The sequence below is a fragment of the Pagrus major genome, chromosome 11 (genome assembly GCF_040436345.1).
Source record: "Pagrus major chromosome 11, Pma_NU_1.0".
Classification (NCBI taxonomy): domain Eukaryota; kingdom Metazoa; phylum Chordata; class Actinopteri; order Spariformes; family Sparidae; genus Pagrus; species Pagrus major.
In genome coordinates, this window is record NC_133225.1 from 14,012,528 (window position 1) to 14,083,489 (window position 70,962).

Consider the following 70,962-nt stretch of genomic DNA (forward strand, 5'->3'; position numbering starts at 1 on the left):
AGGCTGCGGTGGAGGGGCTGGCGTGAGGCCATAACAAATGAAAAGCTCTGATTAGTGTAGAATGAGCCGGGGAGAAAATGCCATTCATCTCGGTTAGCATCCTCCTGCGCTCCTTTATGGCTCGCTGTTGCAAGGACGGTGGAGCCGGGGGTGCTTGTCCCATTAGCGGGGCGGCCCAAATGGCCCCCGCCGCTGAGTGGTCAGCGGGCCGGCGTTGACGGAGCGTCTGCCCGCTCCGCAGTTCAAGACTGTGAATGCCTCAGTGCGGCTTGACTCCTGAATAACCTTCTGAGGTACCGGGAGCTTCACCCCTACATGACCCCGCACTCTGAGCAAAGGGGTGTGGGGGGACTCCGGGGGGTACCCAGACCAGGACTCTCACTAGGTAAACAGTGGAGAGATCCCCTCAGGGAAAGACGGCAGGAGACCAAAAACAATGTTTTTTAGAAACACAAACATGTGTGGATGTAATACATTTTTAAACAGCAACAGATCTGATGATTAATTAGAGCTGATAATACGGATTTGGAGCTGGAAAGCAAGTCTTGAACTACAAGAAATGTAAATTATAATTGTAAACTTATGTCTTATCTAAATATCTAAATCTACATACATATGCCCTAGTTAAAATGGTGGCTTTTTAGTAGTGGGGGGGATTTTTTTTTCAGATTATGTAAAAAAACGTGACTGGTGAAAAGAAGAAAAAAAAAAAAAAAGGCAGGCTCTTCTGAAACCAACACCATCTCCCCCCCTCCTCCTTTCTTTTTTTTTTGTCCGGAAAGTAACATGTTACTGTGAAAATATTGCAACACAGTGTCACTGCAGGAGAGATGTTTCGTCATGATCGTGTTGGAGCTTGATATCGACCACTGTTGTCATTGGGAGAAGCCCTGTTTTGCCCCCCCTCCTCCTCCTCCTCCCTCGCTGGGCCCCCGTGTAGAGCCGCCTTGCAGAGTTGAGTCGGGCTGGCTGGCTGCGAGAGGAATGCGCTGGGATGCGGAGCAGCACCGACTGTAGGAAATCGACGCCACAACTCGCGCAGTATGGACAGTAATGATCCGTATTTACACCTCAGTAAGTACCCCTCTCAGCGATTCACGTCGCGCCCTGTCCGCCTGTTTGTGTTTCTCGCCGAGCTGCTGCGTTTTGTTTTGACTTTGGGCACAGTGCGTTTGTTTCGTGGCGTTGTCTCGAGCCGTTGCGCGGACTTTAACAAGCCGACTCCTGCCCGTGTGAATCCGCTCGTTATGCCTCTCTCTCTCCGCTAAATAATCTCGTCCCAACTGTGCCGATTGAAACGAAAGCTGCGGCCGATGCAAAAGTCAGGTGATCGTGGTTGTGCCGGTCAGGCAAGGTCAGAGGTTGGCACTTTAATTGCGCTTATGTAATTTATGGCGCTTGTCGCGCGTCTCTTGCTAAACTGTTTGAGACAGAAACACAATTTATTGGTCTGGGGTGGCAGTGAGATCCAGGGAGAAACGCATGAAACAGGCTTGAGGAATGGCGGATTTGTACTGATAAACAAACTTGCTGTGTGCGGTGGAGACGAGTGTGTGAGAGCCGCCCCGGTCAGCGCTCTGCCTCTTATATCCAGCTGAATGACAGCTTGGTGTGATTCTGCTCAGTAAAGCTGAACTCTGGTCCGACTCATTGACTTTGCCCTTGAACCAGCTGATGGCTCCCCCCCACCACCACCCCATTATCAGGATTTCTGTGACAGCCTAAAATCCACAGAGAGGAGGAACAGCTTCTTCCTAACCCTAACCCTAACACGAGTTTGCAACATGTGCAGTACATACTGTACATATCCTACATAGAGAGTGTCTGGCTTGTGTTTTTGTGAGCTAAACCTTTTCTTTTAGATGAGACTATCTTCACTGAGAGGCCTTTTCAGCTTCACTGAGTCACACACTATATGCATCATTTATCATGTGATGTTTTTTTTCTCTCCCCCTGAAAGATAGACTCATTGTCAAACCACATGCAATGTGCTTCTCCACCACTGTCTTTTGAGGAGATAATAATGTGGCGCTAGTAGGAGACACATAGAACCAGCCTTTGAAGCCCCTTTATGTCATCGCAGATATCTCGGCACCATTTGGAGGGGCTGAAAATTGTTTCAATAATGAATGTGGCTCCCGGGGGGGAATGAGAGGACATCTGGATGTGAGAGCATGCAGAGGGAAGCCCACAGTGTACAGAGCAGTCCCCCTGGGCTACACAGTCTCTCATGTCCGTCTTTAAAGACTCACTCTGATCAGACAGTAGTGGGATCCTAAGATTTAGAACAGCATCAGACAGTGTGCAGATCAGCTGTTACTGAGCAGTCATTAAGTATGTGATATACCAAGTAGGCCTGGAGATACTCTCTGGTTACAGCTACACCTAACAGTCTGTAAAACTTTTTTTTTTTTACCTCCGCCAAGGAGGTTATAATTTGGTCCGTGTCCATTTGTTGGTTTGTAAGCAAGAATACACAAAAAGCACAGGTTGTGGCCCAGAACAGTCACCAGTAACTTTCAGTGTGAATCTGGATGAAGAGACCGATCCAGGATTTTCTTCTCTCATTTTCTTTTACATTGCGAGATAGGGCGTTTTTCAACATTTTGATTAATTCTGTCAGGGAGCAGTGAATGGATTTTGATGAAAAAAGCCATCAGCCATATATATGTTGTTAATATGTTGTATCTGATATTTGATTAGGCTCAACTGAATGAAAGGGGACTGTATGGTATGCGATCTACTGAGTGCCATTCTAGTTTTGAAACATTTCACTCATACGCTTTATTTGTTTCTTTGCTTGTAATTGACGCATTTCTAATGGGAATTTACTATACATTTTAGGGTTAATCCAACTGTTTATGGAGAGTTACCATTTAAAAACCACTAATCTTAAAAATTTTGATGAGTTATGGTTTTGGTGAAGGATTTTGTTGTCCAATTATGGTCCAACAGTAATGCTGTCGCAGCTTTCCCAGCCCACAACGACTTTGCAGTGTGGGCTACTAAAAATATTTGTAATTTTTGTTTGATCAACAGCTTAAAGTACTGATCATATGAGGACAGTTCTTATCTTTTAGTGCAATATCATGATGAAAGTTAATGTCACTGAGCTGCTTCTGAGTGAAGACACAACTGCCAACAGATTATTTAAAGGAGGAAATGTCCTTGTTTTGTCTGTGTGGCGGCCTACAACTATGATTTACGGCGTGTTTTAGTGTCAACAGCCCAAACACCAAAACACATGAAAACAGGGACATAAATACAACTCATTCCTTGACTGGGAGACGATCACTCTCAAATGAATTCGCTCTCTTTGTAATCTGTCATTAGTGTACAGTGGTGAAGCAGTGTGAAGTCAAAAACCAGTCTGGTGATTATTTACGGATTGTTTCGTGATCCACTCAGCTTTTCCCAAACATGTTGTGTTTCAGCAGGTTTGATTTAGGCCTGCCCCAGTAGAATCAGCATTTTTTTTTTTACCTCCTTCCCAGCACTTCAGCATTTTTTATTTTCCGTCAGTGGAAGCGATCCTAGACGCGCTGACAGGTCGGGCACCCACTCGCTACTTTCGACAGTGAGAAAGCTCGCAGTTCAAGGAAGTCGTGGCAGAAAGAAGAACGGGATGGGAGAGTGAGGGGAGCCAAATAAAGGGGAAGTGGAGGGGGGGTGGGGGGGTGGAGGGAGAGGTCACCCTAGTTGATGTGAGCTCTCATCACTCGCCAGGGGTCATAGATTCACCTCACAATGCTCACACACAGAGGCAGAGAGGGACACAGACCCAGTCACTACTTCACAGCTGCAAATATGTGGACTTCCTATATATGCATAGCTTATTGGACCGCAGAATGAGATCCTGATATCATGTGACTTAAAGAATGCAGGTGGTGCAATTTGACTGTGAAGTCCCGGCAGTATTAAACCTGCTCTCTAACGGCCGATCCCTGCACAGAGCATTCCCCCACCCACTCCTGCAGAGATAAATAAACCACACAGGTAGAGGGTGTGGCTCTCTGTAGGTATTTGTTTAAGAATTCTGTAGCTTGAGACCTGCAGTGCAGACACATGCATTAGCACACAACACATACAATGTATTTATTTCCAGGCACTTTGGATTGAGTACGTGTATTTGTGTGTCAGTGTAAAAGAGTCTGCTTGTCTTGGCTGTGTGCGGGTGGGTGCTAATTGTGAGAACAGGATGAGGGAAAAGAAGGGGCGTCAAGGAAGGAGGCCATTCTCTGGGCTAATTGCCAGTAATTAGTCATTAGTGAAGAAGGTCAAAGCCTTGATTTAATTCCAGCTTTAATCAAGCAGAGAACCTTGAAAGGCCCACAGGCTGCAGCCGTGTTAGGTTGTGAGACGTTTATAGCTATTTCTTTGCTAATTGTGCAGGAACAACATACATGCCTCACATGGACGCACACACTAAGTTTAATTTACCACGCACTGAACGTTATGTGTTACGCATCATCCTGATCTTGAGCATCTGTCGGTTTCAGAGTTTGTTTTTAGTTATTTCATAAATTGCGAGGCATAATAGCTAAATATGTGGCTACAATGTGCATTCAATGTCGAATGAATTATGCATTCACAACAAAATATGCTCGTAAGTATCAGAAGCAAATTACTCATTATGTAGACTGGCCCCTGTCTGCAGTGCACAGGGCAAGTTAATCTCCAAAGGCCCCCCCAGCATATTAGCTTAAGGGTTAGAGGGGCCATTTGGGCCCTTTCTTGACCAAGGGCCCTGGAGCAACTGACCTGGTGCTCCCGCCTGTCGGTGGCCCTGCCTGTCATTGTTATATCAGTTTTATTAATACATTATAAGATTATTATTGATGTATAAACATGGAAATATGGTCGAAGTGGAAATCACTTGAACTCCATATATTGTTGGGTAGTTAACAGTAAAAAAATATATATTTAGAGACTGATAATGGGTTTTATCTGTTAAATTGCGATGCTAAACATAACTATTACTAGAGTGCATCCCTCCGCCAACGCCAAACAGCCCTAATTAATTCAATCCAGCCTAATCCAATTTCAAAAATATAGCATTTTAAATCCACTAGATCCGGATTATTATTTGGATCCACATCAAAATGTGGTCACTTATAGATAACTAGCCACAATACACCAGATTGTTTTCATCAAGATCCATCCATTACTCCCTGAGAGATTAACAAAAATGTCGAAAGCCCGAAAACCACCCTATCTCACAATGTTAAAGAAAGTGAGAAAAAAAATTCCTGGATCCTCCCCTTTATCTGGATCTGCACCAAACATTAATGAGGTCAATTCTGGGCCAAGACACATCCTCCTTCCCAGGTTTTGTGGAAATCAGTTCAGTAATTTTTGTGTAATCCTGTTGACAAACCAACCGACAAACAAACAGAGTAAAAGAGTAATATTCGCCTCTGAAATGTAAAGGAGTGGAAGTACAACCTCAAAATTGTACGGAAGTATAGTACTTGAGTTAATGTACTTAAATACTTTTCACCCCCTGCATAGTTAAACAATGTCCTGTAATATACCGAGATAGTGCTGAAACTATGAGTCGATTAACAGCAAATTAATCAGCCACTACTCGGTAGAGCGCATACCTCCGCCAGGCCCAACAGTCCCTTTAAATTCAATTCAGTCCAATATCAAACTCTATAGCACTGTATCACTCTAAACTTTAAACCACCCCTAAATGCTTAACCATAATTTAAGCTCACGAGATCTAGGATCCGCATCAAATTGTTCTCCCTTATAGATACCAGCAACCTAAATATGCCTGATTTCTTTTCATCAAGATCCATGCATTATTCAATCAGAAATTAACAAAAATGTCAATAAGCTCCTAATCTCACAACGCCCTCTCTCACAATGTTAAAGAAAGTGAGGAATACATTTCCGGATTCGTCCTTTTATCAGGATCTGCACCAACAATTAATGGGGACTGTTCTTGGATGAGACCCATCCCAAGTTTCACAGAAATCTGTTCAGTAGTTTGTGAGTAATCCTGCTGACAAGCCAACAAACGGTGGACATGGGCAAAAACATAACCTCCTTGGCGTAGGGAACAACTTTGATAATTGATTTAATGGTACCACTTTACAAAGAGGATACAAATCATACACTTAAGTAATGATTAACTTATGCATTACTCATAATAATGCTTTGATCCATGAATTAATGGAGGATGTATCATTAATTCCTGTTCCTATCCTTTGACAAATGATCAAGTCACTATGACTGTATGTGATTAGTTCACATCACGTAACAGAATGGTAATTTTGACGCATTTCCAACATTTATTTTATCGAGAAAAATCTGTTTTCTGTTTCTCTCTGTCTTATATCATTGTATATTGAGTATCTTTCAGTGTTTGCAGCGTTTGCTGCACAGAAAAGCAAAGTGAAAATGTCACCATTTGTTCTGGAAAGTAGTAATGGGCATTTTTCACTACTTTCTGACATTTTATAGACGAAACAATAAGTCACTTAAACACAGATTAATCAATAAGGAAAACAGTTTTCAGCCCTATACCAGGAGTCAGTCCCAAAACAAGGACATGATCAGAAAGTTTAGGCACCACAGAACTCAACTTAACATTATACATTAAAGGTGCACTATGTAGTTTTTGGGGAAGAAATTTTAATAAGAGGAGAAAGATCTTTATTGACTAATCTTTTTATGCCTAAACAAACTAAATAAACAAACTCCCTTTGTTTTCATGACTGAATAAACTAAATAAACAAACTGACTTTAAAGGAAAACACAATTTCATACTGTTTTACTTTGTTTATATTTGGCAGACCCTGCCACCTTTGTAGCTTCAGACAGTATTCTGGGGACATTATTTTCCTCTAAGAACAGCTTGTTTATCAGTTACGGAAAAAATACATACACATCTGAGTTTGTATAATTACCTAATTAATATTGTAAATACTAAGAGTTTAAATTTCTTCTCCAAAACTACATAGTGCCCCTTTAATAGGGTGGCTCAGTAGACGGTTTGACAAACCAGTCAGAGCTCTTCACTGTTCACTCTGTGCTCCACAGGAGCACAAATGGCAGCAACAGGTAACAGCTAAGTACAATAGATCTCATTAAACCCATCCAGCGTAATACAGAACGTGCTCAAAACACGCAAGCACATTGCTGTTGTGATGTTATTCTGCTGTTCACTCATGTCTTTTTCCACTGCCTTTCCCTACAAATGTCTACTCAACCAAGCGTGTTGCATGATAATGTCCTTCCTGTTGTCAAAAATCACTGCTGGCAAGGAGAGGAGGACTTAAAGAGAAAATCTCGAGCGGTGTCTCTGCTTCTTATTCAAGGATATAAAAGATTTACAATTTGTAGACACGAGTGTTCTTGACAAAAATGACAATGAGATTATTAGAAGTTCAGATGTGTACCCTAAATTTAGGGCTGCCAATTATCCTCCTCCCTCGTCTTCGTTGTCCATGATACGTCTATGAATGCTAATTATGGCTCAGGGTTAATTTGGCATGTTTTATGTGGGCCATGACACATTAATATAACACAGCATGCATTTAAGAAGGACTGTATTATTTTAGCTTTTAATCTGATAGAAAAGTGTCTCCCTCTCCGTCTTCCCTTCTTCTTGAGTTGTTGCAGCTGAGTCTCTTGCCAGGTTACTGTCAGGGGATCTGGTTACTGGTGGCTATCCTTCAAACACTGTATAGACATTTGATCCAGCCTCGTGCAGGTGCACTGCACAAGAAAACTCCTTGGAGTCGTGTAAGTAAAATAGATGCACACATGCTCCGGAGGGCCTCTCGAGTTTTTAGTGCTATCTTTCAAAGGTCTTTCAAAAGCGGGTGAACATTCGATAGGGGGGCAGGATAAATTAAAAAGAGCAGCTGTGGCCTAAAATCAGTGCCAATTTCACATTTATTGGCTAGGGCTATTTCCAGGTGACAATGATATGACATACATCCATGGCCAAGAATTCATGCTTGCTCTCTCAGAGACATAATATGCTTATACTCATGTTCATAATTTTATTCGGGTTACTACTTGGATAGGTCGACATGCTTTAATGCTAAAAAAACACATCAGTGTTCTAACGTATGATGTTTGTTTTAGCTCCTGTCTCTTTAAGCCCCCCCTCCTGAATACCCAGTATGCTCTGATTGGTTAGCTCACACACACCTGAGCCAGCAACGCTCACTGTGTCTCCGGTCGGCTCTGTCGTGTTTTTCAGCTTCCAGTTAGCTTCACTTCTTTTGTGAATTCAGGCATGTGGAAGCAGTGTTTTCTGTGGGAGGGAGGAGGTTTGGACTTTCAGCTTTTTAACGTTCAAGACCTTTTACATGCACAGGAAACTTTATAACACACTGAAGGAAGGGAAAAGACTGAAAAAGCATAATAGGTCTCCTTTTTTACCTAATTTTTGCAGGCTGACTTTACTGCCTTTTGTTTCACTTATAACCACTTTCTTACTATTTTTAAATGCCTGTTCTGCTAAATGAAGTCTTGACAGAGTCAGACTAAAGATTGAATCTTCCACCCCTGTATGGGTTTTGTAGTTTATTTAAGTTCCCCTTAGGCTTTGTCGTGCTTTGTTCCTCATTGCCTTTAAGGTATATTTTTGGCCTGTCTGCATCTGGCTTTTCACTTTGCTGTGTGTTTGCTTGACCATCCTAGCGCACCGAAAAAGACAATTCCTGACTTCCTGGAATGCTATAACACTTATTAAACACACAAACATACTAACAATGTTCACACAGGCAGCTACAACAGAACCGTTAAGTGTGCTTGCTGGCACGGTTATTTCTTGGTATGAAGAGGAATGAAAGATGTTTTGCAGAAGATGGAAGAGAGATAATTCCTTTATGCTTATGAACACTTCCTGTCACCTCCTTTGTCAACACTTTCATTCATACCACCTACATATGAGACAGAAAGTCTATTACTGAGAGAACAAAATGAGGAAATATTTGGAAACAGAAAGTCATTGACACATAAAAACCTCTGTGGACAAGAGGAACATCAGTGGCGTACTGTCTTCCCATGCTCTCCAGTCTTGATCCCTTTTAAGAGGGAGTAATCGGAAACTTCTGGTTGCACCGTACTCTTGAGTGTGACCCCTCCTTTGCCATGACCACCCATTCCCCCCCCTAATGTCAGACACGCTGCTCTGCTAATACAACAGGTGTCTCTGCACAGATAGTTTTACCACCACTGAGAGAGAGAGAGAGACACAAGATGAGTGGGCGGTAGGAGAGCTGATTTGTGCAGCAGTCGGGCAGCAAACAGTTCCTGTGGGATTGATCTCTGGGGAAGGATAATCTGGGTAATCCTATAACCGGCACCGTTGGACTCCGCCTCTTTTGCTCTTCACTAACCCCCCCACCCCTCTTTTCCAAGTCGACCCTTCCGTTCCTGGTCTGTCCTGAAAAAGAGTACATGACAGCATTTTTTAGCTTGTCACCGCACCAACAGTTGAGTCTGAGTCCTGGTCCTGAGCGACTGGCGTCCTGCCAGCGCCACGCTTGCACCCGAAGGCATGTGGCACCCCGTGGCATCACCTGCAACTGGAGGCAGCCCTGGGAGAGAGATAGGTTATGGCCACTGTGAGTAGCCGGGTTTTGTCCTGCCTGTGTGTTTGTGTCTGTTTGTTGGAAATGAGGACATTTCAGTACTAGGGTTGAACGTGAATGTGGTGAAAGATGTTGCTTTTTTGCTTCACTGTTGTACTAAAAGCAAGCAGAGCACAGATGCTTCACGGTAAAGCCTCTTATCCCTGTGCACACTTTGAACAAGTTATTTTGAATTTATTTCCCCAGCGGGAAAAATGTGCAACAAGCAGGACAAATTCATCTGTGGAACTTCTTTGCATTTTTCCATATAGATCAGAATAATTTTGTATATTGTTTGGATGGGATTGAATCTTTAAGTCCAGATTTCACGATCGTATTGGCTCCCAGCACCTCAGTTTTTTCCTTCAAAATCATTGGATAATATTAACCAGCTGTGACAGGTACAAGGCTTGGCTGTTGGCCGCTACAATCGAAAACTTGTGACTCACTCGGGGTCTCAGATGTGGTCAGTGTGGATGCCACTCAACATAACGGGACGCTTCCAGCTCTCATTGCCTTGTCCTTCACTATCTGTTTATCTCTCAACACTTGTCCCTTCCTATTAGCCCTCTCCATCCTGCTTTCCTTCTCTGTGTCTGCTGCCTGTCACCCTGCATCCTTCCATCAACGCTCACACCGATGAGGCTTTTTTTTTTTATTCTTGTCGTCCTTCCTGTGTTTGAAGAGGTGTGGGAGGTGATGATGTGAGTTCACCTCCACGCATATTGCAGTCAGCCGTTTTAACTGCTCACTGTGTGTACATGCATCATGCGTTGATAGTAGAGCACCGATTCTTTTCGCCTTGGTCCTTGTGAGAAGCATGTGACACGTTTACAACTGTAGTTCCTCCTCGCTGAAAACCATGAATATGTTCATTCATTCTGCATGTCTGGGTTGATGTAAGGAAAGAGAAAAGCTGTCAAACTTCACAGAGCATTTTCCAGCCTGAGATATTGACCCTAGAGAACAAAAACTTTGATGCTAATCCAACTGTGGCGCATGAACAAGATGTCAGGATGATTAAAACCATGATGCTCATAAATACTCTTCAGTAATGTTGATGTAAAATGGATTGAAAGGCCACTGTTGAGCCTCTTAAAACTAGACCTCCACTGATACTTGATTTATGGGGTCGATACCGATATTAGCAAGTAAATAATTCATGTTAAAATGAATATTATATAATGTATATATCTTAATATTGTGGCTGATATATGCAGTTATCTTGCATTAGTCCCTCAAATATGGTTATCAAGCACTTGGGGACAAAATGTTACTAAGGCAGGATATTTCATAATTATATATTATATATTTAATTATTATTTATTAATCCCAAGCATTTTTTTCTGCATTATTCTTTTAAAAAAGAGTTTTTTTTTCATATCAGCACATACCGGCCAACATATACACCGATACCAATATATATCTGTATGTATAGGTTTTGTGTGTTTTCACATTGAGTATAGCCATTTTAACGCACATTATAAGTTTGTGTATTGATTTTATCTGTGTTCCAGACAGCCATTAGCTTCAGTTCATACCAATTTGATTTGGAAATCAACCTCACTTGCTATATAGATACTTGAACTGCTGAAAAGAAGTAGCCCATTAGAAAATAAACCTGGAAAGCAAGAAAAGAAAAAGCTTTTTTTTTTTTTTTTGTTCTACTTCTAGCTGTTATTGAGTCTGCGTGCAATGATATTCACATTGTGGTTGTGGGAAGGTTAGAAATAAACTGAAAACTGTTAAAGCAGTTCACCCTCACTCACCAACTCCCTGCTGTAGATAGTTAGCCTTGTCAGTGCAAATTGTCATTGAAATTTTGCAAAATCAGCTTAATAAAATGCATATTTATGTGCATTTCCATCCACTACTGTAATGCTAACTTTAGTAATAGGTTCATCGAGATAAATGGCTGCTTGTGCTAATTCTTCGGTCGGGTGCCATAGGATGTTTGCAGGAGAAGAGCGCCAGTCGAAACCTCAAGCAATGAAGAAAACACGGTGGAAATATTGCACTTGTGTTTGTTTCATATTTTAATTTGAGGAAGGTTACCGTCTCCTCTCCAAACAGAGATGGGGTTTTCGTCTGCCTCAATTTTCACTTCTCGCATGCCTCCTGTACGCATTATATACTCACCAAGTCTGTTTCCATTGCACTCTATCATATTCTGCCTTTAAAAAACAGCAAATTTCCACAGCATTTCCACTGGGTTTTTTTATGCACATATTGAAATGTGCATTAAACAAACAGGTGGGTGGAAATGCATGTATTGCCGCTTTCTGTCACCTTCAGTTCAGTCTCTCTTGCTTTTTTAATGAAAGCTTGGCCGGAGTTGAACATATTTTCTTTCTCAGATTTTTTTCTCATGCACCACTTCACCCCAGTACATCAGGCTTACTGTAGCGTCTGAGCTGGTTGTGTAGTCTGGCTTTCTTTCTAGGATCTGGTCACAGGTCCAAAGGTCAGGTCGCCCTGGTCACACACTGGGTCACACTCATGAGTTGAGTGGCTTAGTGTGTAGTGTGTCTCTGCGTGTGTGTGTTTGTGTGTTGATAGGGCATACCCATCTCCCTGTAGCCCTCTGCAACAGCGGGAGAATATTTCTCGGAAGTCATCTGAGTTAGCTCATCAGACGGATGCTTCGGTTTGCTGGACCTTTCAGTCCACATGGTTGTTTGTTTTTTCCAGGACTGCGTGGTCAGCCTGTTCTGTCCATGCATGCGGACTTGTGTTATCTCTTGTTTAAGTTCAAAACTTTTTTATCACTCACAAAACACTCTTTATCTCATCTCTGTCTCAGCCCTGGCCTCCTCATCGATCCTCTGCCTCCGTGCAAAGAATTACCCCGCTGGCAAGTTTGCAGCGTCTTTGGATGTGAGGACACGCGACAACAACGGCCTATACATTGCTACGATGTTCATTAGCTCGGCTTGAAATCTACTTTTGTATGAAGCAGCGCTAAAGGGAAACTGCGAAGGCTGCATAGGAAGCCAGGGAGCAGAGTTTATCTTCTTTTCAGGGAAATTGTGTGAGTTCACTACAGGGCAGAATTTGGGGTCAGAGAAGTTCACTAGCTTGTGTTGTCACAGCCGTATGCCATTATGGGAAAAACATTTTTCTATTTCGTAATGTTTTCAACAAAGTAGGAACGATAAACAACTATAGAATCTGTTTTTGAATGAAGTTCAACTGATATTATGGGCTATATTTATTTTGGCTCTTCAGCTCCAAAAAGGCAGTCATGAAATGGAACAGGTGTCCTTGAGGCAGCTTTGGACAGTTTGCCGTTTATGTAACAGTAGAGAATATCCTCATTTTCTCTCACCAAAAACCATTTCTATCTCCTAAATCACAGCTGTGCAGAAAAACACAGGGGCTTTTCCCAATTGATGATCTAATATTCTCTGCCAGGCGGAGAGATTAGGCGTGTGTGACGGTGCGATCATGTGGGAGGGAAGCCGTTTCGTAGCGGGACAATGCCCTCCCCCATCATCCACCCCTCATCCCCTTCCATCCATCCATCCATCCATCCGTCCATCCATCGCTCCCTGCCTTCCTCTCTAGCTCTGTCCCTCCCTCCGTCCCCTCCTCGTCGGCCTCCCACCTTCTTGACAGCTGGCCCGCTGAGCTGCAGATACTTACCCGGGGATAAGAGGATTTACTGACACAATTGATCAGACATCAACCTCATTTAGCAAAGAAATGAATGTTTAAAGGGTGGCGGTTTTGCGCTACCAGTGTGCGTGGAAGATATGTCTGTTTTTTTTTTTACTTTTGATGTGAAAGATGTGGAGTGTGTGTCAGAGGAGGGTTCGCGGCCGGTGCTCATGAGCTCATTTGGCAGTGAAGAGATTTCTTAATTACATGTCTGCTGCATCTAATGAGCTCCGCAGGCTGTCCGTCTGATTACTTTAGGATGCGTTCTGCTCTCTGTCATATGGTCACAGCACTGTCAGCCACAGATATGAGCACGAGAGCACGCACACATGCTACACACACACACACACACGCAGACACAGATACAAAGCAGGTATTAAAGAGATCGATGCACACGCTGAGGATCCGTCTTCATAGCGACTAATCTGAGGCTTGTGTTGTTGTTCAGGAGTGGATCTGCTGCTCCCCACCTCCACCCACTCCCCCCAGTGTACACTCCCAGTGCTGCTCTGCTCTCCAGACAGGAGATATTATTAGTTAGTGGGCTTATTGAATTACCACACAGTGGAGTGCTCCATGCAGCCACTACCCAGTAATTAACAGTGAGGGATTTAGAGGGTTTGTGGTCCGTGATGTTTCTTTAAACCTGTTGATCATCAGATCAGTGTGATACATCTGTGGCTTTGGCTGTTCTCTGCCACAAATGTTAGAACAAACTGTGGTTGGCCTACATAAATTATCATCTGAAGTGTACGGCAGCTGTTTGATGGTGGTGGGGATGATGATGTGGTATTGTGTATGTTGGAGTTGTCTCTGATTACCTGCTTACATTGTGATATAAGCAATGGTGTCACTTTGTGTTGAAAAGTGGTGGGGACGTAGGGGCTCAAAGGAGATCAGGCTATGTAATATCCAAGAGGAAAAAGGGAGAGGACATTAGAAACTACTTAAGCAAGCTACATGGTAATTTACTGGCCTTGATATGTCTACAAACCTTATGCTTGACTAGTTACTGTATCTTGCTATGTAATCAGCCCATCAAGTATATTACAATGTGATTTTACACTATATGCAGATCACATCTATTATCTGATGTACAAAAACAGTTGTCCTGCACATGTTGGAGGCTACTATTTAGCCTTAGTTTATAGCGTAGTGCATATACATATTAAGTTCTGGGTTCAGATACACCAGAAACAAAAGCAGCCAGCTACAGATGAAGGTGCTGATGAAGAGTGAGGTGTTCTCATTGCTATTTGCTTACAAATGATGCTTTTAAAAAGTGATGGAGGACAATGTGTAAATGACACATGGATGTAAGAAATACGGATTTAAGAGTCATGTTTTAACCGGATGTGAGCATTTTATATGAAGGTACTAATCATAGTTCCTAGTCGGGCGATTATTTTCTTTATCAATTCATTCGTCTCGTCTAATCTTTTACTGCTTAGTCTATGAAACACCAGAAAATAGTGGACATCACAATTTTCCAAAGCACAACTTCAGATTGGTTGTTTTCTCTGACCAACAGTGCAAAACCTCAACAATCTCTCATTTACAATGCTACAAAACACAAAAAAAGCAACAAACCCCAATATATGAGACACCGGAGACAGAGGATGGTTTGCAGTTTGAGCTTTACAGTTGACTTAAATGATGAATTAGTTATTAAAGTAGTTGTTGATTAATTTTCTGTCATTCAACTTATCAGTTTATCGACTCGTCGTTTTAGCACTAGGTCAGCTAGGGTCTGTCCTCACTACAGTTTATACTATATAGTACATGTTCTGTAGTAGTCTGTGGAAGTCTCTGGTAGGTTTGCAACAGCATGAGCAACAGCATTTTCATGGCACGACAACCATCTTTAATGGTATTACAGTATACGGTATTACATTATTTTGTTTTTATTATTAGTATCAGCTACAATGACTCTTAAAGGCATAAAAACAGCAGGATTTTTTTTTGGTTGCATACTTGTATAATTTCACGAAATAGTATGTCCTGACAGACATGAAACTTGATATGAAATTGAAATCCAAATATTTTAATAACGGTAATACCTTAGATGAGCAAATGTATGGTATGACAACAGTCGGGTTTCAAACCACCGGTTTACCGCTACAACCCTAGTCGCTGGATGTATTTATATACGGTTTCTATACCAATGTCAGCAAGACAAATTCTTATTTAGTTTATATCATGCTTATAATAGTTCATATTAGGACTTAACAACAAACTGAATTTAGCAAAATGACCTAGACTAATAATATTTCAGCAGACTGTTTTTACTCCTATAACACTGTAGCTACAACTTTTAACAAATCCATTATCCCACAGTTCTGCCCTGAATCTTTGACTGGTCATATCAAAATTAATCAAGTCAAACATATCAGAGGAAATTAATTTACTGCATTTATTTCTGTTGAAGTGAATTTATCGTGAAAAGTGTAGATTTCAGGTATCGTCCATCCCTAATTCAGATCAAACTCTGTTGGGCTTCTGTCTGAATGCTGTAATGATGAAATGCTGTAATGAACACTTTGTTTCACGTCCCCTCTGTGCACTTATTTCTGGGAATGATCAGTGTGACTGTGTGCTGCCGCAGATAGGAACTCTTTTGAACTTAGTTCAGGAGTTTGGCAACAGGCGACCTTTGATTTGCGGCGCCAGCGGTCAAAGGTGCCCTTCACTGCTCTGTCTGTTTGTTTGCTCTCAAATAGATGCTTGTGTCTCTGCAGCACTGTATCAGTTTTAACACTGTCTGACAGGAAGCGCTGGAACTAAACCTGTGTGAATTCTGAGTTTCTAATGATGAGTGTCTGTCTGTGATCAACCTCCCAGTGCCGACTAATGTCTCTCTGTGTTGTGCAACGTGTGAGAGGCCTGTACATTCCAGAGGCTTCTTTGTGTAGAGGTGATTTACATAGAATGGAGATGGAACAGCCGGTTGAGGCGGGTCATTCGAGGATAGGCCCCTTTGAGCTGCTCTGGGCCGATTTATGCTTCCTCCGCTGAACATGCTGGCCTCCTTAAGAAATGCATGCACAAACACACACTCTCTTCACAATGCATGCTCAGCTCGCCGGCCATTCCCTGTTAGGCATCCCACCAGCTGACTGTCCATGCGCTTTTGTGTTCCCCTGTGTCATCTTTGGTTTCATCTCAAACATGCAGGTTGGGTTTTAGACAGTTGTAATGTCATGTTGACAGAATAGGTTTCAAATAGGACTGCATCTAGTGACTGTTTCTATAATGAATTGATTTATTTGTATGTTGTTTGCTGATTGGTGAAACTAGAAAATGTCAGAAAAGCTTTTGTGTCAAAAGTTTTCTTAACCCCAGGTCAGGTCCAGAATCCAAAGATCGATTTATTGGCTATTTACCTCAGCAATAGTGTCACATTAATGGTCTGTGAGTTACTAGGAGCATAAGATAAATGCATGTTTGGGACCAGAGCAGATTTGGCCCTCTGATCGTGACCAAATCCTGCACCATTTTGAAAGGTGTGCACTATTGATTATATACTGAATATATATTATTTTGAGGTCTGGTTGAGGATGTTACCCCACTAACTATGGTATTGGGCTGGGCAGTTTAGCAATATTTTATCATTATTGTGACATGAGACTAGATTTTAGATTCCTTGATTCGATAGATTCCTTTATATCTTGATATGGCATAAGTGTTGTCTTCTCCTGTTTTTGAACTCACCAGACTTGCCTTTACCCAGTTAGTCATTATGTCCACATTACTGATGATTATTCATTCAAAATATCATTGTTCCAAGAGTCATCCCTACAATAGTCTTACAATTTTGATATTGAGGTAGTTGGTCAAAAATGTTGTGATATTTGATGTTATCGCCCAGCTCTAGCATTTATGAAGTGCTTTTGAGTAGATTTCGAAATATCAAGATATGTATAAAGTTGCATTATTAAATTATTAAATGATTATCATATTAAAAATGTTGCAATATTATTTTATGCCATATCACCCTGCGACTAGAACTGACAGTAAGCTTGGGCTGGAATAAAGGATTTGTCTCATTATCGATTAATCTGCTGATTATTTTCACATGTGATTGATTTGAAAAATGCTCCTCACAATTTCCGACAGCCCAAAGTGACATCTGACAACGTTTGTCTGTTTCAGATTTTAACTAGGGCTGCACAATCAATCGAAATATAATCAAAATCGCATTATGGCCTAGTGCAACATCCAAATTGCGAGAAGCTGCAATTTTCTGATAAAGGTAAACAAATCTTGTTCTCCAGACGTAAGAAAACATGTTTGTTGTGTACAGACCCCAGTAAATGTCACATGATCATGATTTCAGCAGATTTTTTTCATTGAAAATTAGATTGTGATGCAAAAATGATCATGCCCTCTAATCTTGAATCATATTGTAATTGCAATATTTGTCAAAATGGCCATATCTTGCAGCCCTAATTTCTATATAGCAACCTTCATCTTGCTGGTCTTGAAATCCACAAGAGCACGTTGGCAAATTTTTGGCAGGAGTGACGATAGCCCTGTTACTTAATCTCCTACTCAGCACTTCTGGACTAGAATAGATCTTTACGAGCCCCCAAGGGAATTTGCCATGGACATAAAGAGAGGGGTCAGTGCACAAAATCAGACCCAGTACATGCTGTACAGTGCCCTTCCATTACATAAGCTCATTATTTGGACAAATGTGCGCTCCAAAAAAAAAGTTCTGAAAACACTCCCACCATTGTAGAATTTAAATCTCTGTGTGTTGCATCATAGGCCGTAGCGTACGGTTTTTAAGAGTTTATTGCTTTTAAATTGTATTTTATATCTTGTGTATCCACTCAGCTCTGTGGGAGAGATAGAGAGAGGGAGGCCCTGATACATATTTGCCTGCCAGGGATCGGTTGTGGAGGGCTGGAGAGAGTGGGCGGGTGAGAAAGGGGGTGGAGGCTATAGTCTCTGTGCTAAACAGGAAGTTGCACAACATCTGTTCCTTGGCATTCAGAGAGGGAGTGAATGGCCAGCTGTGTGTTAGAGTGTGTCTTCATGCAAAAAGTCCTGCATCCAGGCGGCAGACAATGTGACATTCCTCTCTTGTTTCCCAATTCTTTGAAATCTGAGAGCAACTGTCTCACATTGCTCAATGTTTCCATTTCTTTTAGAAAGAGTTTATGCTTCTTATATCCAGCGGAGGAGAAACTAATGTGTGCTTAATCACAGCCAGAGGTTAATTGTCAGAGCAACATTTTTCCAAATGATTTCAAAGTATTTAGCAAGTAGTTATTTCCCTTAAGGAAACTTGACGTGCAGAAACAATATCATAATCACTATTTCTCAGAAGTAGACACGTCTTTGTAAACATACAAGATGTTCCTCTGACAGATACCGCCTGTGGGCGAGTAGAACTTCTGAATTTTCCGTGAATTTTATATCACAGTGTTAGCATTTAGCATTTCCCTTCGATCAAATAAGACCATGTAGTGCTAATCTATATTTGTGTGTTGCATATAAAGAAAGAGTTTTAAAGCAAACCACAACAATCACAAAAACAAGAATGACGAGATAAGATATATGGAATTCAAGTAAGGAAATAAATGCTAGCTACAACAGAGTTATAAGAAGTCAAATGCAAATCTCACACAATATACTATCATAGAAAATCTCATAAGAAAGTTACATTCAACCACTCACATATATATGTATTGAAATGTGCAACAGTACATTGAAACTTGTAGATGTCAAGACTGGAAAAACTAGTTTATCTTGATAGTGCTCAGCACAGGACTACATCACTGCCTACAACATATACTGACACGTGTAATGATAGGGTATGATGCATACAGTAAAGCTGAGCTTCATAATTGGTTTGGATAAGAGCTACTTTCATATATCAGGTCTGTAGAAGTGAGATTACTGGGGTCGATATGGAGGAGTTTTCCTAAATCTAGCTTCCATGCTGAGTGGCAATAGTGTATATTTGCTAATGTAAAATGGATTTTCAAGGGATTGTATTTTTGTCCATTGGAAAAGATGTTTCCTGTATTCTTCAGTAGAAAAGACTCACAACCAGGGTCTGAAATTTGTGATTTTTGGTGAGTTTTTTCCTCACATGCCACTGAACATTTCTACCATCTACTCAGTTTTTATATCTGTAACTAAAATCAGTGTAGAAGGCTATAAAATTGAAACGACTGAGTCAATGGTACCTGAAAGCAAGAATATGCAATATATCATATCATCATGTCATCTGAGTCCCGGACTATTCTTAACTTTGGAATTGCTCTTCAAAAATCTGCCATGGTGGCAATTGACCTGACCTTTTTACCTCGAGTGTTGATGTAATAACCATATTTACTGTACTGCAGGCCTTATGGCCAATTTAAAATTTTTAAAGTTTACTAACAAAATGTCACCAGTCAATGTGGAACAAACTGTGAAACACAGAAACAAAAAGAAGATGGCAGATGGGAACTTTCAAACAACAGCTTGTGTGTTCCTCACCTGCAAAACCCACGCTTTTTCCAGAAAAAAACAAACAAAAACAAAACGACACTTTTAGAGTATGTGTGCTGCCAAACACACACACACACACACACACACACACACACACAACAAAAGTGTTTTGTTTTGTTTTTTCTCATACAAGTAGGCGAGAGCGGAGAGAAAAAGAAATCCTGGAAAATCACTTATCCTCTTTTTGATGTTGATAATTGAAATCAAATGCTCCTTTCGATCCTTCACTCCTTTCACCTCTGGGCACCTTGTTGAGCTTTGAGTTAACAAAGAGAGAGAAATTACTTTTGTTGACATCTTTTAAGCAACCGAAACATAGGTGCTTTTCATTGTGTGTGCATCGTGCCCCTGCCTACCTTTATACACACACAAACAGGAATATTACATTTAACTAAGAATAGTGGCATCAGGCCCAGTATCGCACTGAGTATGAGTGTGTGTTAAGGTGGGGGGATGGTGCACTGACAGTCAAGCCGAGGCTTTTGAATTTTCTGAGCGTTCAGATTAATGTTCATGTGCATATGGTGGCACGTCACTCTTCATCAGTAACATTTTGCTCGAAAAACCCAGTTTTATTCATTTGTTTGAGTCATCGACATTAGCCCAGGGAGGTGCTGCTTATTGCATCTGTCTGTATCAGAACAAGCTGTGACAGCCAGCAGCGTTTGTATATATTCACTATGTGCAAAGTACATGCTGGTCTTTACATGAACATACTGTCGCTGTATGTATGGTATTCCCATTTTGCGATGATGACGAATGAATGCCCTCATAGCTACAGCACATGCATGAAATTACACACCACGCCCAGTTACCAGGATGACTGACAGCTTTTCTAAGTAGGTCATCTATGTAAATGCCAGCCTGTCAGTTCACATCAATGGATGCAAAGCAAAGTCAGCACCCTGTGACCAAAGTCAGGCGGGCTTCACTCTGTGAAGCCATGTTTACACAACACTGACTGCATAAAGATATATAGCAGTGTTATTCAACAATATATCCTGATATGTTCAGGCTTGTTTAATCCATTCATACAGTACCTAACGTGTTATTTCAGGATATACAGCATATCGTACTCTTTCACTGAGATGATTATTTTTTGTCAGCTGCTGGGATAGAGTAAGGGTTATATCTTTTGTTGAGTTGTGTACTTCCAACAGAGAAATCCACAAGCTTATTCAATGTAATGGTGTGTTACATTTGGTCACCCGCTCTCCTCCTGCTGTAAACGACTCCAGATCAGAGCAGAATCCGATGTGACTCCGGGTGTTTATTCCTCCTGAAGGTCTGGCCCTGCACCTGACTCTCTCCTCCAGAGCTGGCCGGCTATGAGCAGCTGCAGCAGCTACGCCCCCCCTCCCTTGCTCGCCCTCACCACACAACACCTGGCATATGTCTTTTGCTTTGCTTTGCTTTGAGAAACCCACAGTGGCAGAAATGTGTGTGTGTTGCTCCCCCTACCATACGTAGTATTTCTGTATTAACAGTGGATTCAATTCAGTTAAAACTATGTGTACTGTCAAACTTGTCCTTTGACAAACTCACAGAAATGAGCACTCCAGAAAAGGAGCACTAGTGAGCATTTTAGTGCCTTTCAGCTCATTGTTTTGGTTTTGCAAAGGCAATGTTTTGGTTCATTTTCAATTGTTCCCAGCCATAGCAGGCAACTGTTTTTAGCTAAGAAGTTCAGATAAACCCACTGTACCTAACAGCAGATAGCTAAAGTGACTAGTGACAAGTGACTAGCTAATGAAGATAGATAATTTTGCTACTAAAGAGCAAGATAGACCAAAACTGAATAAAAACGAAAGTGAATATTGGACACACATTCATCAGGTTGCCTGTCTGCAAATGAATTATCATTTTGCTGCATTTCTAATGGATGTGCAGCAATAAGGTACTGATAGCAAAGACAGAATTTGTTGTAACGTGTAGTGTGTACTAATCAACTGACTCGTTATAAATCCTTTTATCTCCCAGACTCTACAGGGCCAATGAGCACGGTGCACAACCACCCCCCTCACATGGGCGGCATGATGGGTCACCCGTCAGTCATCAGCACCTCCAGGCCCTTGCCGTCCCCCATGTCCACTTTGGGCTCGCCAATGAACGGCCTGGCCTCACCATACCCCGTCATTACATCTTCTCTGGGCTCACCCTCCATATCGCTGCCGTCCACACCCAACATGAACTTTGGACAACTCAACAGTCCACAGGTGAGAAAATGTGTGTGGGTGTTTCGATGGTCTTCAGATAGCTGTGGACATGTGTTTCAAATTGCTTCTTTTTCAAAGGGAATTCAATACTTCAAATGAATGCTTTAAGGTTTATGTTCTAATTATGATGTTTGGTGCATTCAAGTTGCAGTGAAATGTTGTATTTCACCCTCTCAGTCTACCTGCGGACATGCCTTTTCAAGGCCTCAGTAAGTGAAAACGTATAATATCTGGAAAGACATTTGGAAACACCAGACAAAGTTCATGTTATTAAATTACTTTTCATCGCTGCACTCTTCCTAAGCTCCTACCATCATCGACAGCGGTCCATATTCTTTCAAATAACTACTTTTGGCAAGGTCAGTCCTTGTTGAACTATCATGTTCTCTGGTCGATCATGTGCTTCTCGGTCTTGGAATCTCCGACAGCAGACGGGAGGTTGAAGGTTAACCATATCCAATGTGTTTGGCTGGCATACCTTGGCTTTCCTCTCTCTCCCCTACCCTTCTACTGACCTTTAAACTTCTCGCCCTAAAAGGTCATGCTTGAGTTCTGTGTTACTGCTGTCATGCGAGGGGACTTAAGACGCAGGCCGACTATTAAGCCTTTAATGGATTCCTGAGAGAAAGGAGAAGGAGAATAAGAGCAGCCCCCGTTTTTTCTGGATTTCTTGGCTCTTCTTAACCATTTCTAATCATTTATTTTTACCACACACTCTCTCTTCGAAGTTGTTCACGATCCACAGCTCATTTCACTGTGAAGCTGTTTTAGATTGAATAAATAATAAACAGAAACGCATGCATGACTACCTTTCTTCGCTGTCTAGCACAAACGACTACAGCAGAGACGGCTAATGGAGCTGCTTTCTTTAAGTGGTCTCTTGAATGAACTACAAACCCCACTAGGCTCAGTGCTTTGATGATCAGCTGCACATATAGCGACACACATGGCTTCGAAGGCTGGATCGAGGCCAGTGCTGCAGGGCACAGCGGACAATGATATATGCTGGTTTAATCACAGTATGGATCTGTGCCTTCAGGGACAGTCAGCATTGATACGGTTGTATGGCGTGACCGTCTTTTCACTGCTTGCCAGCATCTGATCACCCAGCCGCCATCAAGTCATTGTGTCATGTAACATCTCATACTATGTCGAAGGGTGAAATTAAGTTCATGAGCAGTGCTGGGCTGCCGGAAACATAAGCATGGTCAATATTATAGCTAAATGTCCATTCTGGTGATGTTTGTGTTTCTACTATCTTCTTTTGCTTCTCACTTCTTTAAAAGGCCCGCTCAGTATTTTCTGATATAAATTACAGATATATTTACACATATATAATTCAATATATTTATACGTCTAATGCTGCGTTTAGTTGTAAACAAACCAGTAACAACAGCAAGAGATGACATTAAAAACTCAGATTAAAGGTATAGTATGTAAGAAATAGCGTCTTGTCAAATTCAGAAGGTGGAAGCAGTGATTTTGTGGCATTTTTGCGTAGAAATTTAAATAAATGATGAATCGATTATCAGAAAAGTCCCTGGTTAATTCTCCGTCAATCAACTATTTGATTAATCAGCTTATTTAAGAGATGAATACCCTTCTTGGAGTAGATGCATGTGTGGTCTGTAAAAGGCCCAAGTGAACCTGACATGTATGAAGCAGTGTGTTCTTCATACCATGTGTTGTATAAAGAATGTATGATGCATCAATAATCCATATACAGTGCTTGTAGGCCTTTTCTGAAGCAGTATGTTGTCTGAAAGCAGCATGTTTGTCTGAACAACTGTTTGAATGCACCACAAGACCTCTTTTTTACATGTGTAAAATTAATTATTTGTGCTGTGGAGGGATGGCTGCTCACCGCTGACTCGCAGCGAGTATGCAGAGGGCTGAATGCTCATTTCAGGGTGATAGTCTGCCCGTGGGTTTATAGAGTGGGAGACGGTGGTGGTGCTGTAGAGAGCTAGTGAGCTAAAGGAAAACTGAAAGAAAAGAAAAAAAATCTCTTGTATACTCTCCTCTGCTGTAAGGTCACAGGCCTGAGCTCAGACTGCCATTAGAGGAGATTCAGAGGAGAGTGCGTATTGTAAATAAGTGATAGGAAGAGCCTGAGGTGACTGTGGGAAAGATGTCATCCTGCATCAACTATATAGGACAGGGGGGCATATGTAGGTCAACCTTGTTGTTTCCACTTGGATTGCAGATGTTTGCACATAAACAACTAAACAAACAAATGCACAGCGCAAATAGGCATCCTGCAGGAGAGGGTCAAAGGGTAAAAGGATGATAAGAGAGAGAGAGATATGTGGAAGCCACAGGAAGCTGGACTTGTTGCTCCGCCTCGAACACGTCTCACTCCTCATTCAAGAGTTTTCATTAGCTCCGCTAAGTGGGAGGGAGTGAAAGTTGGTTTAACCTCAGTGGTTTGTTCACACCTTTATGTCTCATGGGCAGTGATGGAATGTACAGTATACTTAAGTACAAGCAGAGGTGGGAAGTAACAAAGTACAAACACTTGTCTTATCTGTGCGTTTCTTCTCCTTACATTTTCATAACAGGCTTGTAGCTTTAGTTTTAATGCATTTGAGGGAAGTTATTATCAATTATGGATTATTTACAACACTTAACCCACCCAAAATGTCGGTATTTGACCTCCTGGGAACTAGACTCCACAATCAACTGTCTTTCTGGTGCGTTTCCAAACAGCTCGGACAAATCTGACTGATTCTACCTTTAAGTGTAGTAGGCTTTGAATTATGTTAATATGATGTGAGGTTCAGTCAGCTTTGCACATAAATGGCCGGTTTAAAATGTCCTTAAGAGGTATACTTTTTACTTTTCTACTTTGAGTTCATTTCAGAGCCTGTACCTTATTACTTTTTCACGAGTTAAGAAGTTGAATCAGTACTTCTACTGTTAACAGTAGTCTTAACAGTAGTATCTGTACTTCTACTTGACCAAAGAATGTGTATAAATTTACTGTAATATTTCCATTATCTGCTACTTTCAACTTCTGATTCACCACATTTTGGAGGCAAATATTTTACTTTTTACTTTACTTTAGTTACTAATGACTTTGCAGATTGCATGCTGCATCAGAGCCACAGTAGGGCCATTTGTTTTTAAATGAATTTATTGTATTCACAATCTGATTTATCTGCTTCTGATAATCAAAAATGGCTGAATATCAGATAAGATAATCGGCAAGGCCAGTAATCAGTCGATCCCTAGTATACAGTACATAAACTGTTAGTAAATGTATAATTTACTTATACTTTTGATACCTAGGTACATTTATTGTTGTTTCAAGTAAATTCAGATACTTTATGACTCAATTACTATTCATATGACTTACTTTCTGTTTTACCAAAGTAATATTTGTACCTGATATCTCTATGTTAACTCAAGGACGACTTATTGGTACTTTTTACATAACTGCTCATGTGGCTCCTTGAGGTTACATATGGACCCGTCTTTTAAGATGCTGATAAGGAATTGAAATTAACATCTGGACTGGTGAAACAAATTATGTGTCAATGTCTTAACAACACAATTCAAAAGGTCACTTCTCTCAGAAATTGGAAGACCCCACACATGAGTGCCCTCTGCTGCTTGTGTTGGCGAACTGCACCCTCTGCCCACGTGACTCCTCTCACACGACGTCAACAGACGTTAAAAAACCTGTATGACAAGCCTCAGACAGAAGCCTCGGCTCCACCCACTCATCGAGCATGTGATCACTTCACACTAAATGAGAGACTCGTCATGAGACACTTTCACAATAAAGCGTGTGGGTGGAGAGAGAGAAAATAACTGTGGAAGTGGACAGCAACATGAGAAAATAGAGGAAGGAGAGTGGGAGAGTGTCATGAGACAGCCTGACACTTTTCACTCTTACTTCCCCTCTGCTTCCTCCTCCGCTCTGCCAAAGAGTAGTCGCTCAGTTGTGGCCACCTCAGCTTCAACTCTCCGTCTCTGTTCTCATTTCTGTCTTCCTGTTGTCCTCAGATGAATTCGATGAACAGTGTTAGCAGCTCAGAGGACATCAAGCCTCCGCCGGGCCTGCAGAGCCTGGGGAACATCAACTACCAGTGTACGAGCCCCGGGGGAATGTCAAAGCACATCTGCTCCATATGCGGGGACCGCTCCTCAGGTAATACTGCAGGGTGAGGAGGGGGGAGAGGCATGGGTAAACAAAATTACACTCCCACTCACCACAATCATCACCACCAAGATGACTGAAGGAAAGATAACGGAGAGACTGATTTCAAGGTTACTTGACGGGTTCATTAGTGCACATGTTGATTTGATCTTTGCTAACTTACTATGGTAGAAATGTCCTGTAAAACAACTGTCTGCAGTTAGAAAAGAGAATGAAGGAAAACTGAGTTGAGTTGAGTTTTTGCTTAACTTCGTTCCAGAGCTGTAAAGACTAAATAAGAAATCGCCAAACTAAATCAGCATGCTGTATATATCTTCTCGAGGAAATAGCAAGAATAAGAGATCTGGAGATGATTTAGAGGAAATCATTCATGCCTAAATATCCATCAGGATACATTGCTGTAACAGTCTCTTGTTTGGTCTTCCCAAAAAAGACCTTCAGACAACTTTAGCTCATTCAGAACCACTGTTTCTTTTAAAAGTAAGTAGTAAGTAAAGTAAGTAGTAGTAAGTCACACCATTACTGAGAAAAGTGACTTTTGAGTCACCAAGAATAAAAACCCCTCTGTGGATATTGGTCATATTGTCCCGAGGGTGCGTAGCTTCCTTTACGTCTACCTTTGAATGCACAGCCAGTCTGTAACTCTGCAGTACCATGGCTCATTGCTTTTAATGTGTTTTGTTTTTGTTGTTGTTTTTTTTTTTCAATTCAACCACAATTATGTCAGTAGAATTATTTTAAGTTCTTAAAGTAGACGGAAACCAAAAGTGCCTGACAGGTGGCTCCTGTGCAGCCCAACAATGTGACAGAGTACTGGGTGAAGGCACAGCTGCCTCTATGAAAACAGTAAAACAAGTAATAGGGAAATATGGTAACAATTTAACACTAACGGATTGCTTATTTGAAAACTTAATAACTGATTACATGAGTTGCAAAACTAACGCATAACGTTACCCGCTACAACAAAAAAGTAATCTGAGTGCTCGTTTGAAAAGTGTAAGTCCACTGGTCATACCGAGAGTCAGAACAGGGGTCACCCTCTTTTGTTCTGACTCGAGGTATGCTGCAAACTTCCTGATGATCTTAACCCCAGTTAAAGCCACTCTCAAATCTAAATTTAAAAACTCTGCTGTTCTGCTGTGCCTTTGATTGATCGGTTTCTCTACTGCACTTTTATTTCTCCTGTTGCATTTGGGGCAACTTACAACTTTACACACACAGCATAACATGGAGTAGCTCAAGAAGCACATCATAACAACATATGCATCCCAACAAAATGTATCAAAATATCTGCAGGCAGCCCAAAGAGAAATAAAAAAATAAGCTACTTGCAAAAAGAACAACAACAACAAAATAATTAAACAAAAACAAATTTAAAAAGTTGGTTCTGTGTGTAGAAGGATTAATAATAATCTATATATGGGTCATTATCGTCATACACGTCAAGGCTGAACAGGAAGAGGGCTTGCGGAGAATATGATGTATTTTCCTGTCATTTATCTGTTCTGTTTTATGTTATCTATTTTTAAAAATCTAATTTCATCCCATCATTACTTATTTCATTCTGGTCTTTATTGTTGAAGTTTATTATTGTCTCTGAACGTCATTCTAATGCTCTTCATTGCCAACTTAATTGAATTTTTTGCTATTTCCAAGATCTTTATGAATTTTGTTGTTAACGTCTTCATAAAGCGTTTGTCATTGTGAAGTAGAGGGCAACACACTTTCACTTGTGATCCCCAAGATGTACCCAACATAAGTTAACAATGTAGTCATCCTACATTGTAACCTACTCAGAGATAGAGGGACATTACTGGCTCAAAGCAGTACTGACGTTGTGGACTCTGTTTCAACAGGGAAGCACTACGGCGTGTATAGCTGTGAGGGATGCAAAGGCTTCTTCAAGAGGACCGTCCGTAAAGATCTCACCTACACGTGTCGAGACAGCAAGGAGTGCCTGATCGACAAGCGCCAGCGAAACCGCTGCCAATACTGTCGCTACCAGAAGTGCCTGGCCATGGGCATGAAGAGAGAAGGTGTGTGTGAGTGTGCATAAGCTATGGGCTTACCTTCTTTATCATATCATTACAAATGCATGTTTTGGGGATAAGCATTGTTCAAGGCTGCAGACATGTATTTTAAATTCAAGTCAAGATCTCAAAGTCTCCTAAAATACTAAACATGATGCTGAACTCGACAATGCACGATGTGATGCAATGATCACATCCTGACATTTCTGTTTAATGTATTGATGCAGTTGTAAATAAACTGTGAAGTATGTGTCTACATTTTTTTATTTTGATAAAACATCTAATTGCAGCATCTTTATTGTGAGTCTTTGTTGCTTTTCTTTGTTTTATTTAATAATAAACTGAATGAAATGTTTCCTTCTGCAGAGTTCACATTACTGATTTTTTTGCTGTTTTATCTAATCCAGTACAATGAGTACGGGGTGCTTGGCCTGAAGTGTATGGGTTTGTGTGTGTGTGTAGCGGTGCAGGAAGAGAGGCAGCGTGGGAAGGAGCGGGGGGAGAGCGAGGTGGAATCTACCAGCAGTTTCAACGAGGAAATGCCTGTGGACAAGATCCTGGATGCTGAGGTGGCTGTGGAGCCCAAAACAGAGACGTACAGTGACGGCAGCCCCAGCAACTCAGTAAGAATCACAGACACTCAGCTTGAATTGGCCAAACCCATGAACTATTAATCACTGTTTTTTTTTTTTATCGTGAGGCTGAGGTGGCAGATAACAGATGGGGGGAACCACTGTATGCTGAAAATGTGCTGCTTTATCATGTTGGCCTGATCAGGGATGGTCAGAAAGTATGCACCCAGCTGAGTGAAGAAACTCTACTAAGAGGCTAAATGATGGAATATGATCAGACCAAGTTAAATTAAAGTCAGGAAGAACTAGATGAAAATGTTTTTGTTGTTTCGAAATGCTAATCAAAGATTTTAAAAAAAAAGAAAACACAAGCTGAGCAGCTTTGGGGAGCTCTAAAGCTCTTAAGTAGCTCTTAAGTCTGTTTTTTTAGCATGCAGCATTTATTGCAGTGTTTGCCTTGAGAATCGTGTAAACCCTCCCTGATCTGAAACTAACACTTGTTCTGAGAAGTCAGTTTAGTAACACTCACAACACTAATGTCTCTTTCCAGAAATCATGACCCGGTTACTCAAGATAATCCACAGACTTTGTTGGGAGCAGTTTCATGTAGGAACTATTTTCTCACAAAAATGCTGAAATGTAGCTCTGAGGGCTAAAAATGCATAACTTCTTTTTTTTTTTCTTATCGGTGATAAAGTTTACAAAACAAACAAGTGCACACAGAACAAAAAAAACAATACCAAGGAACAACAACAAGGAAGACAAAATGGAAGTAGATGCACGCTTCCTTCTGCGCGGTGATACGGTTGGTGGGTGTGATTTCTGTAGAAAGAATATAGTTCCGACATAACTGCTCACAAAAAGGTCTGTGGATTATCCTCGGTCAACGAGACGTGATTTCTGGGAAGACAGAAAGTTTTTCAAATGCGTTTGCCGCTTTGAGCGCCACAAACTTATTGCCATCTAGTTCCATTACATTTGAGAGAAGGCACATATTTCTATGGCTGATATCTGATATAGCTGTTTACACCAAAACAATATAGATGGATGAATATCACTACAGGTGAGAGGGGAAAAAAATAATTTTGATTTTGAGGTGAACTGCCCCTTTAAGATGTCACTGAAGGAAGTTTTTCGGCACAGTTATTAACTTGTGTATTGTGTCCTTGCTCCTCTCCAGACCAACGACCCTGTCACTAATATCTGCCAAGCAGCAGACAAGCAGCTCTTCACCTTGGTGGAGTGGGCCAAAAGGATCCCGCACTTCTCCGAACTCCCCCTCGATGACCAGGTCATCCTACTACGAGCAGGTACAAACACTCACACTCACACACACACACACACACGTTTCCTTACCACAGTAAACAGACCTTTGTACAACCCATTGTCCTCATGGTGGTGTAGTATTTCCTTCAGGGCAGTAATTCATTCCCAGGCAGGCAGTCTATTTAAAGTCTTTTACATTTGCTCAACACATTTTTGCCATCTAGTTTAATGGAGCAGTGAAACCAAATATAACTGGACTATTTGCCGAGTCCCAACAGTGCGGTTTTCAGCCGCACCAGCACTGACCTCTTCTGGTGAGAGATTCCACAAACAGGCCTGAATGAGGACGAAAAGGAAGCCACAGACCAGATCCCATAAGAATCTTTCTAGCTCTAAGAAAAACAAATCACAGAAATTATGTCATATATCATTTACACAAACTCAAGAAGAGCCTTAAGGAAGGAGAGAAGGTTAGAGAGGTCACAGCTGTTTGTTTTTTCTGCATCCAGGCTGGAACGAGCTCCTTATCGCTTCGTTCTCACATCGCTCAGTCACAGTTAAAGATGGCATCCTGTTGGCGACGGGCCTCCACGTCCACAGAAGCAGCGCCCACAGTGCTGGAGTGGGCTCCATCTTTGATAGGTAGGTAGCATTTAAAGACAAGGCAAGAGTTACTGAACTGTATTCTGTAAAATCTGACAAAGTGACTTTACCAATAATCGATAATCTGATTCGGCCTTGAAAAAAGCACATCGGTCGAACCAAGAAATATTGAGTGAGAAGCTTATATATGAAAGAAAAATCTAAAATATGAAATAATGTGAAATAGTACGAACTGAAGTATGTTATGTATATAATAACAATGTAATAGTAACAGTACTTGATAAAAGACCGGGGCAAAGTATACACTTTGGCTTTTTGATTCATTAACTTTGATCTTCAAAAACAATCTAATGTTATTCATATGATCTCCTGCAGAGTCCTGACAGAGTTGGTATCCAAAATGAAAGATATGCAGATGGATAAGACGGAGCTCGGCTGTCTGCGGGCCATCGTTCTCTTCAACCCAGGTCAGTTCAGTCTCCCTTTCTCTCAGTAAAGACGCTGTGGCTTTGAGATGTTGTGGTTTTAATGTTTCATCAGTGTAACGTTTAGCCTGACTATGAGTATGTGTTTGTTTCAGATGCAAAAGGTCTCTCAAACCCACCAGAGGTTGAGGGCCTGAGGGAAAAAGTTTACGCCTCACTGGAGTCATACACGAAACAGAAATACCCGGACCAGCCTGGCAGGTAGCAGATGCATTACATTACAGCCTCAATCAATATCGAACACCATTGTTTAATTGCGGCTTTATGGTTGTACGTAGCAATGCAGAGAGCCGATTACCTTACACAGCTCTTACGTAACTTAGCGCTGATTTAAAAGGATGAGGCCAGTGGTGTAATCGCCTATGGACAGTGGTTGCAATTGATTTTTTTTTTGTTACTGTTGGGAGCTAAATAAGATCAACAGGTGAAGTGAAATAACAGCTGTCACCGTCAGTGTACCTCAGCTGTGGACACATAACATTGTAATTGACAGCACAACAACAACAACAACAACAAAAATTAAAAGCATAATTTGCAGGATGTGTAGGTTGCTTTTGGTAAACACATCATCAAAGTGTTAGAAAGAGAAAGAGAGCAGCAGTGGTCGAGCGAGCAAGACATAAATGAAGAGAGGGAGCAGCGTCAGCGAAAAACAAAGCAGTGAATAAAAGAAATAAAATGTAATTTCTGATTGTTTCATGGTGTTTATTTCTGTGAATATAACTTAAGTGCAGGCTTCATCCTGTTCGCCTCTGCTCTGTGTGTGTGTATTTGAGACCCACCCTCAGTCAAACAGACACTCAGACCGAGAGCAGAGGAGAGACAGACATAAAGTTGAACCCTTCTCACTATGTTTATAAATTCCCAACCTCGCACTGTTATCAAAGGTTGTCCCAAATATATATAATAATATATATATAATATACAAGTCTTTATATTTTCTTAGGAAAATCCTACATATTATGCCATTAAATATTACCCTACTGGTAAAAATATTGATAATGTAACGTAGAAATATCACATAAAAATTCAAACTCTTGGATTCAGATTTTTTCTGAAACATGAAAGCATTAGCATCAGTAAATCACTCTTAAATATCACAAGTAAAAGTAATAATACTGATTTCAGAAGGAGTACTGCACATGCACTCAAATGTGTGCAGGATGTTAAAGCTGTGGTGGCACGAGGTCTACAAAAATACACTGATTGATAATAAAGTCATAAGCAGCGCATCACATTTTATGTGTTTTTGCGTTTCTTGCATAAAGTAAGTGACTAGTAACTACAGTTGTAAGACAAAAATGCTGGAACACAAACATCTGCATCCAGTCTTATAAAATGGAAATATGAGACTAAAACCTTTACCTAAGAACAGAACATTCAATTATAGACATGTTAGTGTTTTTCCTACGTTATTATAACACTTTTTTGTTTGCAGGTTTGCCAAGCTGCTGCTCCGCCTGCCCGCCCTGCGCTCCATCGGCCTCAAGTGTCTGGAGCATCTGTTCTTCTTCAAGCTGATCGGGGACACACCTATCGACACCTTCCTGATGGAGATGCTGGAGGCTCCTCATCAGATCACATGACACCAGTCCCCCCCTTCCCCCTGTATATACTCCCACATTGTCAGTGATATGAACACGGATTAAAAAAAAAAAAGACTTGATTCAAATTGTAAAACAGCATATTTTGTACCTAGCAAAGCATTGTAATTAAAAGTGAATAAAAAAGTATTTTGAGGTTGTGGGGAGGGTGGAGTCATGGGACGGAGGGTGGAGTAAACTGTCAAAATGAATTTTAATAGAATTGCTAACAGATTACTTTTGTAAATAGATAATTTCAGGTGTCCGTTTTAAAAGCAACCCAATGCAATTTGAAAGAAGAATCATATTTTATTCAAAGAGGAATTGTATAAAAACAGAAACCATCCTAGCATTTCTTAAAAAACATTTGAGAATTCTTACAGAATAAAGTTATTTAAAAATTTATCTGAAATGTCTTGTGTGTGTTGATTTATTTTGACATGTTATAAAACTGCATCGTAGTTAGAGCTGGGGATTTTGAAGCCAGTGCAAATGTTGTTTAATTTTGATATTTTGATGACTTTAAAATCCTGATTATAATAAAAGATTATTTTTTTTTACTTTAATTTCTGATAATGTGAAAATATGAAAGATTTTTATTAGGCTATATGGCTCTTAAACAACACAAGGGAATTGAATTTAAGAGTTTAGCTCTTTTAGGCCAGAATGTCTTATAGCTTAATCAGTTGTGGAGAAAATGTTTCATACATTATGAAAACTTAACTGACTCACAAATGTAAAAAGACTAATAACTATATTATTTTAATAGAATATCAATGCTTAAAATATGTGGCACCAGCTCATTTTCTCACCACATTTGACTGATCCACCTAAATTTGACTTTTACTGTTTCACAGGCAAAACCAGCCGATAAATATTCCCTGAGTTGAGTAAAAAAAAACAAAATAACTTCAGGTCTCAGACTTCCCTCGGATGAAACAACTGTTGTCCTTTCTTTATAATTCCAGCTCTTGGCCACCAGATGGCGTCTTCTGAGTGTAAACAGGAAAACACAGATGCTGCTTCATAGGATGTTTGACATCCATCTGTCCTGTATCCTCCTCTTCATGGTTCCAGTAACTCCTTACAACAAAATATGGAACATAGTGCAGTTGTATTTACTCATCACGGATGTATCCAGGTACTGTATATGTTGGCTGATAATAACGTGAATGCAATCATGCACATAAATACTAACATATATTAGCTATAGAAATATTGGTGCAAAAAATGTGTGGTAATGATGCTTGTTTTTAAAGATATTTAAATAAAAAAGCAAATTCACAGATTAATAAAACTCTCAAGTATTAAAGGATAAATTCACCAAAAAATGAAAATTCCATGCTGACGGAAGGTCGGGTGAAGTTTTGTAGCTTCACAGAAAAACAGCGTTGCGGCATTCTCCTAAACAACTTAAGTAGATGGGGACTTGTTTGAAAACTTGAGATAAATATTAAAATGGCTCCACATAGCTGGTCCAGGTCACTAGAATCCAAATTGATTTGAAAAGATGTAATTTAGACAAATATTCATTCTTCACTGTAGATGCTCGAGGGTGTGAATAACATCTTCTCAAACCAGTCTGGGTTCTTGGGGTTTCCAGAGGCTTCGATAACACCTGGACGAGCTTTACAGAGCCATTAAATTTCTTTTTTCTTGTTTTTATTTTTCTCTCTGTTGTGTTTTTGAGTTTTAAAACAAGTCCCCAGCTACTTCAGTTGTTTAGGAGAACGCTTTAACACTGTTTTGCTGTGAAGCTCCAGAAATGTCTTGGAACTTCAATCTAACTTCCCATCAGCATGGAGGTGAGTAGATGATGACTGAATTTTCACTTTTGGGCGAACTTCTCGTGTAAAGAAAACAACTTTAATGTGCACCCTTATCCCGAATTAGTTGACTTTACTAGAAAACTGCGTGGAAACCTGTTGCCTTAAATCACTTCAGTTTTTACACAAGGTCTAGTTGTACAAACTTAGACACATAATTAAATGAAGTAGACATATGTAGTTTACATTAGTAGGCTTTACTCAAAATCATTACTTCTCATAAATTAGTTCTTTTTGGCAGTATAAGTTGTACAAAGTAACTTTTTTAAGTTTAATAAATACTATATATAATAAGATTTATCTATAAAGACCTACCCTCTGAATATTCAACACAATCCTTCAGTTTACTACTAGTAAACTAGTAGTAAACAAATAAATAAACATGACTGATATTGAAATGTATTAAAGACACACATCGAGTTTCGATCATATATAATCCCCTTACATAAACCTAACATACTAAGTAATATGTGCTTAACATGACCATTGTACTGCATATTTCCTCTGATTCGTGCAAACAACTAATTTGATTTTGCAATGGCAGAGGGGTTTATAGTGTGAGACCAACATGTTCCAGCTCTCATCTTTTCATATTCTATCTATCTATCTATCTATCTATCTATCTATCTATCTATCTATCTATCTATCTATCTGTCTGTCTGTCTGTCTGTCTGTCTGTCTATCTGTCTGTCTATCTGTCTGTCTGTCTGTCTGTGTAGTATGACCTTTTAACCTGCACTTTACTGGTTTCTAAGGGGAAGAAAAAAAACTTTCATGTGAGAGACATGGACAGACAGAGAGAGGGAGAGAAAGTGAAGAGAGGGAGGGGGAGAGAGAGAGAGGTAACCAGCACCTGCACATGGAGGAAGTCTCTCTCTCTCTCTCTCTCTCTCTCTCTGTCTGTCTGTCTGTCTGTCTGTCTCTGTGTCTCTCTCTCTCTCTCTCTCTCTCTCTCTCTCTCTCTCTCCTTCCCGTTCACTCCTAATAGGATAATTGATAGATAGCCTAAACAGTCAATAACAGTGGACTGAGAGAGGTCGTCGGGAGCTCCGAGGAGGAAACTTTCCGCTCCGAGCAGCAAGTTGCAGCAGGACTCATCTCCGGAGATGCTCTGAGACGGACTGAGAGGAAAACTGAGGAGCAAAACTACTTTTCTACCGCCTGGAAGGTCGCTTCTTTTATACAGGTATGAGTCTCACTCAACTTAAAAAAATGTAATGTGATAAATTTTCCCTCCGTGGCTTTTGATTAAAATATATTTCACAGTGTTTCCTCAGAGGATTGCAATGGTTGACCGACCGGCTTTATGCTCAAGTGAGTAAAAAATAATTCATAGATTACTGTTTTATTTACAGCTGAAAGATTTAGATTAAAAAAATGTCAATTTTCTAATATTTAATAGACTTTTTAGATGTTCGCGTTATTTTTGGCACATGGTTTTAGTCAATTTAAACAAAGGTCAAGACAATTAAAAACAATTGATGTCTTAACATAGCTGTAATATCCTTTTTAATAAACAAACGTGATTTAAAACACTTCCCTCCGTCATTATAACGAGGTATGGTCGCATTTGAACGGCCCCTCCATCAAACTTCCCTCAGCCACATCAGCCAGATATTCTCAGCTGCGTCCTGCTGATTGGAAAAGTGTCCTAATTAAAGGATTTCCCCATCATTGCAGATATGGATCAGAGGGCAGTGTGCGCCGGATGCCACCGGCTGATCAGAGACAGATTCCTGCTCAGAGTCACAGACGGCCTCTGGCATGAGGAGTGTGTGCGGTGCGCGGCGTGCGGGGACGCGCTCAAGAGCTCCTGCTTTCTGCGGGACCGCAAACTTTACTGCAAGCGAGACTACGCCGAGTGAGTGCTCACACCAAACTCTTCATTATTGTTTTCTTCTCATACAGCTGCAATCTTAAAGCACTCAAGCACTGACGTGTCATTTTTAAAGGTGCAATTTGTAGTTTTGGGAAGATATTTTAATCAGAGGAGAAAGATCTTCCTGGACTGATTTATTTATGTCTAAACAAACCGAACAAACAAACTGATAAACAAACTGGCCTTAAAGGACAACACAATTTCATACTGTTATAAACACTGTTACTTTGTTTATATGTGGCAGACCCTGCCACCTTTCTAGCCTCTAACAGAGATGGGGACCTTGTTTTCATCTGAGAACAGCTTGTTTATTCACTTATGGAAAGAATAAATATTTCTGAGTTTGTATTATTACCTCATTGATATTGTTAATATTCAAATTCTGACTTTGAATTTTCTTCTCCAAAACTACATAGTGCCCCTTTTAAATCTAGCATATGACTTCACATTTTAATATAATTGGTTTTGCATTGAGAATTTGAATTTAATTTAAGAAACTGTTTTAATTGGATATTAAAGTCATGTGATTGGGTCAGTTTTTCTCCCCCCGATGTAAAGTCCTTGCATGAAGAAATTGGAATTCAACGAGTTAATGCTTTGTAAAGACTAACGTATATGTATTTTAATTTTCAATACACTTTGTGGGGACAATTTCTGTCAAAATGTGTCTAATATGCAACAATATCACATTTTAGTTGCACCCAATAACTTGTTTGAATACAAAAATATTTTTTGTAGCCTGATGATTCAGTTTCAACTTTGGCACATGCATAAATGTTTCAAATATCCTCCCAACATTACTAGTACATATATATGAAAAATATCTAATGATGTACTTTTAATCTTGTATATTATGGGCTGTTTATTTTATTTTATCTTATCTGATATATTTTATCCTATTTGTTGGCCCAGGATCCAAAAATTATTGTGTGTTATTAAGCCAATTTTTTACAACAGAACCCTTGTCCAGATCTGACCTTGACTAAGAATGTGTGTGTGTGTGTGTGTGTGTGTGTGTGTGTGTGCGCGCGTATGAGAGTATGAGAGAGAGCGAGCGAGAGAGAGAGAGAGAGAGAGAGAGAGAGAGTGGAGAAACAAGTAATTTCTCTTTATAGTAACTTAAATATTTCTCTTCGTATTTCGTAGTTTTGCATATTGTACACATTTTATAGCTTATGGCAAAAGCATTGTGTGTGTGTGTGTGTGTGTGTGTGTGTGTGTGTGTGTGTGTGTGTGTGTGTGTACATGTGTGTATAGTGTGAGTTGACGTCCAGGGAACTTGGCACGGCGCACTAAGAGAACAAGGTGACTGTAGGAGGAAGGGGTGGCGAGGGAGCTGGAATGCGAGAACACTATTGCATAGTGTACATCCACACACACACATCCACACACACACACGCACACACGCACAAAGCAACACAGTCACACCTTCACACACACGTACAGCACACAACCAGGGGTAGAGCTCAACTGACACATTGTCAAAATGTGTTAAAATTTCGAGGCCCATTGGCGTGGCAACTGCAAGCTGGGGACAACATATGGTCTCGTCGATGAGGCGGACCCCTCCACCCCCTCCCAAAACTTCCACCATCATCACCCATCGCCCGACTCCCTCCCACCCGCCCACGGCCACTGCCTCATCCCCTCGTTCTTCCTCCAAAACATGCTCTCACCTAAACAAGAGCCAAAAGGAAAACAGGCAGCAGCTCACATTATTGCTGAACAATTTAGTGACGGTGGTTCTGCCAAGCAGGCGGAGGAACAAGAATACTCATTGGTCCAAAATTCTCATCGCCATCATGCTTCCAGACAGCTAAAATTCACTGAAGTGGTGTTTCAAGACATGCCAGTTTTTATATGTTGTCAAATAGATAAATGAAATCAGAGTGGATTCTCATAAAACCAATTCAAAGTCCTTAGTGTGATCAGAGGAGATCATCGCACTTGGCTGCGCCTCAGAGAGGAGAGCAGGACTGAGAGGTAATTAGAAGAGCAGAGCCATATGTCAGAAGGTCTGGTGCATCCCTATAAGAGAGATGGTGAGGCTGCTGTGAACTTATTTTGGGGGACAGTGCGCTCCATGAGCCCTGGCGTTATGTGCCGTGGCATCTGGAAAGCTCCGCTCACAGCAGCCCCAGCGTCGAGCGTTGGGACAACGCCCAGCCGACCGTGAGATATCTGACCTGACCAATTAGCAGGAGGCCTGGTGCCAGAGCTCTGCCTCCGGGGTCTCCACCTCCCCGCTCGTCCTGTCCGGGGTTATGGCACCCACTAACACATGAGCGCCACTTTTTTTTTTCCCAAAATGAGGGCTTTTAAAACTGTGCCAGTGTTTCTCTCGCAGTGCAAACTGTGATCCGCTCCCTCCCTTTTTTTGATCCAGGGCTAGTGTGAAGCCAGCTCGTAAGTGACGATTATTTCATACTGTGACAACATTTGTCTCTTACCACACGCTGTATCTTCTGTCTGAGTCTCACCGTGGTTTTACCCTCGCCCGTGTCAGTCAGTCAGTGCTGGCCAGACCACCATGTTGGGCCTGTTCATGGAAGCAGTTCATATGATGTCACTTATCTTCTCTTATTACTGGGTCCAAGAGGATATTATACATAACTGGCATCATGTTGGTGAATTATTTAGCATATCAATATAAATGTATGGATTTTTTTGTCAGAATATGAGGAGGATTCATAACAAAACAGATAGGACATGACAGGAAGCAAGTAATCAGAAAAACTCTGGTTTGATCGATCAGCAGTACCTAATAAAAAATTAATAAAAAAGATCAACACCAACAAGCATAAAAGCAAAAATTTAAATAAAAAACTCTCAACAAAAGGAAAAACTTGCATTCAGTGTTAACGGTCCGGCACCTGAGTGATATCACATGAAAATAAAATTGACAAAACTAAAAAGATGTATTGAAGGTATTCACTCTGGTAGCTTGAGTCACCCTGTGAACAAGTTTTGATCTTATAAGTTATTTATTTATTTTAGATATGTAACCATTAATGGTTACGTATATACGTGCTATTTGTTTAGAAACTGATAAACAGTTTGAATACATATGTATCAATCAGAAGTGTAACTGAAGGAATTTTAAAGCCACAACATGAAACTTCCCGGAGAAAGATAGTTGATTGGCGAGTCTCATCCCCGGGTCATCAAATACTGACACTTGAGGTCGTCGTCCGACCCGAGCTGCGACCCAATCTTTCTCCAGGAAGTCGCATTTTGTTGCTTTAAACTCGTGCAGCTGTCGATGTCTTTTCACAGCTTCATGTTCTGTGGTAGAATTTGTTTTAACTCTGTGATTTAATTCATTTTCTATGAGCTCAAAACATTACGGTGAACTCAGAGTAGCCCGCAGACCAAGTGAGCTCATTGTTTATGTCTTCAGCAACATTTATAAAAACTCATTGAAGCCTCTGGCAGTATTGATGGGATTGGTATAAATTCCAGAGATGGCCGCTGGAGATTTTCTGAATCTGGTAACTCATTAAAGACTAGTTGATCTAGATGATTTGGCCACCCTTCCTCCATCCTTAATACATTTGTCTTACAATATTTCTTACATGTTTTATAATTTCTTAAAATGGCACTTACTGATATATAATGATATCAAGGATAATGATGGCAGTTCATATATACATATTTTTTGATTATATGATGAGGTTTATTTGTACAAAAACAACACATTAAAAGGTTGTCTGAGATAATGATAATAAATATTCCAGACACAACTGCATCGTCCGTATAAGTCATATGGTTTGTTTTGCCTGACCCGCAGCAGTCGGTCGGCACACACAATGCGAACAACACACTGTGCTGTAATTTAATGAAGCAGAATGCAAATTCCTGTCTGACAAGCTGATGTTTAGGTCGGTTGGACTGTCACTAGATTTAGATTGGCTAAACGGTTCAGTGGACAGGGTGGACTGGACATCAGATTGGTCGTCAGATCGGCGGTGTGACTGTCGGTGCACTTGACCCGCAGATCTGTATCTGATACACGCTCTCTGTTGGTGTGTGTGTTCAGAGAAGGATCCAAGTTAACCTGATCCAGAAACAGGATCTGTCTCTCTGCATGTCCACCAGACCAGCAGTCTGTTTGCCTGAGCACCAAAGGTCAGCGCTGAAGTCAGGGCGAGAACAATGAGAGGGGAGGGCTTCGCTCTGGAGTAGATGTGTGCATTTGTGTGTGCATTTCTGCTAAACACTCATCTTATTATACAGTGCATCTCTCTACCTTGAGAGTGCCTGACCCTGGCCATGTCAGTGTGGACGAGCGCAGGATTTTGCTGACTTATTACTCCGTAATGATCTTGTCACTAATTGCCATGTCTAAATCCAGCGTGACTGAGTGTTCCCGCTCTGGCATGGCCTCTGGGCCAATCAACGGAAACTCTGAAATATTAAACACCTTCAGCTGCTCCATAAGTATTGGAGCTACTCTTACCTTTGCATTAACAACGCTTAAGAATACTGGGTGTAATAAGACGAACTGGACAGGGCGTGTAATGGAAAAGCGATTCTCGAAAACCCGAATGATCTCACGACATTAATGCCTGTAGTTTCTTCTTCACTGACATCAAGCATTAGCATCACACTGAGAAATTAAATCAAGTGCTTTGCTGCAACATTCCGGGTATTTCCTCCGCCACACTTCCTTTGATGATGTTTGGTTGATGCATCGTGTGTTGCCACAGGAATCCACATACCACAGACGGTATGTTGGCCATATTAAAGCGCATACCACTGAGGCCGTGAGGCAGACGACTCAGATGGGTCTAGTGGCCCGACTGACCCTCCTGAGCCGCTGGGAATGGGCTTTACCGTTTCCCCAGCGACCCCACAGCAACAGTGAGGGGTCCCAGCAATGTTTGGCTTCAGGATGTAGCATCTCCAGACCTTTTGACAGGGATGTCTCAACCTGGGTGTTTGCTCTATGTTTAGTCTCAGCTTTTGTTTGTTGTTTGTAAATATTGACATTATTTTACATTCAAAAGGAAGTCAAAGGCAATATTTGTTTTTACTGAAAGTGAATGTGAAATCTTTGTTTAGGTGTATTTTACTGAAACCACTCATGCTGATATTTGATATGCATATGTTCATTATTTTCTTACCACTTCTTACCAGAGAGCAATATACACATATTGTCAAATTAAATACATACCTTTATAGCACAAATTAGACTCAGTCAACTCCAATACAGGTTATTGCTGGCCACTCACAACCATAATAATAATAACTTATCAAAAAACACTGATAACGTAGGTGGATGTAAATTGTCATGCCAAACATGCAGGACTGAAAAGCGTGAAGCGTACAACGTGATGTATAGCAATAAGGACCCAACACTATGCACAATTTATGCCAAAAATTGCTTTTGTCATAAAATAAATTAATTTTATTGTTATTTATTTGTCTGGATAGTTCAAATTGTTTCAAAGAGCTTTAAGCACAGCATCTCTTCACTGAAAACCATCATCATAAGACAAAATACACAAGTAAACACTCAATTATTGATTTAAATAAATCCAGTTTTTCCAGTGATGGAATGTAACTAAGTAAATTTACTCAAGTACAGTACTATTTGTGAGGTACTACTTCTTTACTTGAGTATTTCCATTTTCTGATACTTCCACTCCACTCCACTACATTTTGGAGGCAATTATAGTACTTTATACTCACTATATTTATGAAAGAACTTTTAGTTAGTTAGTTAGTCGTGCTCCATCTGAGCCAAAGCAGCCAATTTTAAAATATTTTGTTTTATCAGCAGTTGGATGAAAAAAAAAACAGTTTCGAATAATCAGAACAATGCTGAATCATCTGACCCCTAGTATACAGTATATACATGTAAATATCTGTGTAATTTACTTTTAGTTGTATTTTTGATACTTGAGTACATTAAATATCAGATTCTTTCAGACTTTGACTCAAGTTATATTATAGTACAGTATCTTTGCTTCTTTTTGGGGGGGGGGGGGGTTTAGAAAAAAAACTTCTCGTCATTCAAGTTTCATCTTCTTATTTTACACAAACCTCTAATGCTCCCATATTTTTTTCTGATGGCTACATGTAACTAAAATAAAATAAAAATCTTGACTCAGAATCAGAGATATTGGTAGGCTTATCTCCTTGTAGGCGTCACATAGTATATTTATGTGGAAAAAAAAGCTGTCACTTTCTCATGCCTCTGGGCTGACTGGTCTGGTGACCCAGTCAGGTCTGGAGACAAACACCAGCTCCAGAATGATGACGCATCATCCTGCGTGACAGACCCAAAATGCCGCGGTGTCAGCCAGCGGACAATGGTCCTGCTGCTTGGGGGCTGGCTCTGTCTTTGTCCCGTTCTGGTTAAGCAGACTTAGGGATAATTCCGCGGATAATTCATGGGACCGGCGGCTCAGCCTCTCCCACCGGGAGATCTGATTCCCCCCCTCTGCCTGGAGCCATGGCCTGCCGTGAGCTTTTCTCCTGTCTCCCCAGGAGCACAGCCTCGGACACGGCAGCCGGAGCCAAGGCAACAGTCTCTTAGGCTAAGCCCACCAGTCCTGGTTGCCAGGCGCTAAGATGCACACCCGCCACGCTGAGGGTATGTGTCTGAGTGTTCGGGGCAGGGAGGAGGTGGAGAAGAGGGGAGAAGTCAGGTTGGCAGTTGTTTTGAGTGACAGCTCGACTCAGCAACATTCCCCGAGTCAACCAAGCATTTTTTTTTTCTCATGGAGACCCGTCTTACTGAGGTGTGAGGGCTCCTCAAGTGTCTCGGCTTATACTCCAGCTCAAACAAAAGCATTTCTCTCTTTTATTTACTGAGCTCTCACACAATTTCTCTCTATTTCCTCCCTTGTTACTCCCCCACCCTCCTGTCCTTATCTGCAGTCTGTTTGCAGTGCGTTGTGGGGGCTGTGCGGAGGCCATCTCTCCTGCAGAGCTGGTGATGCGTGCAGGGGCCGCTGTGTTCCACCTGCGCTGCTTCACCTGCAGCGTTTGTTCCTGCCGCCTGCAGACCGGAGACCGCTGCGTCCTCAGGGAGGGACAGCTACTGTGTGCCAGAGAGGACTATCACCAGTGTCTGGCCAGCCCGACCTCCTCCGACACAGGTACAGGCTGTAGTAGACAGTGTGTATGACCCAATACCAATGCAATACTGGGTTACATTTTCCCATTACCTATGGGTTGTTCCGTCTGTTTCAAATTATACTTACCCTAAACACTTTAGTTTGGAGTAGTATGAAATATAGCACTAAAACTGGGTCTGGTTAAAGCGATAGAATAAACTACGACTCTTTATTACAAAACAAGTAAAGGCAAATGACGCATCAAACCTCTCATATTGATGGCATTCTTCTTTATGTGAATGCTTTGTAAGTAATTAACCATCTACTTTTCAATCTTCTAGGTAAAAGTGATGATGATGAAGAAGAGGAGGAGGAGGAAGCTGGGAGGGTTTCGGGCAGGCGAGCCAGATCAGAAGACCCGGAGAGCAAACGTCCCAAAAGGCCGCGCACGATTCTGACCACTCAACAAAGACGCACCTTTAAAGCCTCTTTTGAGGTGTCATCAAAGCCTTGCCGCAAGGTAAAGTGTTCATTCTGTGTTCACCTTGTAGACTTTAGACCAGTATGTGGATGCAGGGAGCTGAAGTCTGTAAATGTAGCTTCTCATCCAGATGACATAGGCTTGGTTGCCAAATGTGTGTTCACCGAGACAGGTTATGCTGTGTTTTCTGTTTACAATTTTTACTGTAATTCCTCCGAAAAACTGAGAATCTTATAATTTTAATGAACACAGACCAGTGGTTCTCAAACTTTTTCATATCAAGGAACCCAAAAAAGGCACAAATTAGGTCACAGACACCCACTACATGAGATTTTATCAGATAAGATTTCTGCTTTTTTCAGGTTTTATCACAGAAGGTGACCAAAATAGACATTTTGTGATGGTGTTATTTATGGATGGAATTAAATTGAAAATAAATCAAATAAACCCCTCAAGAACCCCCAGGGGTCTCAGACTGCACTTTAAGGACCACTGACATAGGCCAGCTTTAGAAATTAACATGCAAAAGAATAACATTTTTATAGGAGGTGTAGTTTTTTTAATTTCACCACGATAAGTTGTTTTCTGTCAGATCCATCAATTTTACTTAAAAGTGAAGTCAAGTAAAAACCTTTCTACCTTAGAATGTGGACAGAAAACTATTGTATCATGCGTTGCTATCAGGATTTTCAGAAAGAACAAAGAAATAACTCCTCAGTGAAAAAGTAGAGAAGGTAGCCAAGAAATTTGGCAGGATTTGGGCAAAAGGGTGCTTTACCAACTTGTCTTTAAAAAATCCAAATGCACAAACATTTAGAAAGTACTGTTTGATACTTTCCTCCTCGTTTTGAGGTGGATCAGTGGGGTGATACAGATTTTTTCTGACCTTGAAGTGACCTCCTCTCTGTTTCTTTTCTCCTATTTTTTTACCCCCCCTCTTCTACTTTCTCCCTCCCCCTGAATCCTGATCCAAGGTAAGGGAGACCTTGGCAGCAGAGACTGGTCTGAGCGTCCGGGTTGTGCAGGTCTGGTTCCAGAACCAAAGAGCCAAAGTACGACAAAGTACACACACATACACACACAAACACACACGCACGGTCATATGCGCTACTAATAAAAGGACTCTTTCTGCACCGTATTTGTATGCCAGAGTGGAAATCAGCCTGGTTATCTCTTCATACAGGAAACTGATGACATCTTGCTGCGAGATCACTGTAGATTAAACCCCATATTTCCTCACAAAGTGGGCTCATGTGTGGCTTCCCTCCTCCACTGAAAGATGTCCTCTACCTCACTGTTAATACTTTGCAATTGAGTGAACACGCTTGTATACGCCTGGGTGGTAGAGGGGGTGTGGAGTGAGAAAAATGTTTTACACTCGGCCTGTATGTGAGCTTTGTGTCTGCTGGTTCCTTATGTCTTTAGATGAAGAAACTGGCCCGGAGACAGCAGCAGCAGCAGGAGCAGCAGCAGCAGACTCAGGAGCAGTGTGATCGCCCATCAAATCACACAGGTATTATACTGTTGGAAAATGTTTTAGTCAGTGCGTTATTACTCCTATATGACATGATATCCTACAGATAAAGTCAGATGTAACTCTTCCTTCTCGATGGTGAGAAAGAAGCGCATTTTTAAAGAAAGAAAATGCCACATGATGCAAGATATTTTGCAACATTTTGTAGAAGTACAGGGAGTGTTTAAGTAACTTCTGCAGACAGAATGAAGTAATCAATTGCAAAAAGGCAGATGCGTGTCTCTTTAAAAGGTTTTTAACAGAAATCATGACACTTCTGCAAGTTTTAAAAGCCAGAAATTCAGCTCCAAAGAAACTACATAACTATAACAACATGAAGGTAGCACACTGCGCTAAAGCTCATTAAAAGACATTAACACAGTCCCTTATGTGTCTCCTCTGCTCCACAGTGCCCTCACGTGGTGGTTTAACCTCTGAGATGGAGCGCCTGGCGTCCTCCTATACCCACATTCAGCAGCAGCAGCAGATGGGACTCACCACACTGGAGCAGCAGGACTACGACATGGACCCATTCAGACAGGGCCTGACCCCACCTCAGATGCCAGGGGATCACATGCACCCCTATGGTAAAGACCTAAGTGCTGTCAAACCATGATGGATAATTAGATGTTTAGCTCTACAATGCCCCTGAGATCAATGTGATCAGTAAAATTAAGAAATTTTAATGCTGGATCTGGATTTTTATTAGCGTCAGCGTCAAATTGTATTAACAACCACCTAATACGGCTGGGTTTTTTCATCATTATCCATGAATTATTCCCTAACATGTCAAAAAAATTCAAATAAAATCCTCATGTCACACTGTTAAAAAAAGAGAGAAAAAAAATCCTTAATCTATCTCTTTATCTGGATCTGCACCAAAATTTAAAGGGGGCTATTCTGGGACTAGACCCATCCTCCATCCGAGTTTTGTGGAGATCTGTTCAGTATTTTTTGTGTAATCCTGTTGACAAACCAACCACCATTTCCCATAATGCAACTTAATAATCTTTGGTTAGTTTCTATTAAAAATGTAAAATTTTGAACCAAATCCAAAATAACCCTGCTGACATCACCAGGGATTTTTTCGAAACTTACAAAAAGCCAAATTGGTGAAGTGCCCCTTTAAACTAGCCAATAATCAAATTACAGCCTAATCATCCGCTCTGTGTCTTTTTTAGGTTTCAAAGGTGTGTTCGTTGACATGGACAGAGACCCTCTGTGTCATGTTGCTGACACCGACTGCCTGTCCCTGGGTGACTCCTCTCTGCTCACCCCTATCGACCGCCTCTACTCCATGCAGGACTCTTACTTCACCTCCTGAGGGTGGAGATCGGACTCAGTGAGAAGAAGCGGTGCGCCTCCCTCACTCTGCATCGCTCTCTGGTCTCACCATGCATCTGTCTGTAGCGTGCACGAGTTGGTTGAAGAAGTGGTTGCAGAAATCACTGCCAAGGTACACCGTGATACCATGCAATACTCCATGTGCACCTGCATATAAACATTACACTACTGCCTCTTATGCTTTACAATCTCACTGTACAACACAGGCTCCTGTGTATGCACGATACTGTCGGACCTCTCTCACTATGTTTGAATGTTAGATTATGAGATTATATCTGCATCGACTAATGTAAATAGCTGTTTGGGCGTGTATTTGTATTTATTCTCACAATGTGTGTATGCTGTTCCTCTTGAATGAATCAACAATGATCAATAAAAAATGGTTATGATACAGTGAATATTCACTGAAAAGCAGAGGCTGATTTTTGATGAAGATGGTGTATTCATGCTGAGGGTCAGAGCCGGGTCAGTCCATCCTCGGTGCTTATCAGTCCCATCTAGGTGACAGGTCAGCGAGGCATCCTCCTCTGGCTGTTGGGTGGATCATCAGATTGTAAAACGCTGGGCTATGACAGCTGTATGGGTCAGTGGCAGGTAAGCATCACATCCACGCCGCCATCATCAACGCTCACATTGTGCTCCTCGCGGTCAAAGGCCCTCGCTGCATTTTTCTGCCTTTTCCTTCCTCCAGTCGTAGAGAACGGGAGGGGGTAGGGTGGGGGCGACCACCCAGGCTCTGTGCCCAGCTGGAATGCACCAATCCTGGGGAGGGAGGTTGAGAAACCCCAGGGCGGGGCGCTCCAGACAACGAAGGGGCTGAAAGCTGTGTCAGGGGAGAATGCCCAGGGTGACACAGAGATATGAAGCCCCACTGTATGGAGTGCCTCCTTGCCCCAGCCATGAACCCTCTCCTGGACCCATCTCATATTCCCCACTATGAAATCAGACCTTGCAGAGCAAGGAGCGCAAGTCAATGGTCAGGAACAATCTAACTGTCTGTCACCATGGTATGCCACTGCCAAGCGGAGCTAAAGAAGTGTGCAGCACAGTATACTGAGTGTGTGTTTTCTTTGTATCTGTGTCTGTATCTGCTCTAAGTGTCTGCTGGCATGTGCATGTGTGCGTGCTCATGTGTTAGAAGGAACAACACTCTTTGTTGTAAAGTATCATAATGCATTTCCTCGTATCTTTAGAGGTAGATGAAGGGAGAAAAGAAGAGGCCAGACTTAAATATCAGGGAAGGAAGCCAAGGTGCTCACCTGCGAGGCCTTTTCCCTTCTTGTGCGCGAGTCTGTGCGCAGTTGGCACGCTGTACATGGTTGCCAGCAGCAGTGGGTGGGATGAGAAAAATAATCAAACCGTGATCATACGGTCACAGCAGGTAGCAATAACCTCATTATTATTCTGACGGTAGCCAAACAGTTTCCTGTCAACAGTTCGGTTATTTATTGCACACTCCATGCCAACCACAGGCCAAAACCCTCTGTCTTTTAACCGCTATAATTGGCTTCATGCTGTTGCAGCGCCAAGACAGATGCACACGCTTTGCTGAAGATAGTCCTTTGGCCATTTGCAGCACATGGTTAAAGTCTGGGGGTATACTATTAGCACAGATGCCCAGGGAAGGGCCTATACAGCTTTACAACACACATTTTATGCTTAATTCAGACAATGGATTTCTACCTACATTGGTAATCATCCCTGAAACAAATAGTGGCGATCCTATAGTCTGTTTGGGCCCTGGGCAAAAATTCCCAGCGCGCCCGCCAACCAGCCATCATCACCATTATGTTATAAATAATTTCACAGCATTGATAAATGTGTGAAAACTAAACTTTTTAAAATTTCAGATGTTTTTTTTAAAAAAAAACAAAAAACAAAACAGAACAATAACTGCAACTAGTACTACTTTTGGGCCTTGACTCGAGCAAATGCTGCCACTAAACACAAAATTTATGAAAGAAGACAACATTTTATTGACGGTAAACATGCCAAATTTTTACAAATACTGTAAAGGGTAACCAATAAATGCTACTTCTTTGTCATTCGTGGAGAAAGCCCCAGACTCCCTTATAAACTACTCAATTTCAAGACATTAGGAGAGACTTTATAAGCTTTGTGAAACGCTGTTCTCAACACATTTTTAAATATTTGAGCCTATTAGTTAATTCGGCTAATGTTATTCATGAAGATATTTCTTTTTCTGTGTATAAAACATTGTATCTGTTTGTTCCAGTGATGTAGGTGCATATTTGCGTATAGTGAGAAACGATCAGAAGTCATAAACATCTTTTCAACACCTTGCGAGACTCAGTTCAAGCCATTAAATTCAATATACTATAGTAACTGTGGGGGCCGTGGAATGCCGGTCAGTGTGGGATCACTGCCCAGTGTGACACATTGAGCTGAGACTGATAATTGATCACCTCCTCACCACTCGATGACAGGAGCTTTCTGGCCACTAAAATGTGCTAAACTGACACTTTGTGGCAGTTTGGCAATCTCAGATGTTTCGAGGCCACTTCCCCCAATTGACCCCACAGTGGAAGTTCCTACGGTGGAGGTCAAATGTGGGTAAACTGAGCTGCTAACGAAGGGACCAGCAAGCCAGAGTCACCCCATACTGACCCAAATGACACTAGACATTGCTGAAATAATGCTAACACTGATCATGTGCTTTATGTGTGAGAAGACGTAAAATAAAATAAAATAAAATAGAATAAAATAAAATAAAATAAAATAAAATAAAATAAAATAAAATAAAATAAAATAAAATAAACAAAATAGGGCAGGTTTGAAAATTGTTGATAATTTATTGACACTTAAGCAAAATACAGTCAGGACATGAAGCAAGAGCTGCAGACAAACTTACGTGTATCATGAATGAATTGTGTAAGATTTTCTGAGTGGAAACTGAAATCACAGTTAAAGTGGAGCTTTCATTTAATAATAGCAAGCATTAGGTTGCAGTATTTGCAATGATTCGCTGCCAAAATGGAACAAAAAGATCAAAATTCAAATGCTGGATTCTCTCTGTCTTCCCATCCTGGCGCATCAGACATGAGTGGATTTCCTGCAAAGATCAGACATAAGGATCAAGGATATGCTGTGAGTACTATAACAACATGTACAGTAACATCACAGCAGTGCTCACCTTTTTTCTTAAATCTTGTCATAATCAACAACAACAGTCCTATCAGGACAAGTGGAACGACAACAGCGGCTGCTCCCACACCTGTATACATCAGCATGGCAGTCCCCACCGGCATACCTTCCACTGCAACAAGATCCTCAATCAGCATCCTAACTTTTTAATTAAGATTATGAGCATGGTAATCAGCATGTCAGTCAGCATGCCGACAAAAATCAATTTACCCGTGCAGCTAGGCAAACTGTCATTCCAAATCCCAGTGGAGGAGCAGGACAGCACCTCTGTACCACTCAGGGAGTATCCCTCTCTACAGGTGAAAAGACACTGGGAGCCAAAGCTGAAGTTACCCAGAGGATGGGAGCAGTTCATGGACTGGGGTAAAGACAAGGCACGAATGGCCTTGCACTGTACGGCTGAGATTTGGAAAGGACAGAAGATCGGCTGTTAGAATACCAGAAGAACAAGATAAAAAGTTAAAGGTAAAGCTGGCAGTCTGAGCACTCACGCTGGCAGGTTGGCAGATCCTGACTCCAGTGGCCTGAGTTGTTGCATGTCATAGATGATGCTCCTCTCAGCCAGAAACCATCACTACATTCAAAGTCACAGTGGGAGCTATAGCTGAAAGGGGAGTGTGGATGGCTGCAGTTCATCCTCCCATGCTGTGGAGCATTGGCCAGTAGGGGGCATGGTTGTGCTGTGGACAAGCAAAAATATGATCATCAGCTTCAGAAAAAAACAAGATCCTCATTTACAGAAACAAAGTGGGACAAAGGTTATTTTCTCAAGACATAACCATTGATACTTAGAGACTTGAGACTTAAGAGGTTCACATGGTAAAGAATTAAGACGTCTAAACCATTAAATCAAGAGCTCTTATATGGATTATTACGATATACAAAGATGTATACTTTACCAAAGCAACGTGGGATGTCTGTGCTCCATGTGCCCAGAGAGGTGCACTCGGTGTTAGCCGTCCCATTCAGGACAAAACCGTCCTCACAAGTTGACGTGCACTGAGAACCAAAACTGAACTCTTGATGAGGGTCAGAGCAGATTAAGGAGCCATGAGAGTGAGAGATCAGAGTGGGACATCTCTTAGCTGGAGGGGAACAAGGAGAAAGAGAAACCAATATATTTAAAGGAGACATATGCTCATTTTCAGGTTCATAATTTTAATTTGGGTTACTACCAGAATAGGTTAACATGCTTTAAGGCTCAAAAAACACATCAGTTTTCTCATACTTTCCAGTGCTGCAGCACTGTATTGCCCCTTTGTCTGAAATGCTCTGGTTTAGCTCCTGTCTCTTTAAGGCCCCCCATGTCTCCTCTGATTGGTAAGATCACACACGCCGGGCCCAGCAACATTTACAACAACAGAGCAGCTGTGCTAAATCAATTCTTACATGCCAAACTAGCTGCTAGGCATTAAATTATGTAAATGTGTGACATAGTGATGTAGTGTGATGTCACAAAGTCACAGTATTAAAGGCGGGACTACTGACGAGGCGTTTCGGGGGCAGTGTTTTCTGTGGGAGAGAGGAGCTTCTGTTGGTGCCAACTTTGACCTTTTTAACTTTCAAGATCTTTTACATGCACAAGAACTGATATAAAACACTGAGGGAACGGAAAAACAAGGAAAAAGCATAATAGTTCTCCTTTAGGTACTTTACATGGTGACAATGTACAAGTCAAGCCACCTAAACTATTAAACTAAGAGGTCCTCTCGTAACATAACACAGGGATTTATACTTTTTTCTTTTCTTTCTATTTTTTTTACTCTGTGGTCATACCTTGGCAGTTGGGAAGAGCATGAGTCCAGTTGCCCTGTGAAGAACATTTCGTCATGATTGAGCCAATCAGATCAAAACCCTCTTCACATTGTACGGTGCATGTTGAGCCATAGCTGTACGCTCCCAGAGGGTCGTGGCATTGCAGTGAGGCATGAGGGGGGGCCTTTAGACTCTCGCACTGTACCACTGGAGAAGAAGAAACGCATACACAGATTTGTGAATTTTCAGGTAGCTTGTGTTGTTTTCAGGGAGACCTGATAGAAAATCTGTGACCCACCTGTGCATGTAGGCGTAGGTTTACTCCATTGCTTTGAGGCCAGACATGTGAGTGTGTTGTCCCCAGTCAGGTTGTATCCTTCCTGGCAGGTGAAGTTACACCTTGAGCCAAAGGAAAAAGGCTCCAGAGCGTCTACACATGTCATGTTGCCCGTGTCAGGAAACAAAATGGGGGAGCACTTCTTCACTGTGGTGGAACATACAGTAGATAGCAATCAAAAAAAGTCCACTTTACAAAATATGTTAGCTTTTATCGACTGTGTATTATGACTCCACTTTCATAAACATAGCATGAGCATGAGATGGGGGTATGAATAAGCATGCTGACATGATTTACAGTCAAGGGAAACAGCAGTTGCCTTCACATTAAATGACAATGTTATTTTGCCTCAGCAAGCACAATTGAGTGTGAAGTGACCTAAATCTGATCTGAATGGCCTTGCACTGTACGGCTGAGATTTGGAAAGGACAGAAGATCGGCTGTTAGAATACCAGAAGAACAAGATAAAAAGTTTAAGGTAAAGCTGGCACTCTGAGCACTCACGCTGGCAGGTTGGTAGATCCTGACTCCAGTGGCCTGAGTTGTTGCATGTCATAGATGATGCTCCTCTCAGCCAGAAACCATCACTACATTCAAAGTCACAGTGGGAGCTATAGCTGAAAGGGGAGTGTGGATGGCTGCAGTTCATCCTCCCATGCTGTGGAGCATTGGCCAGTAGGTGGCATGGTTGTGCTGTGGACAAGCAACAATATGATCATCAGCTTCAGGAAAAAACAAGATCCTCATTTACTGAAACAAAGTGGGACAAAGGGTTATTTTCTCAAGACATAACCATTGATAAAGACATGTCAAGTGTACAGTAATGTGCACCTGGCAGGGGGGAACATAAGCAAAGTGTAGCTTTCATATTATGATTTATTACCCAGACATCGGGGTATATCTGTGCTCCATGTGCCCAGAGAGGTGCACTCTGTGGCAGCTGTCCCATTCAGGACAAAACCCTCCTGACAGGTTGATGTGCACCGAGAACCAAAACTGAACTCTTCATTGGGATCAGAGCAGATTAAAAACCCATGAGAAGGAGAGTTCAGAGTGGGACATCTCTTAGCTGGAAAGGGAACACAGAGAGGGAACAACTGAACATGTTTTTACAACATCATGCGTTAAAATGATAGCAGAATGAAATTGCAACAACATATTATGATAAAGATATCTTTTTTTTTTTTTTACCCAAGCAATGTGCTATATCTGCACTCCACATGCCCAGGGAGTTGCACTCAGTGCTGGCAGTCCCATTCAGCAGAATAAAGCCCTCGTCACAGGCTACTGTGCACCGAGAACCGAAACTGAAGGGAACATTCGGGTCATGACAGGATACGGAGCCGTGAGGAGGATTTATTGGATTACACCTCTTAGCTTGAAGAAACAGAAACCAGGGAGAGACCACTTACAAACACATTAGACATACAAAATAGTAAAACTATAAGTTAAATGAGTGATGAGAACAGACTATGTTTTACTTATACTTCAGCACTTAGTCATCTGTGGTCATACCTTGGCAACTGGGAAGAGCATGAGTCCAGTTGCCCTGTGAAGCACATTTCGTCATGTTTCTGCCAATCAGATCAAAACCCTCTTCACATTGTACGGTGCATATTGAGCCATAGCTGTACGCTCCCAGAGGGTCGTGGCATTGCAGTGAGGCATGAGAGGGAGCCTTTAGACTGTCGCACTGTACCACTGGAGAAGAAGAAACACATTTGTGTATTTTCAGGTAGCTTGTGTTGTTTTCAGGGAGACCTGATAGAAAATCTGTGACCCACCTGTGCATGTAGGCGTAGGTTTACTCCATTGCTTTGAGGCCAGACATGTAAGTGTGTTGTCCCCAGTCAGGTTGTATCCTTCCTGGCAGGTGAAGTCACACCATGAGCCAAAGGAAAAAGGCTCCAGAGCGTCTACACATGTCATGTTGCCCGTGTTGGGAAACAAAATGGGGGAGCACTTCTTCACTGTGGTGGAACATACAGTAGATAGCAATCAAAAAAAGTCCACTTTACAAAATATGTTAGCTTTTATCGACTGTGTATTATGACTCCACTTTCATAAACATAGCATGAGCATGAGATGGGGGTATGAATGAGCATGCTGACATGATTTACAGTCAAGGGAAACAGCAGTTGCCTTCACATTAAATGACAATGTTATTTTGCCACAGCAAGCACAATTGAGTGTGAAGTGACCTAAATCTGATCTGTGATAATGTCTGGACAGGATGTGACTACACACTGAAGCCAGCTAAATATTAGTAAAAGGTGCCCGTCAATGTAATAACAGGGGTCAAGTATCACAATAAAAGGTATATATGAGAAGTGAGAGTGTTTCAGGGAGCTTGTTCAGATAAAAACACATTTTTGACAAGGTTAAGCTAATGATATAGTTTAAAGATACACTCCAGACATATTTTATGATGTATATACAACACTCTAACTAATAGATTTTCCACAAAAGTTATACCATCTTGTTAAACTCCAGATTAGATTGTTGTGCTAATCTTCTTCATTTCACAAATTTAAAGGTGCAATATGTAAGAATTGGTAACCTGTCAAATTCATACTTAAAACCAATAGAGGGCAGCATATCACCAGAGTAACCGCTAATTGCTGCTAACTGTAGCTTCCCTTAGCTAGTTAGCTCTGTCAGCCATGCAGCTAGCAGCTTAGACTTGGAACTCGGGGTCCAGGGGACTGTTGGTTGGACCGGGATGTACAGGGCTCTCTGGGTAGCATGCTAACTTAAGTGTATATTATCGGCAAAACAAAAGCTGAACTCAAGATGTCTCCTACATTACTGTAAAGTCCATTGTCAGTGTATGTATGTGCATGGGAGGCTTCAAGTTCCCACATCACACCTGTGCTATTTGACTCAGATCGACCTCCAAACTACTGTATTTGCGATGTCACAAATAATGCCTGTAGTCCCGGCATGTGTGACATGGTGATGAAGTGTGATGTGATGAAGTCACGAAATTAAAGGTGGGACTACTGATGAGGCGTTTCTGACACTTGTGTTTTCGTGGGAGAAAGGGGCTCCCATTGGCATGGACTTTGGACTTTTTACTTTTAAGACCTTTTACATACACAAAAACATATATAACACACTGATATATATATATTTAAACTGGAGTGGGACTTTAAAGCATGATTCGGTCTACTTTACCTTTGCATGCTGGGACACTGGCTGTCCATTGGCCGGTGTGGTCACAACGTATCTGCTTATGTCCACTGGGCTCATAGCCTTCATCACACTGGACCTCGCAGGTTGAGTTATAGCTATAAGGTGCAATAGGGTGGCTGCAGTTCATACTTCCTGCATCGATGTTGGTGTGGTTCAGAGCTGGACACTGTTCAGCTAAGATAGGCAGTGAGAAATATTTTGAATTGTAATTTTGACATGTGAAATAACAATTGTTGGAACATTATCGATACCCAGTTGGATTACCTTGACACAGAGGAAAAGGGTGGCTCCAATGTCCACTGGCTTGGCAAAACAGTTGGGACACACCTACCAACTGAAAACCGCGTTCACAATTATAAAGGCAGGAAGAGTTGAAACGATTGGGCCCGTAGGGATGGAAACAGTAGTGAGAACCTTGTTCTGGATCCAGCAAAGGTTCGCATGTGATTGCTGAAGAGAAAGACAAACAAAACGAGATTATTTATCCCCTCCGGAAAGAGGTTATGGTTAGTTTAAATATAACAATGTTTGCTCACCCTCTTCACAGCGTGACCCCAGGAAACCAGGATGGCACTGGCAGGTATAGTTCCCTATGGTCTCCACACAGTCTGCATGGGCACTGCAGGAATCCTGTGTACAAGAGGCTTCATACACAGAGAGGTCTCACATATTGTAAAGCATCTACAGGAGTCAGTAAATGTCAAACAAAAAAAGAGGATTTTACCACTGTAGCAGACGGTTCCCTTCTTCTTGCGACAGTTCTCGTTGTTCCACTTGGCTGTGTCTTTGTCCCTCTTAATGTAAATCTCGACACAGTCCTGACCCGCTATGTTATCTGGTTCGTCTGGTGCCCAGTTCTGAGCCTCTTCGGGCAGCTTCTCATGGGTTCCATCCCAGAACCACCCTCCATCCACCTTGCGAATGCCTATCCAGTAATATTTTGGGTGAAATGGAAGCAGATTGTTGATGAAGTCACTCTCCTCCTGGTTCTGGATGGCCACCATGCCTGTGAAGTGCTGCTGGCACCACTGGCTGGCCTCAAGCCATCTACGGTTCGGACTGGTGCTGTAGTTGTAGGTCCATGCCTGCGCTCCTCCTCTGCTGCTCAGGTCTAAGATTAGGGATATGGACGATTAGACAAAATTGAACTGACGCAAGAAAAAAAGGTGTTTGAAAGAGTTTTGTGCAGACCTACCCTGGGCAAATACAATTAATGCAGCTATCAGCACCCTGTGACGCAGCCTTCGTCTAGTATCAACTGATTCTTCAAACATCTGAAATAAACAGAGAATTTTGTTTTCATAATTGCACATGAGTTTTGTATGAATGTACAACACCTGCAGGTCTTACCATTTGATTTGTCTTCAGTCGCTCATCCTTGTCGATGCATTCACTCCTCTTTGCTGACGATGGATGGCAAAACAGCACTAATTGTCCTCCAGGGAATGAGTCAATGACCAATTTTGTAATATCTCTTTTGCCATAACTTCCTCTCAGGAAAGGCACAACTCAACCACCCATAACACCCTGGGAACACTCACACAGACACATATGCACACACACACACATGCAGCCGCTCACGAGCACTCATAAAAACTCCTTACTCACTGCAATTTATTTTATTTTATTAAATGTATCATTAACAAACATACCACAGAATAGCAACTCTACCTAATGTTATCAAGTAAATGTTTTGAGTCTACATTATGCATAACCTGATAATGAACCATTACACATATACACACATTTAATATTCATGCATTATTCCCAAATTAAAGGTACAATATGCAAGAACTGGCCATTTGTCAACTTCATACTCCAAAAAAAAAAAGATAGCATATCACAAGAGTAACCGCGAACTACTGTTAACTGTAGCTGCTGACTGTTACTTAGCTCATTTAGCAATGCAGCTAGCGATCTGGGCTGTGAGCTTAAAAACAACGGGGGAGTGTTGGTGTTGTTTACACAGCAAGCAAAGGAGCTTTGGACCGCCAGGAGGACAGGAGTTTAGCTGGTTAGCATGCTAACTTCAGTAGATGCGACACAATATGTAGATCTCTTTGACATAACATGAAAACTGTTCTTTCATCACATTCTGGGGATTATTTTAATGATTTTTTTTGAGTGTTTTCAACTAAAATCCTTACATATTGCACCTTTAATCCCTAACATGCAGTATATTAGACAAAAAGTGTAGCTAAATGATTATTTTGGCATACAGTCTTTACAGCCGGTGACTCTTTAGGTTTATTTATTGAGAATATACTAAGATTGATAGATTGAATAGAATAAATGAGGTTCCAGCCATCCTTCATTCCTGCACCTCACTGGCTGTGACTTCTTCAGGCTCCCTATGAAAGACAAGCAGATTGACATTAAAGGGGCAATTAAAGAATTATTTACCAGACTGAAACACAGTCACAGTGAGATATTTATACATTTTAAAGGTGCACTGTTTACTTTTTAATAACAATTATGGTTGTATAATCCTATATTTTTGAACCCTAGGCTCTTTATGTTCTCATTCCACCATAATTCAAAATACAAGCCTGTTTTGTTTTAATGTTTACAAATTAAAGTACATGTAAAACTCATGTTATATCATGCAAACTGCTATTCCTTGTATAAAGGGCTCTGTCTCTGTTTATAAAATAGTATAGCGCACCTTTAAGTAACTGAAGCAATACCTTTTAAAGAGCATTATGTTTTGAGTAAATTAACTTTTCAAATCTCGAAAGTGCATAAATGGGTGAGGCTGCTCTGGGCGAGAGCATTTCAACACTGACCTTCCTTGGGCAAGTTTCTTTCCTGTGAGAAATTAACAGAAAAAAGGCCACTATTGAGGTCTGTTGAAACAACACTGTCTTGCATCACTTTTTCTATGAAACGTAATTGAGAAACACTGACTTTTTCTGCGTTTCATCCAGCAGCAACAGATGCAGCAGAAGGCAGAGAGGGCTCCACACCCAGCTACAGCCAACAGAGCCTGTTTATAGCCTGAGAAAAAAATAGCACCCAGTCATTTCTTTCTTGAGTCATACAATATTTGACAGTGTGATATTTCTTTTTTTAAGCATGCACTACTTATAATAATAACTGAAATAAGCACATAAATAAGTAACATTAGAGGTTTTGGTTTATTTATGCTTGTTTTTATTTATTTATTTATTTTACATAACTTCGTACGCATACTTGTACACGCAGGTCTTGGGCCGCTCCAGTCCCCGGTGACCCTACAGGTTACAGCCGGCGAGCCTATCATCAGGAAGCCTGGGTGGCACTTAAATCGACAGGTTGTGTTGAATGTGTGGTTTCCTCCTGAGCAGCTAAGGTTTCCATTATCAGGCTGAGGCAGAGGGGGACATTCCACAGCTGGGGGCACAAACAGGTTAAAGTTCACAGGGATACAGTTACATAACATGATGTTACGTTAGCTTTCTATTGTGAACATAATACATTTTTAGAGCATATGCTGATGCAAGTGTTTTGATCAGTATTTTGAATAGGATCCTTAGCTTGGCCTCAGGAAACAGAGGAAACAGATGCAGGGCTCATGATGACCATGTTAAAATTCTGTCAAATTATAAATATAATGTTCTCAAGAAGAGCAGTATCAGTGAACTACGCAGAGGACATAGTCTACAGTCTAACATAGGAAATCTGGATATCTGGAAATATAGAGTCCTATATTCACTCACCTTTAGCTCAATTTTCGGACTCCACCAACTGTCTTTGGCGTGAAATGCTCCACCATGCTCATGTTGCTAACTTTGTTTGTTTGCTATTTGGGGCTGGCCAGGTAAAATACATGGCTTTTATTTATTTATTTATTTATTAGCTTTTTCACTGAAAACAGCTGCCTGCTGTGGACAAAACAACAGAGCAGTGAGAGTGAAACATTTACTGTATTTAAAAAAGGATGACATAACAGCTCCTCAACGCCAAAACAAACATCTCACCACAACTGGATGAATGCAGTATACCTAGGTCATTAACCCACCCCCTCCACGTTATGAATGGGAAATGGGCCAAATGAAAAACTGAAAGTACACGGGAAAGATGGTTTCTGTCATTTTAGGTAATTCTTATCAGGGTGATGTATGTTCAGGTGTCCATTTTTCTGATTGTTTTTTTAATTAGTTATTTGATGCCATAAAAAGGATAAAACTTTTTTTTTTTAAACGGGGATAAAACATCATGAAATTTGCAGCTGAGCCCTGATCGCAATTGTGCAGACCTATTTCACAGCAGACGCCATTATCCTTCTACACCAGAGATCCTGATGTAGCCGCCATTTCATTGAGAGCTCATTTGAGCAAATATGACCTATATGTCCGTCCTACAGCCTACAACAGCCAATGAGTGATTGTGTAGTCAAATGACCCACTCTCTTTTTTCTCCTTTTGCCTGAGTCACTTACATGACGGCCTCTGGATGATTGATCCATCATGTAGCCAATGAGATTTCAAGGCCAGCAGTATATAGTTTATATCAGTTTTTTTTTTTACTATTTTATATGAATAAAGTTAGTGTAAATAAGAAAATAAAAACTATAATGAGTTTTTGCCCACAATACTCTCAAGCAGGGATATTCTGAAGTCACAAAATGGCAATTTTTTGCCAGGTGCCTGAATATGTCCTTAGAAAAAAATGTGTTAAGTGTTCATTTTCAGTTATATTTTTATTTAATTTGAACTCGGACCATGTAAGATTATATGATGTGCAGACTAATAATTCAGTGTGTTCAAACTCCTATAGATTAATGCCAGAAGCACCAACTTTTAATGCTTCCATGCCTGTTCTTTAAATGGTTCAACAACCGCTTTGTATTTTCTTTGGGCTAGACTGGGATAGGCGTTTTAGGATAATTTTACATGAATTTCCAGGAATAAGAACAGGTTAAAGCTTTATATTGATAAGGGGAACTGCAGAGTTGGGTGATAACGGACAGTTTGCTAAACTCCTTCACTGAAAATGAATTGTCCAATCATAACCGTAACCATAATGAGACATGGTTGCTACCAAATGTTTCAAGAATGACTTACAATTCTGATTGTCAAATCGGCCACTCTTATCATCATAAGCTGTAAAATAAGAGCAAAGGTACATATGGGCATATGAATATTTGTTGTAAAGATAGACTATGTGAACCTTTAATAGCCATTAGCTAATCACAGAGCACTTTCTCCTCACCTGTTTGGCACCTGTCTCCCTTGAAGCCAGGCTCACAGACGCAGGTTATGTTTTCTGGAATCTCCTGGCATCTTCCTCTGTCACATGATGTGGCGTTACATTGGGCTGTTAAGAAAAAGTGCAACGCTAAAACAACCTCTACAGTAACACTTTTAAATCTGTAACAACTTTCAAAAACATAAACCTCACATACCTTTATAACACACAGGGAATTTTTTACTGCTACATTTCTCATCATTCCACTTCCCTCGGCCAGCCCCAGAGTTCACATAGATTTCGACACAAAACTCTGTGCTGTAGTTGTTGTTGGGCTCGTTTTTTGCCCATGAGTCCTCACCAATCCACGTACTGTTATTCCCAATCCAGGTCCAAGTTTCATTCTTGTGGTTTCTAGTGATTCCAATCCAATAATACGGAGTCTTTGTTCTGTTTGGCAGCTTTGAGACCACATAGTCGTTCTCCTCCTGGCTTTGGATGACCACCATGTCCGTGTGATGCTTCCGGCACCACTCTCGGGCCTGGGTCCAGTTCATAGTCTCATTTGTGTAATAATATGTCCAGCCCAAGGCAGTCTCAGCAAAGGAGCTGCCTAATATTTATTTTTTAAAAAGAAAAAGAAAAAAAAAGGTTACATTTCTAGTGTTATAATCCATCATTAGTCATGAAACATTATTGCTGTAGCCAGTACTCACCAAGGAGGAGGATTAATATCCACATTTTCAATTAGCGACGTACAAACACCTGTTGTCTGTCCAAAGAAAAAATTATCAGGAGCCAAATATTGATCAAAATCACAATGATGAATTTCCGTGTTCTCACATATAACAATATAACAATATGTTTACTTAAATTGTTTGTAAAAAAGCTTGCTACCTATGTTAAATCCTTACTTTTCTAATCATATCAAACAGAGAACATTATACCACAGCAGTGCAGTAAGTGAATGTTAGTTTGGGGCTGGCTTTTATATTTCTCTTCAGCTATTCAGGCAACATTATCATATAATAACAGGACGTTTACCGTACAGAGTGAATGCAGGGGATGACAGACTGACTGTCTGGCTGAATGATTTAAGTCACCTTTTGGGGAAATCCCACCTGTTTCTCGTAAATGTGGGCTGGGGCAGAATTTTCAGTCACAGACGAAAGAAAAAAAATCTATGAAAGGGAATACAAACATATGACATACAGTAAAAAAATACGTCAACTTAAAGTGAAGCACAGTGAAGGTCACTGTTTTCCCTTAAAGGGCTAATTTTGCCAATTTTCCAGGTGACTGCTTTTCTATTTATCCCTTTTTTGACCTTTAACAAGAGTCATACAGGATTTAAGCCTACTGTGCATAGCATGATGGAATGGAGCCTTTCACTAAGAATGCAAATGTTAATAGCTTTTACTGACACTGCTTCTCTGCATCCTGATGAACTTAGCAGCGATAAATTACAGACAGAGTACCCACGCTGTCCCCTTCACTCCGATGTAAGATATCAGACCTATCTCTGGCTCCACTGAAGTGCTGACATAGAAGCTATGGTGAAACAAACAATGGTTATGATCTGTAAAACAGATTACTGCAGCATTATAACCTTTCATGGTTATCCCTGTCCCAGCCCTTGTAGTGGAGGTCACACAAACAAATGACGCCTGTGTACAGACCTCACGTATACTGTATTTGGACAAAGGTTCTTCTTGGGTCTCTGAAAAAACACATGATGTCGTGCTGTGTCAGCATAAATGTTGCTGCTCAAAGTGTGTTTATATATCTGTCTGACTGCGCCCATATGGAAATGCATTATTTGACATTTATGGCCCTATATCAAGAGTGAGGTTACCATGTTAACTATAAGGCAATATATGATTATTACACGCATCCTCTGATGTGTGGTGGAACATCTTCAAGAGACTGAAACAAGTCCAGTTGCCTACCATAAAGCACTTAGAATATACATGTTAACAATATATAAATAATTCATATATTTAAAGAAGTTATAAGTTTTTAACATAAACCACAGTCAAATTTGCACATGTACATATAGGCCTATTAAAAGAATATATAGTAGCATGTTTGGATGGGTGGAGTTTCCCAGCATGCTTTGAGACAATGGGTTTGAGGCTATAAGCTGAAGTAAACTATGTTTAAATGTGCTCCACATCAACACAGATGTTACCAGGTATGTAGTAATTAGTGTTACTGTTTTTCACCAATGTTTTTTAATAGATTAAGGTTACTTTTGTGGTAAAACATTTTTGCACCACAAGTTAAGTCATTCACATGGTTAGTTACTTCCGACCTGTATTTATTTAAATTGAAGTGATGGTCTAACTGTGACTCTAATGGTGAGTTCTCATCTGCTTCATCACTTACAAAATGAAACTTAAACCTGTCTGGAAGTGCATGGTTATCTTCTCAGGTATGTATCAATAGATGATATATTAGAGATGTATGTTAAGTTTGTATATTATACATTTATATGAATATGTATTGAAATGTATAACTATGTGACATACATGTCAAAGTATGTTTTTTACATACACAGATGTACATATTTGTATGGACTTTGAATATGCCAATATATGAAAGTGTTCCAATTTCTAATAGATTTCATATTTGGTTTGTACATATATGTACATATACTACATTTCTGTATGGGTGGACAGATTTTGTCAATGCAATAGCTTTACAACTTTGCAAGTCAAAGATGTGCAGTTAAGATCAAAATGAAGGACAGGTTTAAAGATGGATGTGATCCGACCCATGATACTGTGTAGTCATGCAACAATGTAATAATGACTACTGAGTAGTCATGGATCTCAATGTTGTAGTAGGATCAGGTAATGAGGCAAGGAGGAGGGGGAGAACGAGGGCAACACCTGAGTGAAAGCACAACACAAAAACACAACACGCCCACAACAATAAGGCTGTAACACCCTCTCCCATAAGAACAAACCCATATTTTTGTTCACGCACCCTACAATATCACTTAGGCCTCTACCACAGGTTATACTCACTTGGACACCAACAATGTACACACACCTCACGCATCAGGCGCTGATAGTGGTCGCGCATCTGGGCCAGGAACACAAGGGGCCCCACAGTGGATGGGATGGAGCTGACATACACCTCGAAATGCTGGAGGGCAAGGAGCATGGCTAGTGTCTCCTTCTCTATGGTAGAGTAGTTGAGCTGGTGGCGTTTAAACTTATAAGAAAAATAACACACAGAATGGTTTACACCACTTTTGCCATCCTGCAACAGCACAGCATCAGACCTACAGACAGAACACCAGCGGTCAAACAGTAGCCCTTTCTCCCGAAATCAGCTTGCGTTTGGCCTGAAGTTTTTCTAAGGTTGCACCAACAGGAGAATAGACCGTGGCCTTTTGCATCTTAATAGCAGTCTCTGCCTCCATCTCCAATCTTTTAAGCTCCAACTTCCTCTGGAGCTGAAACTCCCGTTCCTCCCTCCTCTCCTGCTTTTCTAACTGCAAACGAGCTATCCGGAGCTTTTTCCGAGCATCTACCCTTGAGCCAGGAGACGACTCGACGGAAAGTGGTTCAAACCGAGGCAGCATCTCCGATAAGCAAAACTAATCAATCACCTCACAGAGCCAAAATTATGAAAACTGTGTTCCTGTGTCGTTTTGCCATGATACTGGAAGATTTATTAAAAAACAAACAAGCAAAAAAAAGGCCAAAAGCAAAAGATGGTTTGTTTATTATGAATAATGTTGTTAAATTAAACTAATTGCACATAAATACTGAAATCAATACAATGAAATTATTCACAGTTCACACCAGGTCGGTTGTCCGGGGCCCTGGGTCATGAGAGGAAAGGGCCCAAAAGGCCCATCTTAACTTAAGGTAATATGCAGGAGGGGCCTTTGGAGATTTTGTTTTTGTCCTGGCCAGTGGCAAAACTATGTGTAAAACTACACTGCAATTCAACAAAATAATTTTAGATATGTAAGCTTTAAGAGGGATGCATGCTCATCTAACCTGTTTGGCTCAAACTTGGTGGCTGTCTACTTCATTCGCTTCAGGATCCAAGTACTGTAGCCAGAGACAGACTGAATAATAACAGAGCGCCCACTGCTGCCACTGGAGCTGGGTGAGCTGTGGAAACATTATCAAATGTGATTCAGTTGACCCTTTAAACTTAAATGTGTATTTTAACGTTGTATGGTATGAAATTTATTTTCATATTTGATCTTTTTTGTTTGTTTGTTTGTTTGTTTTACCTTGGCAGATGGGTTTATCTCCAGTCCACCTGACCCCAAAAGGCTCGGAGCACTTCACGGATCCAATTGCTGGACGAGAGAGCTAAACCATTTGGACGACAAGACCAGAAAAACACATTGTATCTAGGCTGTTTTCACTTCATTTTTGTACAGTGGGAGAAAGCAGAGATGTGTCATCCATCTTTAAATACAGTCAATTAACAGAACCAAAACATTTGTTGTAAAAAAAATTAAAATAAAAACAAAACAATGCCCATTCAAAGTTCAGAATATGCAGAAATAATAATAATAATAATAATAATAATATCTATACATACAACAACAACAAAAACAAAACAAAAATACAAGAAATGTACACTCCACTAGAATAAATATACATATATACAGAGCAATAATGCCAAAGTTGAAAACTTTGTGTCTGACACTCAGAGCGAGGAATTGAACAGTTTGATGGCCACAGGCAGGAATGATTTCCTGTGGTGCTCTGTGGTGCATCTTGGTGGGATTAGTCTAGTGCTGAATGTACTCCTGTTGCTGACCACCATGTCATGGAGTGGATGGGAGCCATTGTCCAAGCTGACATGTAACTTGGACAGCATCCTCCTCTCTGACACCACCGTCAGAGAGTCCAGCTCCACTCCCATGGCACTGGCCTTGCGGATCAGTCTGTTCAATCTTTTTGTGTCCGCTACCCTCAGCCTGCTGCCCCAGCACACAACAGCATAGAGTATAGCACTGGCCACCCCAGACTCATAAAACATCCTGAGCATAGTCCGGCAGATGTTGAATGACCTCAGTCATCTCAGAAAATAGAGACGACTCTGTCCCTTCCTGTAGAGGGCATTCATTAGTGTTCTTAACCCAGTCCAGTTTATTATCAATGTGGACTCCCAGATACTTATAATCCTCCACAATGTCCACACTGCCCCCCTGGATGTAAACAGGGGTCCTCCTCAGGTCTACAACCAGTTCCTTGGTCTTTGTACTTCCTCTGCTCACACTATGTGACAAAGTTATCCACAGTAGTCCTGTACTCATCCTCAGCACCTTCACTGATACATCCAACTATTGCTGAGTCATCCGAGAACTTCTGGAGATGACAGGTCTCTGTGCAGTAGTTGAAGTCTGTGGTGTAGAGGGTTAAGAGGAAGGGAGAGAGGACAGTCCCCTGTGGGGCCCCGGTGTTGCTGACCACTCTATCTGATACACAGTGTTTACACAGTGCTTACACAGTGCTTCTCTGCATCCTTACTTACATGTTATGAATTGTATGTAGCAGCAATAAATAACAGACAGTACCCACGCCGTCACCTTCGCTCTGATGTAAGATATCAGACCTATTTCTGGTTTCCCTGAAGTGCTGACAAAGAAGATTTAGTGAAACAAACAATGTTCATGATCTGTGAAACAGATTACCCCAGCATTATAACCCTTCCACCCTTGCATAACTCTCAGTGTTATTCAACCATTCATCCCTGTCCCGAGCATTGTAAAGGAGGTCACAGAAACAGACGAGAGGTCTGTACTGTTCGGGGACAAATGTTCTTCTTGGACCTCTGAAAAAACACACGGTGTCCTGCAGTGTCAGCATAAAAGTGTGAGAACAGGTTGATGCCTTAACCTGAGTGACATGACTGGCAATATTCCTATTTTTTTAACCAATGGTAGGTACAGTTAGGTCCATATATATACTGCATATCACTACTTCATACTACATATCATCGCTCTAGCGGTTAACCAAAACATATTCAAGTTACAGTTACTATATAATGAATATAGGCTTTAAGAGCTGACTCTGAGTTTTAATTTGTATTCACATCCAAAATGCAGGATGGGTTTAACATGCAGTCAAGGGAGTTCTCAATGCAAGTAAAACAAGCCATCCATAGGCTGCAAAAAGAAATGATTCATCAGAGAAATAGAGGGAAGATGAGGAGCTGCCAAATCAACAGTTTGGTACGTTTCGAGCCAATTCTGAAGACAACAGTGGTAGACACATCGTTGTCCAAATACAGAGGGTTTACCACAAAGTGCAATAAGCTTCAAGCACAGAAAGGCTAGAATAGTACTTAAGTATTATAAAGTATAAATGAACATTTTATTTATGACTATGTTAATTTGTCCAATTACATTTGAGCCCTTTAAAATAGGGTACTGTGTATAACAATAGTTGATTACAATATTTCCGTTCAACTCCTTGAATTAAAGCTGGAAGTCTGCACTTCAATTGCATCTTGATTGATTGATTTCAAATCCATTGTGATGTACAAAAACAAAAAATGATTAAACTTGTGTCACTCTCCAAATATTAACAGACCTAACTTTGTCATGATACAGGAAGATGTATAAAAACGACCAGAAGCAAATTACAGTTTTGACTTTTATTTTGAATATAAAAAACAGCACAGCTTTAAACATACAGATATATGAATAAACCTTTCAAATGCAACCTGATAAATAAATAGCACATAAATACTCACAGTCTTGCAATGACATGGCAATCCACCCATTACGTTATGCAACAATTACAGTAATGTGAATGGAACTACCTTTCCAGCATGCTCAGAAAGCTTTTGAACAACATGTTCAATATAAAACTCCCCTGGGGAGGAAATACATGTCTGAACAACATTACAGAACAAATCGTGAAATATAAAAAATTGTTTTAAAAAAAGTCTCAAGTGTAAAAGCTAAAATGTTATACTAATGTATACTATTCATATTGTTCATCTTACTATGACTGCTGATACAGTTATGTTAAAGATATATACAATTGTTAATATTTGTCTCTGAAGTATATGACTGTTCTATATGAGGCTGTCGATGCTGTTTTTGTAGACCTGTGGAGGCACCTCTATGTCAGAATTGCTGTAAGAAAAGACAAAAGAAGAAGATGAGCAATTCAATTCAACAAAATTATTTGAAAAATGTATGATTTAAGAGAGATGAATGTATGTCTAACCTGCTCAGCTCAAACTTGGTGGCTTTGTTCTTCATTCTCTTCAGGATCCACGCAGCCAGAGACAGAGCAGATACTGTCAGAGCGCCCCCTGCTGCCACTCCAGAAGCAACAGCAGCAACCTTAGCTGGGGGAGCTGTGGAAACATTATCAAATGTGAATCATTTGATCATTTCAACTCAAATATGTATTTTAACTTTGTATTGTATTACATTTCTTCTAACATTTGATCTTATTTTTGTTTGTTTTACCTTGGCAGGTGGGTTTCTCTCCAGTCCAGTTGCCATGATGATCACAGGTGAGTACCTCATGTCCGTGTAATGAGTAATCTTGACTGCATGTGAAGGAGCACTGTGCGTTGTACGCCTGCTCACTGTCTGAGCAGTTGATGTGACCGTTTTCAGGAGCCTCAAGCAATGGGCATCTGACTGCTGAGGGAGTAAACAGGAAGAATTTAGATGTCAACCATCACATTTTGACAAAGGATATCTAATTTCACACTATCACTGTCAAAATATTGCTTTCATACCTCTGCAGGTAGGTATGGCTTCGTTCCACTGTCCGTCCTCAGAACACTGAATGGTTTGAGCTCCCTGCAGTTCAAAGCCCGCTTCACAGCTGAAGCTGCAGCTGGAGTCTGGTCGCAGTTCAGTCACAGATTGGCTGCACTGGGGGATCAGGTGAGCTCCTCTGTCTGGACTCTTGCAAGTAATGGCTAACAAAGAAAAATAACTTTTAAAAAACGTTTGTCACAATAGCACAAAACAAGAAAGCTCTTCTTAATCATACAGAAGACGGCTGGAATATTCTTAGAGTGTGTTTTTACCTTCACAGCGAGGCATCATGGTCTCACTCCACTCTGCTTTTGACGTGCAGGTCACCCTGCTCGGTCCCAACAGGCGGTAGCCGGGCGCACAGCTGAAGCTGCAGGTGTTTCCGTAGCTGAACCTCACATCTGCGTTTTCTCCACAGCTGGCAACGCCATTCTCCAGCTCCTGGAAAGCGGGGCACTGGACAGCTGCAAAACAGAGAGAGGAACACAAGAGGTCAACAGCAGCCTTTTTAAAGAATCATAGATTTTCTCTCATCATAACGGAACTGATACTATAAAATCCTGCAAGGTAGAAACATATAAACGTGGGCATACCAACACAAAACGGCTGGGAGGAATTCCACATTCCTGATGCTTCACATTGCAGAGTGTTGGATGGGGAACCACTGAGAACATAGCCTTCATCGCAGGTGAACACACAGGTGGACTGATAGCTGGAGGAGCCCAGAGGGTCGGAGCACGTCATGGATCCTCTTTCTGGACGAGAGAGCACCTGACACTGAACCACTGTGGACGACAAGACCAGAAAAATCACATTAAAGCAAGCTCCCTCATTGTGATAATAAAATGTAGTTATCCTGATATTTTTACACTTCAACTCACATTCACATGTTGGAGGCTGCTCTGACCACTCAGTGGAGGCAGTGCAGGTCAGGGGTTTTGACATACTCAGCTGGTATCCTTCCTCACAGGAATACTGGCACGAGGAGTTGTAGGAGAAGTTTCCATACTGATGAGTGCACTCCACGCTTCCTTTATATGGAATGGTGATCTCATCTTTGTCGCACTCAACAACTGTCAACAAAGGAAATGAGACTGAGTTAGACACCAGGTCCTGGCTGGAAGTGATTGAGAGTAATGTCAACTTAAAACAAGCACAATCAACACAATTACAGTATTTTCTTACCCTGCTCACACTGCTCTCCGTAGAAGCCTTCAAAACAAGCACACCTGTGACTGTTGATGGTCTCCACGCAGTCTCCATGGCTGCACGAGTTGTTCTGACAGGCAGCTGAGGAAAAAAGAAGTACTTTCATATAGCTTGTATAAACTATTATAAAAATTTCTCTGAGCTTTTCATTTACAAAATAAAATTTTCCACAAAGAAAAGCAGAATTTGCCTACCTGCGTAGCACAGAGCTGTTTTCTTCTTCCCGCACCTCTCATCATTCCACTTGCCGGGCTGCATGTCCCTTTTAATGTACATCTCCACACAATCCTCGCTCTCCCCCGTGCTCGGACCACTCTTGCCATTGTTCGGTTCCCCCTTCGCCCAGTTGGTTGCTTCTGCTGTCAGAGCCTTGTTGGTCCCTACCCAGGTCCACACGTTATTGACCTTGCGGATCCCAATCCAGTAGTAACCACTTATCCTGGGCAGCTTGCTGTTGAGATGCCTAATCTCCTCCTGGTTCTGGATGGCCACCATATCTGTGTACTTCTCCCTGCACCAGGCACGAGCATCATTCCAATTCATGGTTTTGTCGGAGTAGTAGTAGGACCAGCCTTCTACAGTAGTCCACATGCACAGCACTGAGGACGGAGGACAGAGACACATATTAGATGGAAGGGTAATAAGGATGAGTTTTAAAAAGTCTTTTTGAGAAAAAAAAAAAAAATTGTTTGATAAGATTTACATACCTGAGCAAAGAAAGGTCAAACTGATCCATGAGGCAGAGGTCTTAGACTCCTGTAAAAAAAAAGTTTAAAAATATAAGTTAAGATACATTTTTACCATAGATGCATCTCTCACAAGCAAACAATAAAGGGATTTGCTCTAAAGAAAACTGTTTTTACACTCACCATTTTAAGTGGTTTCTGTGATAGCCTACAGAAGACTCTTAGTATTTCTTCAGTCTCAACACCTCGAAGGAGAAGATGATTATGAGCTGTATGTGCACAGCTGCTTTTAAATGGTTTGAGGGGTTGATCAGAGCCAGGCTTTTTTCACTGGAATTTCCCACACCCCCTCCAGGGCTACTCCATCCCACCGGAGACCCGTCGGAAACTTTCCCTCCCTCCATCTGGCTTTGTAGCCAAAAATTCCTCTCCTTTTAGGAGAAATGGTCTTTGATTGTGATTACTGGAAAATAGGTATAGATACTCAAGTACTAGTATTAAGTACAAGTTTGAGTATTTCAATTTTATACTACTTTATACTTCTCCTCCACCACATTTCAGAGGGAAATATTGTTTTAATTGGGGTTAAAACTTTTTTATACTATAGTCATTTGACTGCTATACTACTTACTTTTAAGTAAATATAAACAAAGTAAAACAGTATGAAATTGTGTTGTCCCTTAAGGTCAGTTTGTTTATTCAGTTTATTCAGTCATGAAAACAAAGTGAGTTTGTTTATTCAGTTTGTTTTGAAAATGTTTCTCTTCTCATTAAAATGTATTACTTTTGTCAGATTTTACAGTGCAGCTGCAGCATAAAAAAAATGCTGTTTACAACTAACCAATAATATTCAAATAATGAAATGTGCCTATTGAT

The 70,962-nt window shown here is 41.1% G+C and overlaps 5 protein-coding genes across 7 annotated transcripts; 2 read left to right on the plus strand and 3 right to left on the minus strand.

Annotated features, from left to right (window-relative positions):
- The first annotated feature begins 942 nt into the window (after positions 1–942).
- rxrgb (retinoid X receptor, gamma b) lies at positions 943–33,091 on the plus strand. Of its 2 annotated transcripts, none has more exons than XM_073477307.1 (10): positions 943–1,074; positions 21,747–21,982; positions 25,994–26,138; positions 28,004–28,183; positions 28,640–28,800; positions 29,930–30,059; positions 30,525–30,657; positions 30,994–31,085; positions 31,199–31,304; positions 32,542–33,091. In XM_073477307.1, exons 1-10 carry the CDS (start codon positions 1,044–1,046, stop codon positions 32,687–32,689), a joined length of 1,362 nt encoding a protein of 453 aa, XP_073333408.1. In that variant the 5' UTR covers positions 943–1,043; the 3' UTR covers positions 32,690–33,091. The 2 variants fall into 2 exon arrangements, with proteins under 2 accessions (XP_073333408.1, XP_073333407.1); XM_073477306.1 differs by having other exon boundaries at positions 968–1,074; positions 28,004–28,189.
- A 3,103-nt stretch (positions 33,092–36,194) lies between these two features.
- On the plus strand, positions 36,195–46,776 carry lmx1a (LIM homeobox transcription factor 1, alpha). Its single transcript, XM_073477149.1, has 7 exons — positions 36,195–36,373; positions 43,280–43,500; positions 43,800–43,978; positions 44,914–44,991; positions 45,365–45,452; positions 45,863–46,039; positions 46,634–46,776. The coding sequence occupies exons 1-7, from the start codon at positions 36,195–36,197 to the stop codon at positions 46,774–46,776; spliced, it is 1,065 nt and encodes a 354-aa protein (XP_073333250.1).
- Positions 46,777–49,585: 2,809 nt separating this feature from the next.
- On the minus strand, positions 49,586–56,698 carry selp (selectin P). Its single transcript, XM_073476311.1, has 18 exons — positions 56,599–56,698; positions 56,444–56,522; positions 55,973–56,359; positions 55,785–55,892; positions 55,513–55,698; positions 55,231–55,422; positions 53,838–54,023; positions 53,569–53,754; positions 53,245–53,430; positions 52,937–53,122; positions 52,558–52,746; positions 52,015–52,200; positions 51,738–51,923; positions 50,861–51,046; positions 50,453–50,641; positions 50,172–50,360; positions 49,951–50,073; positions 49,586–49,869 (listed from the first exon to the last, which is right to left on the minus strand). Exons 1-18 carry the CDS (start codon positions 56,599–56,601, stop codon positions 49,805–49,807), a joined length of 3,012 nt encoding a protein of 1,003 aa, XP_073332412.1. The 5' UTR covers positions 56,602–56,698; the 3' UTR covers positions 49,586–49,804.
- Positions 56,699–60,415: 3,717 nt separating this feature from the next.
- Positions 60,416–64,012, minus strand: LOC141004779 (E-selectin-like). The gene is made up of 4 exons (XM_073476439.1): positions 63,737–64,012; positions 63,480–63,639; positions 60,635–61,030; positions 60,416–60,546 (listed from the first exon to the last, which is right to left on the minus strand). The coding sequence occupies exons 1-4, from the start codon at positions 64,010–64,012 to the stop codon at positions 60,416–60,418; spliced, it is 963 nt and encodes a 320-aa protein (XP_073332540.1).
- Positions 64,013–67,044: 3,032 nt separating this feature from the next.
- LOC141005313 (E-selectin-like) lies at positions 67,045–70,347 on the minus strand. 2 transcript variants are annotated; one of them, XM_073477141.1, is made up of 11 exons: positions 70,270–70,347; positions 70,108–70,156; positions 69,595–69,999; positions 69,377–69,481; positions 69,073–69,264; positions 68,785–68,976; positions 68,464–68,655; positions 68,167–68,352; positions 67,889–68,065; positions 67,641–67,773; positions 67,045–67,546 (listed from the first exon to the last, which is right to left on the minus strand). In XM_073477141.1, the coding sequence occupies exons 1-11, from the start codon at positions 70,270–70,272 to the stop codon at positions 67,486–67,488; spliced, it is 1,695 nt and encodes a 564-aa protein (XP_073333242.1). In that variant the 5' UTR covers positions 70,273–70,347; the 3' UTR covers positions 67,045–67,485. The 2 variants fall into 2 exon arrangements, with proteins under 2 accessions (XP_073333242.1, XP_073333240.1); XM_073477139.1 differs by having other exon boundaries at positions 67,889–68,068.
- Positions 70,348–70,962: the final 615 nt, after the last annotated feature.

What these genes read in the sequence shown, in the direction of transcription:
- rxrgb (XM_073477306.1), top strand. Translation starts at nt 1,044, where the DNA reads ATGGACAGTAATGATCCGTATTTACACCTCA. An exon ending in ACGGCAGCCCCAGCAACTCA is followed by an intron (nt 28,801 to 29,929) that starts GTAAGAATCACA and finishes GCTCCTCTCCAG; the next exon opens with ACCAACGACCCTGTCACTAA. An exon ending in CATCGTTCTCTTCAACCCAG is followed by an intron (nt 31,086 to 31,198) that starts GTCAGTTCAGTC and finishes TGTTTGTTTCAG; the next exon opens with ATGCAAAAGGTCTCTCAAAC.
- lmx1a (XM_073477149.1), top strand. Translation starts at nt 36,195, where the DNA reads ATGGATCAGAGGGCAGTGTGCGCCGGATGCCACCGGCTGATCAGAGAC. An exon ending in CCCGACCTCCTCCGACACAG is followed by an intron (nt 43,501 to 43,799) that starts GTACAGGCTGTA and finishes TCAATCTTCTAG; the next exon opens with GTAAAAGTGATGATGATGAA. An exon ending in CATCAAAGCCTTGCCGCAAG is followed by an intron (nt 43,979 to 44,913) that starts GTAAAGTGTTCA and finishes TCCTGATCCAAG; the next exon opens with GTAAGGGAGACCTTGGCAGC.
- selp (XM_073476311.1), bottom strand. An exon ending in AGATATAGCACATTGCTTGG is followed by an intron (nt 53,123 to 53,244) that starts GTAAAAAAAAAA and finishes TTCCCTTTCCAG; the next exon opens with CTAAGAGATGTCCCACTCTG. An exon ending in ACCTACGCCTACATGCACAG is followed by an intron (nt 51,924 to 52,014) that starts GTGGGTCACAGA and finishes CTTCTTCTCCAG; the next exon opens with TGGTACAGTGCGAGAGTCTA.
- LOC141004779 (XM_073476439.1), bottom strand. Translation starts at nt 64,012, where the DNA reads ATGCTGCCTCGGTTTGAACCACTTTCCGTCGAGTCGTCTCCTGGCTCA. An exon ending in CCACTATCAGCGCCTGATGC is followed by an intron (nt 61,031 to 63,479) that starts GTGAGGTGTGTG and finishes AATAAATATTAG; the next exon opens with GCAGCTCCTTTGCTGAGACT. An exon ending in ATTCCCTGTGTGTTATAAAG is followed by an intron (nt 60,547 to 60,634) that starts GTATGTGAGGTT and finishes TTTTCTTAACAG; the next exon opens with CCCAATGTAACGCCACATCA.
- LOC141005313 (XM_073477139.1), bottom strand. An exon ending in AACAGCTCTGTGCTACGCAG is followed by an intron (nt 69,482 to 69,594) that starts GTAGGCAAATTC and finishes TTTTTTCCTCAG; the next exon opens with CTGCCTGTCAGAACAACTCG. An exon ending in CTCCCAGCCGTTTTGTGTTG is followed by an intron (nt 68,656 to 68,784) that starts GTATGCCCACGT and finishes TCTGTTTTGCAG; the next exon opens with CTGTCCAGTGCCCCGCTTTC.